Source organism: Mixophyes fleayi, chromosome 9 (assembly GCF_038048845.1).
Source record: "Mixophyes fleayi isolate aMixFle1 chromosome 9, aMixFle1.hap1, whole genome shotgun sequence".
Lineage (NCBI taxonomy): Eukaryota > Metazoa > Chordata > Amphibia > Anura > Limnodynastidae > Mixophyes > Mixophyes fleayi.
The window spans coordinates 19,754,818-19,823,780 of NC_134410.1; the positions used below are offsets into that span (position 1 = coordinate 19,754,818).

Consider the following 68,963-nt stretch of genomic DNA (forward strand, 5'->3'; position numbering starts at 1 on the left):
GTCCTCAGGGCTCCCCAACAGTGCAGGTTTTCCATATCTCCTTGCTGGAGCACAGGTGTATTCATTACTGACTGAAACATTGTAACAGATCCACAGGTGGTCCTAATTATTAGTCACATGTGATCCAGAAAACCTGCACTGTTGGGGAGCCCTGAGGACAGGGTTTGGGAAACCCTGCTCTGATCAATTACTTTCCTCCAGCTCTCCTTCATCCACGATCTTATTACCATCGTGACGATTACAGATCAGATGTAAACGAAGCCAAGGAAATATGTTCGGCCTCAAAATAGCTCAGATTTTCTAGTGGAGGTTACTTGAAATCATCTAGTCCCAGGGTACAGAGGCTACGTGTGATTTGTGGGGTAGCCCCGTAGAGCAGTGGGAAAGCACCTTTCTATATCCACAGCCTGTGCACTTGTCCCTTCCTGCTTACACACCTAGTTAACGAGCGATGTGAAGAGTCTTCTGTGCCTGCAGCTCTCCCCGCCCTCTCCCCACATCCATCCGGGAAATCGCCTTATAGCAGGAAATGCCTGGGTTTTCCCTCTGGCATTCCACCCCCCCTTCCCCCAAATTATAGCTATTAGCAGAAGCGTACAGGCAGCTGCGATGTGGAAACATTACAACACTGCTCTATATACTTAAGCGATTGTTTCCAGTTAATTTGTGTGCGCAGAAAAATAGTTTGAAGGTTACAGAGATCCTTAAGGAGAGCGGATTTATGGGACGATTCTGGGTGACTGGTTCTCACCTGGACAGAATAGCGGCAGAAATCTGGAGGTTATTGGTTATTATGGGGTCTTGTTCTGTAGATCTCTGGAAATGGAGGAGTTAAATGCATGAAAAGACAAAACAAGACTGGAGTCTAAAGAGACGGCATACAGCCCTGTAGAAGGCACCCCAGATAAATCTCCCTGATGCAACTATTCTGTTTCCAGAATGCAATGTATGACATGGTGGGGTACGATTATACCAGGGTTGTCTGACTCGTTTTGGAGTGAAAGTGTTTTTTAACCGATCTGTTTTGTGTGCTTTTTTAGATCTAAATTTAGCAACGGTCTGGTCACATTTTCTTTCCCCTAAACCGCCCACTCAGACAAGAGTTCAAATTCTGACATCATAGGCGTGCAAGAACATAGCTGCGACATTTACATGGCATGCACAGAGACATGTAGTGTTACCATGAAAGGATAAAAAAAAAAAGTCTATGCATTAAAAAAAAAAAAAAAGTGGAACTTCAATTCCTTATGTTAAAGAGAAACTGTGCCCAGCATTGCCGTTTAGTCATGGCATAGCAACTTACGCACTGTGAATGTATAAAAAGAATGGTGATCCAATGTGGCCCCATTTACATGCACAACAGCTAAACTTGGGTAGCAAACTGAGCTGCCTATTGACTCATGTCCCGGCCTGAGCTTCTGTACACATCTCCTCTGCCTGCATAGGAGCTGTGTCATATGACAAAGCATTCCCAGGAGACAGCATCAGGCTATATGCAACTTGGCACCAAATAAGCTGTCTTATAAACCATCTCCCACGCAAATGGGGCCGCAGAGGAACCAAACTCTTTGTATACAGACACAGTCCACAAGGCTCTATGCAATGTATACATAAAACGACAATGCAAGGCTTGACAAGGTTCTCTGCTGGTGCGGGTGTTCAGCATCGCTGGCAGTAGCTTCCTTGTGGTTTTGCATTGGAGAAGCCCGTTTAAGAAGAATCGCATTAGCACCGCTGCAATACCGATTTTAAAAATATTTTAAAGTTAACAGTTATCACTCCCTGCCAATATCACCAAGGCAGCAGAGTATCAGTTAAAAAACTAAAAACAAATATTGTGTGAAAACATTAGTTCCCCTAAGGGTACTTTACACTATGTCAGATTACACCAAACATGAAAAATAAAGTGTATCAGAACTATTTATAAATATCTCACCAGGGTCCTGGCAACACTGATTCTCTTCCCATATTTCTTGCACCTTCCTATAAAAGTGAGGTTCTCTACTACTCTCCATACCTGCAAATGTTTTATTTGTTTTTGCAAAAGCATTATGTAAACCTCCCTAATCTATACACTAAGCGGCCACTTGACTAGGTACACCTATTCGTTAATGTAAATATCTAACCAGCCAATCATGTAGTAGCAACTCCATGCATAAAAGCATGCAGGCGTGGTCAAGAGGTTCAGTTGTTGTTCAGACCAAACACCGGAATGGGGAGAACACGTGATCTAAGTGACCGTGGAACGATTGTTGGCATCTTAATTGGATGGCTTGAGTCTTTTAGAGACTAATGATTGGCTGGGTTTTTCATGCACGTATATAGCATTTACATAGAATGGTGCACATAACAAAAACCATCCAGAAAGCAGCCGTTCTGTGGATGAAAATGCCTCGTTAATGAGATAGAACAAAAGGGACATATTTCTGCAAAACAGCGGCGTGCAGGGGATCCACTGCAACCTGTAATCAGCCGCCTGTGGGAGTGTATGGAGAAGTATGTAAACATGGATCAGCTTATCAAAGCCGAGGCATCCGTGTCCGTCATCCAAAACAGAATGACGGAAACATTTTCGTCTTCTTAGGTCACAATGGGGGGTGATCACAAATACAGCGACACTCAGAAGATACAGACTTGCACAAATACATAGCATGTTTTTCTTTTTCTCTCTTATTTTTAAGGAACACAATATTTAGCAACAATAATCTACTGTTTACACTTCCTTCCTCTTCTCTGGCTGTGGTTTAATGTATTAGGAACTAGTTGTTCTAGAACTGAATCACTGCAGCTGGAACAGAGAAGTGTGAGCGACAGACTGATGACCGTGGAAAATCCCCAGGACGACGACCAGGAGGAGCAAATTGGAGATTCTTAAGGGCTAATCTTGTTCTGCTCACACTTTGTGCTATGACCCTCACCAATAGGCTTCTTTACAGAGTTCAGTCCCAGGAATATTGGTACATGCGCATTGATACATTTGTCCACTGAGTAGCAGGGTCCTGTTGCTGTCTATGGTTTAATAATCTTGCTCGTTTTGTTTATGTAAATTAACTACTACCAATAAAATATACTGTATACACAAGTTTGCAGAAAAAAAACCTCTTAGAATAATGAGCCTGTTAACATAAACACAAGATGTAATATTAGTTATGCTACCGCTTAAAGTACTGTATATTTATCCGTAGAGCCATTAGAAAAGCATGCTGGGACCTGTATTCTCAGGGGGAACTTAGCCGTGCTTTTCAGTTTAAATGTACTGTACATTGTGGCGACAGAACACAGATCGTGTGTCATTAACGTTCCATGTAACAGCTTTGTAGTGTGGCCCTCGTCTAATCATGTTCATGTACAACTCTCTTCTCCTGGTAAGGGTCAATGTCCCTAATACTGTTGCCTCTAAACTCTGCCACAGTCAGCGTTTCCTCTTTTTCAAGTAAATAGAGCAGCAATGACATTAACCAAGCTAAACACCTCCAAGGGCATAAACCTTTAATCCTTTCCTATTGCACGATTCTTTACTTTCCACTTCAGGCAACGGATGGCAGACACTCAAGCTCGTACAACAAAGTAGTATATTTCTAGAAGGCAATTATATACATTTCTATAGAACAAGCCCATTCCAGGCTTGTCAATGGCAGCGTTTTTAATATTAAGCCAATCTACTGAAATCAACGGCAAGTCATGTCGCACTAGATTATCATTTCCAAGCTCGGGAATTGGCATGTCAGGGGAAAGAATTACGCGACATGCCCACACGGTGATATTTTTGGAACGGCAACGCTGGTTGCAGACAGATGTAAAGAAGAGGGTTGGTAGAGGACAAATGCCTTATTCTTCAATACAAAAAAAAAAAAAATACAAAATAATAACATAACAGAACCGTTAACATTTGCATCATGGAACAGGGGATTTTTGGTGAATGTTGAATAACTTTCTTTTTGTTACTCCTAGTTCTCCTTTTATTTCACAGCCAAGTTACACAAGTCTTCCGTCGTCAGAGACATGATAAACATTAAAGACAAATTAAACTTTGGAACAGAATGGATTTTTTTTTTCTTTTGTAAATGAGACCTGTCGTCATAGAATATGTAATATGACGTACAACGAAAAGACCTTCATTACCTAGCAACACTCCTCTTCCAAATGTTATTATTACCAGTTTTGTGCTGCTCCAGCTCACAAGTAGATATGTTAGCAACAAAAAGGTAAAACTATGTTTATTTTTAAATATGTAGCAAAAAATGAAGAGACAGTTTCATGGTGGAGATTTGATGGAATTTTACATTTTTTCTTTTTAAAATAACAGTGCATGGACATGCCCTAAGAGGGATCAAACCGCAGGATATATATTCACACACACAGTTTTTGTGGAAAATGGTTTAGCACACGAAGGAGAGCTACAACGTAGAAGTACATTGCGTGTGCAAATACACCCAGGGCATGAATTTTATTTATCCAAGGCAAGCAGCAACACAAGGGGGTATATTTACTAAACTGCGGGTTTGAAAAAGTGGAGATGTTGCCTATAGCAACCAGTCTACCTATTTTTGTACTACATTCTACAAAATAACAGCTAGAATCTGATTGGTTGCTATAGGCAACATCTCCACCTTTTTCAAACACGCAGTTTAGTAAATATACCCCAAGGAGTGAAGGAGACCCAATTTCTTTGTAACTGTCCTAAACAAGAAACCAGATGTACTAGTGTTTCACTGATACACGTTGAGACTGAGGCTGTTTCTAGAAGAGATGGATATTCATACGAACAATACGGATTATACTCAAAGTAAATAAAAGGCATCACTCAGGTATATACACAAATAAGCAAGGGGTCCTGAACGCAGGAGGAAAACGACAATTGTGTCACCAGTCACACTTCAGTGATGAACTTCTGCCAATGTTAAAATCCCAGTCTTTTGCCTGTAATGGTCTAAGAAGAAGTGAAAAGAATTGGGGGTCACAAGACACCCTGTGCAGTTGGCGTTTTACCCATGATCTTTTTGGAACACTCCAGCAGGGCGTTGTGTATGTCCTTTGCACAAGAGATCTGGGACTTGATCATGCTCAGGTACTGGGTGTAAGGCAGGCTCTCTGTCTGCACGGCATCTGGTTTGGTAGCTGTAGGTACAAGGGTGGGAGAGTGCTTGGCACTGTCGTAGCTCTGGGAGAGACACTCGTAGGCCAGGCGCTAGGGGAGGGGGATAAGTGATAGGTCAGCAAACAGCAAGTACCCTTCCCCTCTGCCAAACCCCTACGATCCCAAGCTAAACGCCGCCTACTCATTGCAAACCTCCAACTTCCTGAAGCTACAGCCCACTCACATTACTCCCCCGCAGCCTCCACACTAATTCCCTAACTGAAGGCAAAGAATCCCAAGTATGTTCCACATATCCGCCTCAGCCTGGTACATTATATTAACTTCAGCTGTACAAAGCTTTACTGGGAGCAAGGACGCATGGGGATTTATTTTTTATTTTATTTTTTTAAGTGTAGTAGCATCACAGGCTCCTAATATACACTCTTACATTCCTAGCATTCCCTGCTAGCACGGCTCCCAATGTGGCTGAATAATATACAGCCGTCGCAAAGAAACTGGATTCAGGAGAGTGTGAAAGCCTTGCGGAATAAAAATAAAATAAAGAGCTTGCAACTAGCAATGTGGATGTGTGTTTGTCTAAACGTCTAGTCTTTCCCTTCAATTGCGTGATCGTTCTTAAATACCATGCACTGACGCAACTCTGTGGGATCTATTACACTAACCTGTAAAATAGCCCTCTACCCAAATTGTCCGTCAACGCACTATTGCAACACCCCTCTTAATTGTTTATAATGTTTGGCACAATGAAATATCTGACAGACGTTACTCACCAAACAAAGTTCCAGTTGGTCACATAGGGCATAGAATTCCTCCAAGCTCTTATCAAACCTTTGAACTGGGAGATCAGCAATCTTCCTGTAGGAGGGAGAGAAGAGAAAGGAAGTGAGCGTTGTGTGTGGAGCACTCTCCCTGCAAGAGGGGGAACGCACAAGAAACAAGTTCTGACCCACGCAGCGCTCCTCCCGTATGAGGAAGGGAACGGGCAAGCCGTGGCCCACGCATCGCTCCTCCCGTATGAGGAAGGGAAGGGGCAAGCCGTGGCCCACGCAGCGCTCCTCCCGTATGAGGAAGGGAAGGGGCAAGCCGTGGCCCACGCAGCGCTCCTCCCGTATGAGGAAGGGAACGGGCAAGCCGTGGCCCACGCAGCGCTCCTCCCGTATGAGGAAGGGAACGGGCAAGCCGTGGCCCACGCAGCGCTCCTCCCGTATGAGGAAGGGAACAGACAAGATGCAAACAGTGATCCATGCAATAATATTTCAGTATTGGGAAGGGAATGGACAAGGTGTGAGATGTGTCCTATGCAGCAATCTTCCTGGAAGGAGGAAGGCAATGGACAAGCTGTGGCCCACACAGCTCTCTTCCCGTATGTAGGAGAGAAAGGACAAGCACACTCTGCAAAAAATATCTATTTGTGGGTTAGAGCTGCGGTGGAGCAGGGTGACACAGTCATTGCCTCACCATTCTGTGAAGTGCCACCCTGCACTGTATTTGTAGATTTGCATTTTCATTGTAGTGTGCGATGTGGTAGGACTAGGAACACTTAGGCGAACTTTTCACAGAACAGTTTTGCAAATGTTGCTGATCTATATACCCACAGAGCACCTCTGTATGAGGGGCAAGAGTACACAGAATGGAACGTATCAACATATACAAACTTACCGTCCAGAACCAATTTGTGGACTTCCCAAAATTGGAGTTATTCAAAACCCTTAATTTCTCAACATCTGCTGGCATAAAGGGAACTATACAACATATCTTACAGTAACACTGCTCAATTTCCGTTCACTACACAGAAGTGACAAGGAAGTAAAAGGGCAACACACAGCCTTCGTGTTAGTATTACAGATCAGCTGTGCCCAGGCATGGGACCCTATATCCTTCCCAGATTCCCTCCCTCTTGTCTGCGATATAATCATAGAGGGTTCAGGCAAGTCACACTTGTAGTCGCAGTATTAGCCAACACAAAGCAAACTCCTCAGACAGGCGCCTACCGTTATATTCATGACAACTAATACTGGAGTTACAAATGATTTAGCTACTACAGTAACTAACCCACACGGAGTCAAAGGTCTTTAAGATTATAACACAGATAACGGAAAACATGGAATTTTCTGCCAAGCCGGGTAGTAATACAGACGCTTATATAAAGGCCCCAGTTACTTGGAAAGATACTAAAAACATTTTCTGATGAAACCAAATGTCATATTGCACAAGCACCCAAGATACAAAGGTTACACTAGTTTGTGAAGACTGGTTATTAAGTCAGACCTACCAGATATCTATTCATCCAGGAAACACACACTAGTCAGCAACCGGTAATCAGACTATATAATGAGATATAGTGACATGACAGAATATGTGATGTGGCTCATCCAACAGCAAACTCTGGGTAACGTCAATCAAATGACAGGTCCCAAAAAAGCCTTGAAAATCAAAATAGGTGGGAAGAAGTGTGGGGGAAGCTTGGGCATGTTGTGGGTCTTAGGCAAAAGGAATTACTTAAGACTTCCTAGTAAAAGGACCATCAAGCTGTAAGGAGATGTTCAATTTAAAAAATAATAATAAAAAAAAAAAATATATGTTTTTATTTTCTCCGATATTGACCGAAAATGAGAGTTCACTTAACTAGAGTGGATGGGTAGAGCCTTTTTGGAAACAGATTTTTTTTTTTTATTTTACAGACGGGAAATAAAAACAGCGAGTTTAGGCACAATGGGGCAGAGAGACCCCATACCACACTCATCGAGTTCAATTCCCAACCATGGCCTTATCGGAGTTTGTATGTTCGACCCGTGTTTGCGTGGGTTTCCTCCGGGCGCTCCAGTTTCCTCCCACACTCGAAAAACAAACTAGTAGGTTAATTGGCTTTTAACAAATTGACCCTAGTTAGAGTGTGTGAGTGTGTGTGTGTGTGTGTGTGTGTGTGTGTGTGTGTATATATATATATATGTTAGGGAATTTAGACTGCAATTTTTATTGGGGCAGGGACTGAAGCGAGTGAGTTCTCTGTACAGCGCTGCGGAATTAGTGGCGCTGTATACATAGACGATTATTATGATTTATCAGGCAGTTCTATGCAAAACACAAATCACTACCTACATAATTAAGCCCCAGCAATCGATTACTGATATTTATTTTATGCCGATACAACCCTTTTAAATACAAGAGATTTAGTATAAAAGAGCCTTTATTAACATATGCAAGAGCACCCATAGCCTCACAGGGCTACTGGCATCTGCGATGTAGCCAAGTTGAAGCCATTGTATAGATAACCATTCCTGAGAAGAGGCGGACTGCATTGTTCTTCAGAGGCATTCCTGAGAGGAAGTCTGTTGTGCTTTTGAAACATATCTCCTACTACGATCAATGTTTATATGGAAACATCTCAGAACGGAAAAGATTTCACATAAAGCTGTGATTGTGAGAAAGATAGGCTTCCTTTGAACAGCAGACTTCTGGGAAATCAGCGATACCACTGAAGGATGGCGTCCGCTTTGCATTTAGCAAATATATATATATATATATATATATATATTATATATATATATATATATATATATATATACACACAATCATCATCAGTTATTTATATAGCGCCACTAATTCTGCAGCGCTGTACAGAGAACTCACTCACAATATAAGGAAAGGTCGAAGAACATTAAAAAGATTTTTGAATATGATCAGTATTTCATGATCAGTCGACCTTTTTGGGATTAAATTATATGGAAATAAAGTAATGTCAGCTTTAAAACTCAGAGCCGATGGGCATATTGTAAGGAACGTAGGACAGAGATCATCACGGCTTCTTCAGAAACAGTGACAAGTTGTGTGGGAAATAGACACATTATCAAAAAGTTTAACATAAGAATGAGCTGCTGAGTAAGCTCTAAACCCCTAACCAAACTATACAATTGTGTGTCATACTCACAGGCACAGACAGGTCCTGTGTTAAATAAATAATTTCTCAGCATTTATGCTGTTAAGTGCAAATTAAATATGCCAGTCTGCTTCTGGCTACAGTAAGTCGTCCGACTGCTCTGTACAAAACAAGGTGCGCTCCCACTTCCTTGTTATTGCCTTCATTAGTCTGTGACGCCATCTTGTGGACAGACCACAACATGCGCATCGAGAGGAAACTGTACGAGTTGTAATCAAACAAAAGTGAATAACCATTGCCTGTTCATAATGATGGCAACCATTGTGTGTGGGCTGCTTCAATGTACAATTTATGTAAAATAGTGCATCGTTATTATAATAGCTCATCCTTTTTGTGAGGTAAGAATGGTGTTTTTGATTGCAGTATTCCTGTTTTTTTTTATTAATTACCAATTAAGAAACTAAGACAAAAAAAATATAAGATATATATATCCCCATCTACAAAAAATGGAATATTTCTGAATACTGTTGACAAATGTCCCAGCAGCACTGAGGACCAACCGCATACCAAAAAACAAGGCTGTTTTAGGATCTACTGAGCTGCCATCTCTGTCCAGCTGTGGGTCCCACAGAGCTCAACTGTCATTGCTGCTTCATCATCTGTTCAGCTGCCCACTGAGCTCAGTTGTGATTGCTGTCACATCTCTGTTTAACCGCTGGACCCTCTGCACCCAACGGTCTGTATCCTGGACTTTGTCATGTCAGAGCTCCAGAAACTGCCTATTCCATTAACCCCAGCCAGGGGGCGGTAAAGTATCCTTCACCATTTCCATTGCCCTGCACCATTTGTTCTTTTCCACTGTCTTAATACCCTAGCTTATACACAATCATTCACATCTCTCCATCATGCACCTAACTCAACTTACACTCTCTATTTACTATCACCACACTTCTCTTCAAACTCCTCTTCTTCTCAATCATCCTATTATGATTTCACTACTTCTCACTAGTCTGCACACATGAACTGTTGTCTCCTGCACCCACCACACCCACCAGCTACATAAACACAAATCCTCCTCGCATATCTTTTCTCTCAGTCTGCTCCTTCTCATGGCTGCTGGTGATATTTCTCCTAACCCTGGACCCTGTACAATCCCCAATCTCTGCTCAAGTTCCTCCCCAAACCTTCCCTTCCACTCCGTACTTGTAATCCCACCAACAATATCCACATATCTCCACTACGCTCTCTTCCCTTCTCCTGTGCACTATGGAATGTCAGATCTGTTTGTAACAAACTTACATCCATCCATGATCTATTGATTTCTAAATCCCTCAACTTCCTGGGCATTACAGATACTTGGCTCACCTCCTCTGACACTACATCCCCTGCAGCTCTCTCCTATGGGGACTTTCCCTCAGCCATATCCCCAGACCTGGAAACAGCCAAGGTGGTGGAGTAGGCAGTGTGCTTTCTCTGAGCTGCAGACATAGACTCTGAACCCTCGCTCTCATTCTCTTCCTTTAAAATGCACACTATCAGTCTATTTTATCCTCTCCTCCAGTTCCCAATTCCATGACAACTTTGCAGCCTGACACACTTATTTCCTATCCTTTGACCTGCCTACACTCATACTAGGTGATTTTAACATTCCCATTGATAATCCCACTCTCTCTTCTGCCACTAAACTTCTATCACTTACATCCTCCTTTGGTTTCTCCCAATGGACCTCATCTCCCACCCACTGTGATGGGCACTCCCTTGACCTTGTCTTCTCCATCTCTAGTGTCACCAACTTAGCCTTCCCACTCTCTGACCACAACCTCCTTTCCTTCTGCCTCACCTTACCTCATATGCCCTTCCCCCAAATCCACACATACACATCACCCAAGTACCCTTAACCCAATCCATTTCTCATTTTCACTAAAACAGCTTTTGTCTCCTATGTCTGCATTCTTCTGCCCTAATCAGGCTGCCTCTTTCTACAACAAAACACTCACTTCAGCCCTAGACAATACAGCTCCAGCTACCACATGCAGTCTCTGACGATCCAAACACCATCCACGACACACAAAACAGACCCACAATCTGCAAAAGTGCACCCGTCACTGGAGGAAATCTCGTTTCTATCCCAATTTCCTCCACTATAAATTCATCCTTTCATCTTACAGCACTGCCCTTTCAATTGTCAAACAAACGTTCTTCTAATCTCTAATATCCACCCAGTCTTCTAACCCACGTCGCCTTTTTGCCACCTTCAACTCACTTCTCTGCCCAACTGCACCTCCTCCCCCTTCCTCCTTCACAGGCTATGATTCTGCCACCTACTTCAAATACAATTGACACCATTCAACAAGAAATTTCCACACTCCACCCACACTCCCCAATCCACCCTTAATTCATTCTCTCCAGTAACTGAAGACGAAGTCTCTGCACTCATCTCACCCTACAATCTGTCCACTCGACCCTATTCCCTCCCAACTTCTCTACTCCATCTCCTCCACTGCATGCCCAACTCTAGCTCACCTCTTCAACGAGTCTCTCTCCACTAACACATTTCCATCCTCCATTAAATGTGCGCTTATCTCACCAATTCTAATGAAACCATCTGTCGAACCAGCCTCTCTCTCCAACTACCGCCCTATTTCTCTCCTCCTTTTTGTCTCCAAACTACTTGAGCAATTAGTGTACAAACGCCTATCTTACTTTCTCTCCTCTCATTCCATTTTGGACTCTCTGCAATCAGGGTTCCATCCCCCAACATTCCAAGAAAACTGTTCTTACAAAAGTGATGATGTTACTGCAAAGTCTAAGGTTCATTTCTCCATACTCATTCTCCTGGACCTCTCTGCTGCTTTTGACACTGTTGATCACCCTCTTCTTTTACACCCCCTTATCTCCATTGGCCTTTGTAACACAGTTCTTTCCTGGCTCGCTTCTTACCTACTGAACTGCTCTTTTAGCGTTTCTACCTCTGGCACATCCTCCCCTCGACTGCCAGGGCTCTGTTCTTGGCCCTTTACTTTTTTCATTATACACCTCTTCTCTTAGGGCACTTATTAGCTCATTCGGCCTCCAGTACCACCTCTACATCGATGACACAAAAATCTATATCTCTTCCCCTGACATCACCCTTTCTGCACTATCTTGTGCAACCAACTGTCTTCCTGCTTTCTCCACATGTATGTCCCAGCACTACCTAAAGCTCCAAAACAGACATCTTCCCTCCTGCCAGAGTCACCACCTGCCCTCAAATCTCCCTCAATGTCAATAACTCCATAATTTCCTCAGTCTCCCAAGCCCTCTGCCTTTATTCCTCACATCCAGACTGTCTCCCAGTCCTGTTGACTCCACCTTAAAAAAAGATCACCATAATATGCCATCTTCTTAACCAACATGCTACCAAAACTCTTCTCAATTCTCTCATCTTGACCACTGCAACCTCCTGCTATCTGGCATTCCTGACACCCATACAGCCACACTTCAATACATCCTAAATGCTGCTGCAAAACTGATCTTCTGCACCACTTTACAAATCCCTACACTGGCTCCTTGTGTCCTCCAGAATCCAATTAACATTACTCACCCTTACCTACAAAGCCCTCAACACCACCACTCCTTCATACATTTCAAATCGCATATCAAAATACTCTCCCTCTCGCCCTCTTAGATCTACTTCTGACCTGTGCCTTGCCTCATCTCTGGTAACCACCTCTCACTCGTGTCTACAAGACTTCTCCCCACTTATGGAATTCCCTACCACACCCAATCAGGCCTTCCCACAGCCTTCAAATCTTTAGTTGCTCTCTGAGAACCCATCTCTCTTATTAAAGCTTACCTTATCCCTGGTATTAGTATTCACACTAATAGACCCTCACAACTGTCCCAATCTCCAGTATGAGCCACATTCGCTCCTCTTAACTCAGCTGTGTGTGTGTGTGTATATATATATATATATATATCTCTATCATTTATATTTTTATGATCGACCAAACCTATTTTGCACTTGTTTATTAACTGTGTTCAGGAACATGATTTTGATTTGAAGTATAGGATCTGTAGGACACCTTGTTTCGTAGTAAATATGGACAGCACGGTGGGTTAGTGGTTAGCACTTCTGCCTTACAGCACTGGGGTCACGAGTTCAATTCCCGACCATGCCCTTATCTGTGAGAAGTTTGTATGTTCTCCCCGTGTTAGCGTGGGTTTTCCCCCACACTCCAAAAACATACTGGTAGGTTAATTAGCTACTAATAAATTGACCCTAGTATGTGTCTGTTAGGGAATTTAGACTGTAAGCCCAATGGGGCAGGGACTGATGTGAGCGAGTTCTCTGTACAGCGCTGCGGAATTAGTGGCGCTATATAAATAAATGGTGATGATTAATGACTTGTTCGATCCATTAAATCTGTGTATTAGGTTTGTTGATTTGTGAACATATCCTTATGTAATTTGGCTAGTACATAAAGGCTTTGAAACCAGATGTTAAACACATGTCAGCGACAACATTGCCTGCAGCGTTCATGAGCACCGACGCCCAGAACTTAATACACTATGGTGCAAGGAGGATTTTAGAACACGTTTTGAACGCTCTATTAAAAGAGAGGACAAAAGTACAATATTTTGGGTGTACCGGCATCAAGGAGACACTTCCAGCTAACAGTATACATTATGTACTAGAGCTGTGTGTTGCATAGTTTATTCGCACATTAGAGCAGTTTGTCACCACTTCTTGAAATGTTGCAACCCTTATTTTTGCATAATGGCTCCATAAAATAATGACATTGTTACTTAGCTGGATAGTATATTTGGAGTACAGAACGCCTTTTTGCTGTAAGACAATGTAGAGCATCCCGAAACCTACCAGCCAGTGCCGGCAACTAATCTACTCTGTTGCTCTATAATATATACTGATCAACGGAGCTGCACTGTAATATCAAGTTTAATTGGCTGTGTAAAACAATACACAGCCACAACCTCTCATATCTGGCACAGTCTTCAGGCTCCTTTGTCCTCCATACAGTGACAGCAGCACGGTGGCCTAGTGGTTAGCACTTCTGCCTCACAGCACTGAGGTCATGAGTTCGATTCCCGACCATGGCCTTACCTGTGTGGAGTTTGTATGTTCTCTCCGTGTTTGCATGGGTTTCTTCCGGGTGCTCCGGTTTCCTCCCACACTCCAAAAACATATTAGTAGGTTAATTGACTGCTCTCAAAAAAAAAAAAAATGACCCTAGTCTCTGTCTCTGTTAGGGAATTTAGACTGTAAGCTCCTATGGGGCAGGGACTGATGCGAGTTCTCTGTACAGCGCTGCGGAATTAGTGGTGCTATATAAATAAATGATGATGATGATGATGATGATTACTATTTGGTCCATCACCCTGGTTCAGAGACCCAGCACAAACAGCTAGGTATTTAAATGATGCTGCCTACAGAAATCTAGGTTTTTCCCTACTGACAAAGGGACACAAAGATCAACCAGACTGTGTTTGAATAAGTTAAAACAACCTTTGGGTCCATATAATATTATTGACAAGGGTCATTGGCCTTTAAAGAGTCATTACCAATCCCTCGACGCTTATTAGCACATAGCCAGACAAATTCCTATTTAAGGTTTTAGAGGTTTGAATTTACGTGAACAAAGGCACAGTTGAATTCAAGTCCACTTAAAGGGCTGGACAGCCCTATGAAGTAAGAGTACTGGGGTCAAAAAAGTGATATACCAGTGGAGACTGATGCAACAAGAGGAGAATTTCTTGGTCATAACAGGGCATCATTAAAGCAGAAGGACACAACTTGTGGTTTGAGAAGTGGGGTCCTAGTGCCGGACCTTAAATCACCTGATGAATATGAATTACTTCCTATTGAAAATATTTCTTTTTAGGCCCAGAAGAGGCACTTGGGAGACCCATAACATCTTCAAAAAAAGTCGAGAAAACCTAAAATGATTTAAAAGAATTCTGTCACAATAATGACCAACAAACTATACAGCCTACAGGTTCAGGTACAAGTCTATAACCAATGCTGACATATTTGCCCAAGTACAAGGAATAAAGTGATGAGGGAATTTTTGCTCCAGACAAACTATATAATTCAGAGAAGAATCTACAGAAGTGGTGTTCAAAGATCACTGCCTACTACCACACGGATAATAAGGGGGTTATTCAATTAGATGCAAGTGGCCTCCCATGTTATTTTCCAATGTGGAATGTACTGACAGTAATTAACTTACAATACCTGATGTAATGACAGTGTCATAAAATATGGCTTAATTTGCTCATACCTCCCAGGGTGCAAAAAAGACCAAAATACACCCTAATTTTATACAAACTCAATTCCACAGGTATTCTAATTTAATTAGCCTTGGTATATTCCATACTCTGAATGGCTGCATTCATAATCTACAAGACTTTTCCTAGAAAGCTACATTTATTTTTATTTTTTTAACACTATAGCTTCCAGATGGCTCCGTTTAGAGGGAGAAGTGTCTTCTTTTTTTTAAATTCTGTTTTATTGGTAACATCAAGTACATAAGAGTACAAAAAAATAGAGAATTCAAATGAAGTCCAGCAAAAATATATATGGGGTAGACAGCACTTCAAAGTGTGTTATACAAAGTCAGAAGTGAACATTCCGTCAGATTATGAAATCAACTGTGTGCCGGTTTTGTACTACAATGATGTTATGATTTTAAACATGGGGGGGTTATAGTGTAGAGAGGAAAAGAAGACAAGTACATGGTCATGGGGGGGGGGGTGGGAGAAGAGGGATTAGATGAGGGGGAGACGGGAATAGGTTCACGCCAGGAAAATGTAGAAATGATCTAGATTGAAAGTTCGGACACAGGTTTGGTACCGGTTAGAATCAGCGCAGAGGTCGGTTATGATAGGAAGACCACGGGCACCAGATTTTACAGAAAGATACGGAGGAGCCCCTCAAGATACTGGTAATATGTTACATCGGGTAGGTGTGCCAAACCCGACCGCAGACCATGTGAAGAGTCAGAGGCGTGGGGTTCTTCCAGGAGGCCGCGATCCGGCAGGTCGCCGCGCTAACAATATGTCTGAAAACTTTATGAGTGTGAGATGGGAGGTCCGGGACAGGCCGGGGCAAAAGCACATGTTTGGGATCAGAAGGCAGGGAGACACCAAGGACTGTTGAAGCAAAAGGAAAGGATGGCAGCCCACAACGGGAGTAGATTGGGACAGTCCCACCATATATGCATAAACGTTCCAAGAGGGCCATAGTTTATCCAGCAAGCATCACTTGCTTGTGGGTATATGGCCTGGAGGGGACGCAGTACCACCTATGGAGTAATTTATTAGCATTTTCTTTAATTCGGATATTAATAGAACAGCGTGCAGTCCATTCGTAGATATCTTACCACTCTTCAGAGAAGTGGCATGCGCATATATATATATATATATATATATATATATCTATCTAACAGTAAGGCTAACAGAGTAGATTCAAGAAGGTCAATACTACATGACACTTATATACACAACACATCCATTTTGTGGTATCATAACACACTCAAATACTCACTGTCCATTATCAATATTGGTGTTTTGGGCCAGGTTCAAGGCTGCAATTTTCATGAGGTTCTGGAAAAGAAGAAAAGAAAAAAGGGAGGAGGTGATATTTAGATATTATAAAATATATAACAGGTTCAATGGACTTTTCAGTGTATACAGACAAAAAAGAGAAATCACACCGTATCAACTACCATAGAACTACTCAGTAGAAAACAATATTGATAGGATCAATACTTTGTCCCAAATTTTTAAAAACGGTTCTCAACAAGAGAGAACAATTTCAGACTCAACCATAATGATTATATTGTACAGTACTTTTAGATTTGTCATGCACGCAGTGAACCAGTAATGCCCAGTTTTAATTGAAAATATAATCCCAAAACACAGATTATAGGTTATTTTAAAGCCTGTAAACAGTGGACAGGTACCCTACACCGCAAACTTTGATTCAATAACGTGAGCTCGAGGTTCGACATTTAAAGGCAGGACAGCCATGACAAGCACAGCAGATAGGGGGGTACACAAGGAGAGGAGGGGTGAGAGAGAGGAGGGGACACAGGGAGGGGTGAGAGAGAGGGGGGACACAGGGTGGAGAGGGGGGGGGACACAGGGAGGGATCCCCCTCTCTCACCCCTCCCCTCCCTGTGTCCCCCCCTCTCTCACCCCTCCCTATGTCCCCTCCTCTCTCTCACCCCTGCCTGTGTCTCCCCCCCCCCTCTTTCTCACCCCTCTCCTCCCTGTGTCCCCCCTCTCTCACCCCTCCTCTCATCTCCTATATCCTCCAGTACCTGGAGACTCTCCTTCAATTGGGGGATGAGCATTCTGTATCTCTGCACTGGGTCGAAGTCCTGCTGTTGCTGGGGGAGTCCGAGCTGTTGCTGTCCTCCCCCTGGGCCAAGCTGAGGTCCTGGGGCACCGCTGCCCACAGGAGGCTGAGGGCCCACGGACTGGTTCATGGGCGCCGCCATGATCTGTTTACAGTTCCGTACAGGTGGGAAAAATCACGTGACCAGTCACAAAGCTGAGCAGACACCACGCGCCAGTATGTCAGTTAAAGATGTCTGGGGAAGCTGACATGGGCGGAGTTTATAGCCGTAATCCCGCATCTAGGACAATTTAGCCACTTTTATTTTTATATGTAATATGCCCTAGGGCGATGGCGGTCTCCGGGGCTACTTTCACATTATCGATTTCTTATAACACACGTATTCCTCCTAACCTCCAGCAAAGGCTTGAAACTACAACTCCCGTCATGCTCCGGGGCACGCCGCTTGGCTCGACACATCGAGCCCTGATCGTGACTCCGGAGGTCACATGACCTGGTGATGTCATAATGCTATTGGAACGTCTGGAGTGGAAGTAGAGGCAGTTAGTAGCGACCCGACATCCGGGACTATCATATGGTCCCTGCATCCGGGACATGGCGCCCACTATCCAGACACAGGCTCAGCGGGAGGAGGGACATCGGTGAGTGCTGGGGCTATACCATGTGTCCATCATGCATGTGTCGTGTGTTCTACTAGTGCAGCCAAGTCCCATGTGCAGATGTATGTGCAGATGTGCCATGAATATCACTATGTCTCGCTCAGTGTCCCATCTCTGCTTGGGTATATACCTACATCAGTGCACGCACCCTAGTGTGTGTTTATATATATATATATATATATATATATATATATATATATATATATATATATACACACACACACACACACACTGCAGAAATACACTTAATAAAATTAGTGCTATATGTATATGGTAAATCTAACTCAGTCCATATATGCATAACTGTATAGAACAGATCACTCAATATTCCATCGGGTAGATTAACTAAAATTCATGAAATGGATACATTTTTGCACATAGCAACCAATCAGATTATAGATATCATTTGTTTAGTACATGTTAGAGAATATCTAGAATCTTGTTGCTATCAGTAACATCTCCACTTTTACTTTTTTTGTTTGTTTTTTAGAAGTATTAGTAAATCTACTCCTGATGTGCTCCCTTTAATTCCTGGCATTTATGTAGTACTGTATTTTCCAGTGTTATTTTGCACAGCAAAAGTACTTTCTAACTGCTGTTGCCCGAGTGACTTAATACACAGTTACTTTTAGGGGTTCTAGCATGTGGCATATAAGGTACCTCTGGGTGGAGAGATGGCATCAATTGGCGCAAGTGGACCAAATCTAAACCTGATATTCTAACACATATGTACAGGTCTCTGGTGACCACTTGTATACAGCTATTGATATGGGCAATTCCCCAGTAACAGACTATCATTTTGGAGAATAAATCTTTGGATGTTAATTTCAGTAACTTTTTGGGCATTTTTTTGCAAACCGAAAAGAAAAACATAAACCAAGATGTCACCTAAGGTTGGACTATGGTGACCAATAAGTTTTAACTATTTGTTGAAATTATTCAATATCATTGTTTTTGTGGTCAAGGTCGAACATGTATTAGACAATGATATTAAAGCAAAATAAATTCCTATATTTCTGTGAATTGAGTGGCACTTTCAAAAATAAGCTTAGTTTCACGGCATGTATTAGATTTGAAAATAGTGAAAATGTGTGGTTTTGGTCAAATATTTATTGCACCCTTTCAGGAAGTAGTGAAAAGTGGTCAAAGACTAACATGGGAATTGTTGTGAACTAACATTCTGAAAAAATCAGAAAAAAAATTAAACTGCATCTACCATTTTTTTCTAGTTTAAATTCTTTTATTGCAACCATATAGTTTTCACAGTGTTATAGCAAGAAAATAAAAAAAAACAATATTACATTTATGCATTATCAATATTAAGCATATGAAATGCTTAGTTAATACATAGTCAATACGAAAACTCAGGTAACTTGAGCACTTGGTTAACATAAATATTCATTAACAAACTGATTTCCTGGGCCCTTCAAATTCATGTTAGCGTGGACTTGATTTTGTCATGCATCATCAGCTTCAAGGTACCCCATCCCCCATGACATCAACTGCTCATACCATGTGAAGTGGCAGAGAAATGCCATTCAACAGGGATATCGTGGGAAATGATCGTATTTACAGACTACTGATAGTATATCAAGTATTTTTAAATACTATCACTATATTAGTATTTAAATAGCTTGATCTTTTGCCCAGCACAAAGAAAGTCTAATAATCATAATCTTTGGAAGCCCAAGGTTTGTTGAGCGTTTCCTCAGGTCCTCTATGATAAGGATGTTATATATACATATGTGGCCTACTTATCATGAGATAGGTTATCAGATACAACCACACACGATTCCTCTTCAGCATTAATTAAAATCTCATCCCTACTTTGCCTTTGCAGTTACCACTTGTCTCCGGTGCACGGTCCTTAACGTCACTCTTCAGGCACATCAGATACTCCGTTAACTTCCGTTGTGAGAAGTTGGGGTAGAATGATTTAAGAGTGTGTTACACAAATTCTATATTGTCATGGAAACTGCACAAACAGAGGTTTGATGGGATTTCTGACTGGGTCAATTATACCAATTACTGTGACATTGACACACAGTATTTAAAATAAAAATATATAGCTTCACAACCTATTACTTGGCTCTTTCCATTACACAAATCATGTTTGATGTTAAGTCCAGCTTACATGTACTCTGTGCCGTAACTTAAATAGGGGTCTACGGGAATTGGAAACCGATATTGTCTATGAACATTGAAATGCCAATGTTAGTCCGTGATCATCAATTTTAATAACTTTGCATTCTTAGTTTTTGCCTATCTTTACAAATTTATATAGGTCTGTAACAGTAGTAAGAAAATACAACGTTTCCAATCTTTGTCTGTCAGACAAGTTTTATAAATTTGTAAAAATGCTTTAGTTGGTCACGGACTAACTTAAAATATCATATTGAATTATAAAACAAAATGTATACACATCCATGTGCCCCTTATGCATTAAAACAACATGGCATGATTCTTCAATGTTGGAATCCAGTGTTTCCAGTCCGTTACAGTTAATTAGATATAAGATGTGTTGTACCACACTTACACAGCTCAAAATCAGGGTGGAGTTAAAATAGATATAATATTTTACATTTATCACATAGGCCAGATAGAAACTAGTTTTAAGAAACTAGACAAAATTCCCTTTCCATAAATGTATGATACTCATATGTTATCTTCATGACTGATGATAGAAATGTTGTCCCTTATATTGTGGGATTGCTTCATGTGTAAATCCTTTCTCATCTCTTATCAATATTACTGGGTTCTGTAATATTACTAATAATGGGCATTTTATATATGTGTACAGTAGATGCTTTCCTACATCTCCATATTGGGGTAAATTCCCCATCTGTTTCTAGATGTCCTATATAGTTTGAGAATAAATCTTTGCACGTTGGTAGGGCTGATCTCTCCCCTTTCTGTGTTTCAGGTCCAATTCCCATCGGACAGTTCCAGAACGGTGAGCCATTTGTGAGGACTAGGCGGTGATTGTGTAATTCCTTTCCTTTTTTTGTTCTGTTTTTTTTTTACTGTCCTGTTATATTTCTCTAGGTCTGGAGTTGTATGTCGAGTGAAATATTGCAATAGTCTCCCAGATATCCCGTTCGATCCCAAGTTCATTACCTATCCCTTCGACCAAAACAGGTTCGTGTGGGTGACCAAACTGTCCCAATTCAGGTAAAGGTTGCCCCATATTTCTTAACTAGGTCTTATGTCGTCTAACAGATTTGTGCAGTACAAAGCCACTTCTCTTGAAAAACAACACAAACATGACCTTCTAACTGAGCCGGACCTGGGGGTCACCATTGACTTGATCAACCCCGACACCTATCGTATCGACACAAATGGTGAGAGAGACCACATAACAGTTGATAACAGTGAGATAAACGAGCGTGTTCATTCTGCTGTACTTAATACCGTCCTTTAATTGTAGTTCTCCTGGACATAGCGGATGAGAAACTTCTTGAAGAGGAAATCCAAGCTCCCAGCAGCTCCAAGAGGTATTTCCTTCAGTCTCCCGTCTATAATCTCCATCCTATATCTATTTACGCCTGATATTCAGGGTATCGTTAGTGCCCTCTTGTGCATCCTCCCTGAAGAACCGGCCTATTGTACTTTATACTGATGGCCTCTTGACCTTCTGCTGTTCCTGCAGATCTCAGCAACATGCTAGAGTGGTTCCTTGGATGAGAAAGACTGAGTACATCTCCACAGAGTTCAACAGATATGGCGTCTCCAATGAGAAACCTGAAGTCAAGTAAGTTAGATGGTTTTATGTTGTCCTGTGTATCAGACTTCCTGTCTGTAAACCTGTTGATGGACTTCTAAAAAGGAAGCATGGAGGTGTTGCCCGTAGCAGCCAATCATATTCTATCTATCGTGTTCTAGACTGTACTAGGTAAATGATGGCTAGAATCTGATTGGTTACTATGGGCAACACCTCTACTTTTCCTTTTTAGAATGTTTTGATAAATCTACCCCTAAGTGTTCATTCTTGATCTATATTTGACACTTTAATTCTTACAGTATATTTTGCTCTTTGATAAACTGGTGTATGTTTATTTGGAACTCATTAGGCAGCATGACGGGGGTTTAATATATTTGTGTGTATGTATATATGTATGTATATATATAATATAATATTTTTTGACGCTTGCTACTTCATGCACCACAATCTTTGTAGACTACACCTCTTTTGTTCCAGTCTTCTCACTCACTATTGTGACATTTTTATGTGGATTAAATCCTCTTAATAGTCCCAAAATGTAAATTGTCCATGTATGGTGTATATTGAGGGAGGATCTCTTTTTAGAAAATTCTGTTTTATTGGATCTTTTTATTTTATAAGATGTTACTAAAGATGCATCTTGTCATCAGTTGTTTCTTGCATTTTAGAAATAGTAAGTTCCATTTTTTTTGTAATTTTTTTTTTTTTATTATTTTTTTAAAATTTAAAAAAGCAAAACTATAACATAGTATTACCCTATACTAAAAAGTGGGAGGATAGAAACCAGTTTCCAATCTAGTTGGATGTTGGTGAAAACATCAAAACCGTGAATGTACCTATTACGCAACTTGCAGTTGTATGTTTTTGGGAGTCTGGTAACGGTTGTTGGTTAAATGCTCCCAGAAGCCAATGACTATGTTGCCACGGTTATCTGCTGACTGTCATACGGTGCTACAGAAGGAGGGAAAGCACAACAAACCTAATTAATGCTATATCCGTGTTCAATGTTGGGCTATGCTTTTTTGGTCCTGTTTAAATATTGTATTGTTTGTGTGACCACAGGATCGGAGTGTCTGTCAAGCAGCAATTCACAGAGGAAGATATCTACAAGGACAGAGACAGCCAAATTGCTGCTATTGAGAAGACGTTTGAAGATGCTCAGAAACCAGTGAGTGAAATGCGTTAGGGGTCTCGCAATTCTGATTATATTCAATGCCTCTATTAACACCTAATTTCCTCTTTTTAGATTACTCAGCATTACAGCAAGCCACGCGTTACCCCAGTGGAAGTCATGCCAGCCTTCCCCGACTTTAAGGTATAGATTTTAGTTTTTCGGTTGTTCTCCTCATGCTTGTTCCTGAAAGTAGAATGCATAGTCGCTTACATGTCGTCTATGGATCTGTTGTCTCTTCACTGTGACTTATGTTTATTTTCCTCTCTTGCTCCCGTTTCCAGATGTGGATCAATCCTTGCGCTCAGGTCATCTTTGACTCAGATCCTGCTCCCAAGGAGGCCTCGGGTACTGCAGCTTTAGATATGATGTCGCAAGCTATGATCAGGTGAGGTCTCCTTCCAGACCTTTGTGTATCACGCGGGGTCCTGGGCCGAGAACAAAGTACTAGGCTAACTAGTTACAAGAGACTAAACAAACGGCTGTTTTGTGTTTTGCCAGGGGTATGATGGACGAGGAAGGAAACCAGTTTGTCGCATACTTTCTGCCTGGTGAAGACACCATGCGGAAACGTAAAAGGGATCAAGACGAGGGTCTGGATTACATGGCAGAGGACATGTGAGTGAAGAGCCAGTCTGATATCCTTGGCAATTTCTTTATATTAGTTGGACACCTCTACTGTCTACTCTTCTCCTTGTTAGGCGTAAAGTCTTTCTCTGCCTGTCCTCATGCAGCCCCTTACCTCCTCTGCCTCCCATGCACTGGTAAACGTCTACATTTATTTTACAGATATGACTACAAGATCGCCAGAGAGTACAACTGGAACGTTAAAAACAAGGCCAGCAAAGGTTACGAAGAGAATTACTTCTTCATCTTCCGAGAGGGCGACGGAGTTTACTACAATGAGCTGGAGACCAGGTTAAGCTCCATGTCATGTCTTTGTCCGTTTGATTGTTGTAAAGTTAAATACGAATATGTTTGTGAGCGTCTCGGTTTTGTTGGTTATATGTTGTGGTCCAGGAGTATAAAGAGACTGAGATTGTGGTTTAATCTGGATTCTTCTCTCGTCTGTGCAGAGTCCGTCTCAGTAAGAGGAGGGCGAAGGCCGGTGTGCAGTCTGGAACCAATGCTTTTCTGGTGGTGAAACACAGAGACATGAATGAGAAGGAGCTGGAGGCTCAGGTACGGACATGTAGGAAGAGGAACTGTGAGACGTAAACGGGGGGATTTAAATAGTAGATGCTGGAGACTAAGGTAGTGTTGGGGAGATCGCTGTGGAGATCTTTTTATAGACCAGTGAAGAGGTCCAAGACATGAATTGTGTTGAGATATGAAAAATTAATTTTTGTTTTAGTTAGTAAGTTCCATATAAGATGTTCAATGTATAGGACCAGGACATAATGTGTCAAGTGTTTGGCGTAGTCCAGTTTCTGACGGTCTCCTATACACTTGCAGGAAGCACGTAGGGCCCAACTTGAGAACCACGAGCCTGAGGAGGAAGAGGAGGAGATGGAGGTGGATCGTGACACTCAGGGATCAGGTACCTGATAATTCTGTAATCCTGGCACTGGCATTAAGGCTGCCTCCCTGCAACTTTTTCACTAAGCCTGCAGATCATCTACGCAGATTTCTTTCTCTTTCTTTTGCCTCTTTCTTTCTCTTTCTTTTGGCCTCTTTCTTTCTCTTTCTTTTGGCCTCTTTCTTTCTCTTTCTTTTGGCCTCTTTCTTTCTCTTTCTTTTGGCCTCTTTCTTTCTCTTTCTTTTGGCCTCTTTCTTTCTCTTTCTTTTGGCCTCTTTCTTTTTTCTTTTTTTCTTTCTCTTTCTTTTGGCCTCTTTCTTTCTCTTTCTTTTGGCCTCTTTCTTTTCTCTTTCTTTCTCTTTTCTTTCTTTTCTCTTTCTTTTCTCTTTCTTTTCTCTTTCTTTTTTCTTTCTTTTTTCTTTCTTTTTTCTTTCTTTTCTCTTTCTTTTTTCTTTCTTTTTTCTTTCTTTTTTCTTTCTTTTCTCTTTCTTTCTTCTTTCTTTCTTTTCTCTTTTTTTCTTTCTTTTTTCTTTCTTTTGGCCTCTTTCTTTTCTCTTTCTTTTGGCCTCTTTCTTTTCTCTTTCTTTTGGCCTCTTTCTTTTGGCCTCTTTCTTTTGGCCTCTTTCTTTTGGCCTCTTGCCTATTTCATGCCCTTGAATATGACACAGTTGAACCCTTCAAAATAGATACTGTTATAGCCACAAAGATGTTTTGTGTTTGTATCCAATGGCATAAAAATAAACCATGCCTAGATGATATATAAAATAACACTGAAGGAAACCAGAGATAAAAGAACAATGTATTTAGTAATTGCTGCCAGAAGAGCATATGGACCCATAGTCCTTTTTAAATTAAAAACCAACTGGTCCCCTTCATCCAAGTAGTACTGACGTCTATCTGACACTAAACACATACAGTGCAATCAAGGTAACCGTTTCCATCACATACTGCAGATTGCACTTGGCCTTCTGTGAAATGTCCCTGGTTCTGACTTTTAACATTAACCTTTGCTCAGATGCTGACGATGGGGAGAAGGGCAGCGAAAGTGAGAAGGAAGGGAGTGGCGGTGAGCCTTCCGGCAGTGAGAGTGAGCGGGAGGATGGGCAGGAGGAGAAAGATGAAGACGAGAAGGAAAGCAGCGAGGATGACAGGGCGGCCAGAGACAAGGAGGAGATCTTTGGCAGCGATGATGATGAGGACGACAGTGATGACGAGGGGCAGAACGAGAGTGGCGGTGAAGCAGAGGACAGCGGCAGTGAGGAGGAGGAGGAGGGAGAGAAAAGCCGGGGGCGCAGGAGCCGCAGCGCCAGCAGTAGTCCTTTCGGGAGCGAACGTTCCCAGCAGGAAAACGATGAGCAGAGTGGCAGTGAGCAAGGCTCTGGATCTAGCGATGGTAGTGACAGCGACTGAATTCCCTCACTCATCTCCTACAGCGTTTTGTACATACTTGTTGTATTATACTTTTGGATGAATAAAACTGTTTCCTTTAGTTCATTTTTTTTTTTCTTTACTGCTTTTACTGTAGAGAACTCTTCTCAAAGCTGGTAATAAAACTGTCTCTACCGCAGAGGTAACAACTAGGTTCTTCCCTCAACACTTAGCTTAGATTGTGCTAGAATACACAAGTGACACAAATATATAACCATCTCTTGTAAATATTTGTATAAATGATGAGTTCTGACATCTTTGCCTCACTGTTCATTAGGAAAACATCTGTATTATAGGGACTAACTCGCCCTGCTGTAAATTATAGCTTGCCCTAGAGATCTGTGTATATGATCTCCACATGTAGCCATGTGATTATTTATGGTCAGGGAATGCCTCTGTGACTTATATGAAATAATGCATCTTTACATTAGAGATATTATAACACTGGGTGTTACCCCCTTCCTCCTCGTTCTGATTTTATGGATTACCATTAATGACAGGAGGGTGGTGTGAAATGCTGAGAGGTGACAACTAGAGTAATCCATTGAGAATTTATTGTTAGTGTCATATATATATATATATATATATATGACACTGACACTGATAACCATGTGTGCACGGAGGATTGCCTGCACTGTTCCATATTGCTTCTCTCTCTTACCCCTCACTATTGCTATTATGATAAATCACTGTGATTGAGCTGATCATGTTGGAGAACCCATATGCTAGAGCGGCCCCTCAGAGGCTCCTAGTTCTCGTGTACTGAAATTGAAAACAAAGTTGCTGAACCCATGAAAGTCAAACCATATAGAGTAAATGGATATAGGATCATATTTACGTTCCTTTCTGAACCTACCACCCCCGATATCATTTGGGTCATGCCCCAAGCTTCCTGGTAACTTTTTTCTTTGCCCGCACTGGAACATAGAAGCCAACACGAATTACCCATCTCGAAGAGCTTTTTGTTTGGGAGCATCTAGTGCCGAAGCAAAGGCATTAGACTGTGGGTGTCCTCCGCTGTATTCCGTAAAAGGAGAAATCCCAGTAATATTCATTTTGTGACATCCAGAAAGCTATGAAAAAGCACAAGAGAAAAACCATATTAATGACCACAATGATCTCCTGCAGGCACTACTAGGAGCACTGCTAAAGCATTTTAATGCAGAGGGAAATGCTAGGTATATTATGGAGAAAGATTGAGGTTTGCAGTATATATTAATGTATAATAAAACCCTTGTCTGGAAGGGTCGGGTACGCTTTACCTATTACCAGTATTCCGACAGGGAGAAGCCCTACAAAGAAAATCCGAAATTATGAAATCCGATTGAACAAGTGTTCGGCACTGCAGGCTGATGTCATCGCGACGTCTGTGAATAGAAATTTAAAGCGGCAATGTCGGGTTAAGTGTTTAAACCTTAGTGGTCCCCACATTGCCGCTTTAAATATCTATTCACAGACGTCGCGATGACGCCAGCGTGCAGTTTTTCATAATTTCGGATTTTCTTTGTATGGCTTCTCCATGTCTCAATAGTGGTAATTGTAAAAGGGATTACCACTGGTCTGGAAAACCCAGAGTCCCAAGCATCTGGGTAATAGATCCCATACTTGTATTTGCACAAGTTTTAAGTTTAACTTTTCTGTCCAGTGGACCCCTCGGCTCTCACCCTGCGGTTCCTACAGGGAAGTGGTAACAATTGGCTTCTGACACCATCAGTGGACAAAGCTACAGAACCAATATGAAGCTACTGAGAGGAGGTTAGAGAGGAGCAACAGGAGTAATGTCTCATGGGTCAGATCTGATGTGTACCAAATCATCAGTTAAGAGACCGATCTCATCTGTTTGTTTGGCTTAAAGTTCATTGCAATAAGCAAGTATGTGAAAATAATTGACTGGCTGGCGCTACTGGTCTTGGTGCTCATTCTAAATAATGGGAACTGCTAGAATAATGAGAGAACCAGGCTCCTTGGTTACAATAAAAAATTGGTATATTCTGTGCTCAAATTTCCAAGTGCGATGTTGGTGTGCATATCAAAGATTTATTTTATATTGCCTTGTGTGTAGTGAATGATCGGGAGAGTTAATTGAAGCCAGTGAGTGATTATTGAATGAACAGTGGTACAATGTGTGACTGTGGTTCCTTGGTTGAAATATTAATAGATGATTTTATCTGTAACAACAAAGTGACTGCTTTCATGTCTCCTAAAATAAATGTGTCTTTCATATGCACACCACCACCTAATAAGCAAGTATAAACACACTGTTTCACTACCTCTTTATATCTACTATTGTGATTTAGGGAATAATGTTGCAAAGACCTGTACTGTAAGTAACACATTGATTGCTTTCTGTATGAGTAAGGTGTGTGGTTAATGATTACACGATCACTCTGAAATGATGGTGAGACTATTAGGCCCCTGAACAAAAGTAGGTCCACTGTTTTGTGATATAATCAATGGGGGAAATTTACTAAAGTGCGATTTAGAAACCATCAGTATTTCAAACCGCCTGATTTACGAAACTGCTCCAAAACAGCTGTTTTCAATCGCCGTTGTCCCGTTTTTTTGTTTTTTTTTACATGGTAAGATAATAGGTGGTATCTGGACATAAGGAACATAAAAAGAGGCACAATACCCTTATTATTTATGAGGGCAATCATTATTTATTGATTATGGGGGCAAAAATAATAATGATCTTATGGAGGCAAAAATTATTTTATAAATATCAATACAAACCATATCATAGTGAAAACGGGTCTATAGAAATCTTTGATAAATAGAACCTATAGTTCTTTCTACAGTTTAGAGCAGTAGTTGGCCTAAGGAATGATATTTTGTACAAGGGCCTCCCAACTGCCTCTTCATCCCACTAGAGGGCAGCATATTACCTTCCCACATCTATAGCATGAATTATTCACGCACGCCATACAGTAGGTTAACCTATTATTACTATTGGTCAAGCAGGTTAGACCTCGTCATCTAATCACAGACTAACCTGCTAACTGTGGCTCCAGAATTAATAGGAATAGGACACAAGTTATGAGATGACGAGAGCCTTGTATGTTCCCTTAGTCTCCTTTTGTCCATCACAGGCTTGGGGCTAGATTTACTAAGCTGCGGGTTTGAAAAAGTGGAGATGTTGCCTATAGCAACCAATCAGATTCTAGCTGTCATTTATTTAGTGCATTCTACAAAATGACAGCTAGAATCTGATTGGTTGCTATAGGCAACATCTCCACTTTTTCAAACCGCAGCTTAGTAAATCTACCCCTAGAGAGTCTGCCACAGACCCCGAGTGAATGGATGATGGTAACAGCTGGGCAAGACTGCTGTAAAGACACAATAGCCCTGCACACAGTCACTGCAAATCAGTAAAACACAAGAAAATATTATTTTATTTTGGTTACAATTATTAATGACTCAATGCTTTAAATCAAACCACAATAAGAATGCCATTGTCACTTTAAAACTGACAATGCAAAGCACTGATGTTGTAGCTTTTTCTTTGCAATGAAAAATGAAATAAAACGTAGAAGTAAAAAGTACAAAAATGAAATCATATAAAAAAAAAAAAAAAAAAGGGAAACATATTATTTTAGCAATAAAGTATTTTTTAAGGTATGATTTCCCTCCCCCCAGGTATGATCCTGAGATGGCACTTGTTCCACCGCTACTCATCTCCAGGTCAAATTCATTGTAGAACCAATCATGTTCATTTTGGAACATAATTGCTTCTGGTTTAAGGGAAGCTTCTATAGACAGATACGTGGCACCGCTATGGGGATACATTTTGCGCTAGGATCCGCAAATTTATTTGTAGCCCAGTTGGAAAGTACCACAATTTGGTGCAATAATCCCTTCAGTCACTATGTTTCAGAATGGAAGAGGTGACTGCTGAAAGGAAACACCTCACTGCAGAAAAACCTTTCTGGTTAGAAGCTAAAGCAACACAGGACGAAATCTAAGAGAAAGAGACCGCAAGAATACATCTGCAACGTGAGTACTCGTGCTACAAAAAGTACATTAACCATGGAAATTTGAAATACAATTGTGCACATTTACAGTTGAAACTTTATTCACTAAACACAACTGACTAGGGTGTGTAAAGAACGGAGGACTGTTTAGTCGAAAAACCAATTTAGGTTGCAGATGCTTGTGGAAAGACCTGCTGGTATTTTATATTTTATAACATTTTATAGGAAGTGCTTTGTCATTGCAGATATACATTCAAATGTGGGCAGCACAGTGGCCTAGTGGTTAGCACTTCTGCCTCACAGCACTGGGGTCATGAGTTTGATTCCCGACCATGGCCTTATCTGTGTAGAGTTTGTATGTTCTCCCTGTGTTTGCGTGGGTTTTCCCCGGGTGCTCCGGTTTCCTCCCACACTCCAAAAACATACTAGTAGGTTAATTGGCTGCTATCAAAATTGACCCTAGTCTCTCCATCTTTGTCTGTCTGTGTCTGTGTGTGTGTCTATATTAGGGAATTTAGACTGTAAGCTCCAATGGGGCAGGGACTGATGTGAGTGAGTTCTCTGTACAGCGCTGCGGAATTAGTGGCGCTAAAAAATAAATGGTGATGATGATGATATAATAAATGTAGAAGTTACTAGTGTTGTCAGAGATATATTTAAGGGAATACACATAGCTCCAGCGGCATTGTGAGGTTTCAGCTGTCCGCGATAAATAGACTTCCCCATACTCCTCCGAAAACACCCATTTTTGCCAGATAAATGGGTTTACTCCTAATAATTAATAGGCCCAATAGTCAGTATCTGCTTAAAGTCTAGACGGAGAGAAATTGACATTACAGATGTGATATTCGGCGTGGAGGGGAGGGGACTGCTGAGATGATAGAGGTTTATAGCAAAGCACTGGTGAGGAGAGATGGAAATCGGCAATGACTGTTCTATAATGATTCTTGTGTGGTGAGGAAGTGAGTGGAGGAAGGAGGGAGGAGCAGTTTGCTCATTATAGTAAAAGGAATCAATCTCAATTAAAATAGTTCCTTGTGGTTTAGCCACAGGGCAGGTTGGTGAAACAATCTTGTAACTAAGTCTTAGTTTTGCGTAAGATATTTGTTTTATAGCAGAAGGTATTGAGTGACATGTTTATTACTAGTTTGTAACAAGCAGTTTTATCCCACGGTACAGAAGAATGAAGCAGGTAACTTCATCTATGGAACTGTTGATGGAAACATGCAGATTGCTCCTTATTGGCTCCGGCTGGACAGATAAGATTCTAGAACCACAGATTTACTACCAGGCAGAAAGCTGGAGAAGGATCAATCTAATTTGTAGACAGCTATTAAATCACATTAGATCTCATCAGTGCAAGATATTAATCAATGGCTCCAAATTGGTAGGACCGTCAGGATACCCCAACAAGAGGAGAGGTCTAATAAAGTTCCTCTATATATAATGTAGCTCTTACCAAGGACAGAACATGGCATGGCTGGACCCCATAGCTAAATTTGGGGGAGGGCCAGGCGATTTAGATCAACCCCTCTTCTGAGCAGGCACGGCATCCAACGTATGCACAACGAAGGCCCCTAAGGCCCTATATCTGCCTCATACTATTGTAGTGGCAGTAGTTCTCTGTGGTTACTGCTCCAGGAGATCACGTCATGGTCGGTTGTTATTGGTTCCAGCCTCTGTCCTTTGACCCAGACTGAATTGAGGGTCCCGGCTCATCAGACTGCCTTCAGTCAGATAACCAGACATATATTTATTCATATATTGGATATTGAATTTGTCTGTGTCTGTGTATGTGCTCATTCATACAAGCAGGACATGGAGACCAGGAGCTGTGCTATACAGGCTGTAAAACACTTTATGCTAAACTGAAGAACAAACATAAAGCAACATGTTTTACAGCAGGCTGCACAACAGCACCGTAAAACAACCCAGTGGTGAAACATGGTATTGCAGACCTGAAATACAATGTGGATCTGGCAGAGCCAGCTCACAATATCTAACAGAAATAATGAGAACTAATGCTAGTTCTTGTGTTAAATACCTGTATGTCATGTGTGGCTTCTCGTAGCTTCACCTGGACAAAGACTCACTATCAAAAGATATTTCTGTTTTACGCCGCTGATGGCTTTATTTAAACCTGTGTGTGGGCAGCACAGTAGCCTAGTGGTTCTGCCTCACAGCACTGGGGTCATGAGTTCGATTCCCGACCATGGTCTTATCTGTGTGGAGTTTGTATGTTCTCCCTGTGTTTGCGTGGGTTTCCTCCGGGTGCTCCGGTTTCCTCCCACACTCCAAAAACATACTGGTAGGTTGACTGTTATGAAAACTGACCTTAGTCTCTCTCTGTCTGTCTATGTTAGGGAATTTGGACTGTAAGCTCCAAGGGGGCAGGGACTGATGTGAGTTCTCTGTACATCGCTGCGGAATTAGTGGCGCTATATAAATAACTGATGATGATGAAAACAATCCATGCTGTACAGCTAATCGTTTTATGATTGCTATAAAGATGACTGTATACAACACATGGAGGATGTCAGCAGAACAAAGGAACTCCACAGAGACATAATAAGGGTGTGTTCATAGAGGAACTTATTGCTTGTACCCTGTGTTTACAGGACCTTGCACGGGGAAGCTGTCTGCCCCTCCATCCTGTACTCTCAGAGCATCAATAATAATGACAACACCAAGCATGGTGAGAAAATGGAAACAGTCTTTTATTTATTTGTATCATAACCTTAAAAGAGGGGCCCCAAGGGCCACGCAAACCATGATCGCTAACCAAAGCAACGGTCATAACCCATCCAACTGGCCACATGAGCTTCTGTCCATAACTGGGGAGTAATAACCCATTATTTCTTATTTGGCATGATAACTCTTCAGGACCGCCACCCCGCCCAGCCAGCCCCTGCTTATCAGTGATTGTATGTGCCTCTAATCATTGTAGCAAGTCTTTTTCAGCAGACATTAGAAGGCATGCTTCCAAATGTTCTTCACTAAGATACTTCTCATCCTGTTATTGATAAATTGAGCGTTGAAAAAAACTTTCTCACACGTCACTTGAGATGTTGTAATTGTCAGCAGGTATTTGTATGCTAGGCAGATGCTCGTGTCTGCCCCAGTGATCAAGCTGTAACGCTCCAGAGTAAGATAAACACACACTGAACACAGACTTCTCATTGTGCACCAGCTCACAAATTACATTGTAACGTGGGAATCCTCAACATTCTATTCTCTTTGACGAGGCAACAAGGTGCAGCTCTCCCCAAACTGTACAGGAGACTAAAAACCTGGGTGCCTGTACAGCTGGCAGCAACCGGCTGCTCGGTCTGTGGGTCAAACGGCCAAACCTCATCCAGTTTTTCCATCTGTGTGTGTGGCTAAGTCTGACGCTAATCCTGATGCTCAGTGAGGCGATAACACAGTTACATGCACGTATTTGTATAACTCTTGTCATGGTATGGAAACATTTACATATATACATTTGTGAATTTACTTATCCAATATGTGTATTTTCTGAGGGGGGAGTGAGTTGGGCTGGGGAAGGGGGGGGGGATGCTGTATAGTTCATAATTATTCCTAATGAATATATAAACTCATGGTGTATACAAATATAATTTAGTGGTGTTAATATGTTCACTCTGTGGCATAATATGATTTGGGGGCACTACTGTATTGCATAATGTGGTTTGGGGGCTTAATATGATTTGGGGGCACTACTGTATGGCATAATATGATTTGGGGGCACTACTGTGGCATAATATCAACTGGGGGCAATATTGTGGCATAATATGATTTGTGGGCTCTATGGTGGCTTAATATCAATTAGAGGCACATACTCAGGCATGAGGGAAGGGGGAGAGTGTTCATATAATGTGGGAGGTAGGCTATTAAATTAATGGTGGAGTTTAGGTGGGGGCTATTTATTTCACTGGTGCTATTTTATTTGCGGGGTGATGTGGGTCACTTTAATTTAATATTGGGGTCTAGCAATTTAAGAAGGGATGATTGGACCTTTAATTTAATGTTGGGGTCGTTTGGGGGCTATTAATTGAAAGTGGGGCTCTTTGGGAAAAAAAATAATGTCTATTTATTAAATGTGAATATGAATTATTTAATGGCAGTGATGGTTGCAGGAAATAGGTATATTTCTTAAACGTAAATGCTATTTAATTTATTGCTAGTGTTGTTTGGAGGGCGGGAAATAGGCTTACTTATTAATTGTGAATACTAGTACTTTAATGTTGAGGCTGGAGGGAGGCCTAATTATAAAACATGCATTGTATTGATTAAACACCAGAGCTGGTTCCAGTGTTCTAAAATTATTATTTTTTCCCAAATAGGGTCTCCAACATTCCAGGATCCAGACAAGCAGAAACTAAAGACACCAACAGCCATAGGTGGTGATAGTGATAAGAACAGGTAGGAGAGAGCAGGACAGTCTGCCAACTGTCCTGAATCTGGTGGGGAAGTCCCGAATTTTGGTGACTGTCTCGTTTAGTGAGATTTGGTCCAACCACAAGGACAGTTGGGAGGTATGTCCAGCTTCACACTGTACTGCTTGTGAAGGCAGAGCTGTGTGCAACTAACAGTATTGCACACAGTATTGCCTTTGTATTTGTCTAACATTTGTCTAAAATGATAGCCATGTTACATAATAGGGGCTCCCTGTCTTAAATACCCCGGGCCCCCCAAGCGTTAATCCAGCTCTGGTTAGCAGGAGGGAGCTGATAGCTGCTCCAAGTCTCTGGATAGGACACAGACTACAGAGCAAGCCGAGGAGCTCTAAGTCTCACAAGATGTGGTAATCTCGTGAGACTAAGAGCTTCCCTGTTCACTCTACAGGAAGTTCCCACCCTGATGGATGTCAGCAGCACCAGAAGCATAGATAAGTACAGTGGGCTGGGGGTGTCATAATGTGTCTGGGGGGATGGAGTGATGTTGCTGGGAGGGCGTGATAAATGTAACATTTTATTATAATGTATGTATCAATGCCCCATGTTGGCCACACCCACTTGTCGGCACCGCTGCGCGGCGGCACGCGGTTTCTTTCCTGCTGGAACTGAGGTGGGCCTGTGTACTTTAAATGCCAGGGCTGATTTTTTGTCCCAGTCCGGCCCTGGGCCAAAATGACGACGTCCGTTACGAATCGTATCATAAAAACATACTGGTAGGTTAATTGGCTGCTATCAAAATTGACTCTAGTGTCTATCTCTCTGTGTGTGTATGTTAGGGGATTTAGACTGTAAGCTCCAATTGAGCAGGGACTGACGTGAGTTTTCTGTACAGCGCTGCGGAATTAGTGGCGCTATATAAATATCTGATGATGATGATGATGATGATGAAGGTCCCTGTCTTGCCCTCTTTGCTATTTAATGGGCAGGATGCGGGAGAGGTACCTGTAATTCAGAATCTCCCGGAAATTCAGGGAGAGTGGGCAAGTATGAGTAAAAGCTCATCTATGGAAGTAGGCACACCTCACCCAAATCCAGGAATCTTCCAGCATGCCAGGACAGAAGGCAACTATGGATGACAACAGCTCTGACATGTAGAGACATTGATTCTATGAACCAAACAGCAAGATTGCAGTGAAGTTGTACTCATGTGAAATCGATAGCAATAATACACAGTGTGACAATAAGTGTACAGTATAAATAGTTCTGATCCTCGTGTGTCTTTCAGATGATCACAGTACATGCCGAGTAAAGGTACATGGGACACGTTGCAGGTGCAGTGTGGAATAACACAGGCTCAGCTCACGCCCTTTGTATATTTTTATCACTAGCGACAGAGTTTAGTCATAATAATAATAATTATCAACACTTAATGGGCTGAGCGTGCAGCTCAGTCAGTTCATTACTGGACAGGATTGTGAACAGCTCAGGAGTATTCTCTGCCTGTGCTCAGCGGCTGGTGAGTTAAACTGTTCTTGGGTTTCTGCAAAATGTAGTCAGGTTATTAGACACACAGTATAGATATTACCTCGGGGGAGCTGAGATAAGAATCAAACACTAGACTGAGTTGTTCTGGTGTTAGTTTAGAGATATATTATTTTGGTATAAATAGTTGGAACTGATGCTTGCTACATGTAAGACAGTGCATGCAATTAATTTGCATGCAACCAGTTGGGTACTATCTAGGACAACTGGTACCCTATGGGACCGGCTACACTTGTATCCAGTAGAGATGCAGCATGCTGAATTTCTCATGGACACAATTCTTATTAGGTATTATCTAACACAAATCAGCAACACATTATCACAAGTGTAGCAATAAAGTACAGACGCCAACCGTCCCTGACTTCCAGAGATGGTCCCAGATTTTAAGAATATGTTCCTGTTTTTCACCATAGATCAAAATATGGCTTTTTTTTTCATATTGGACACACTTCAATCTAATTGTTTATATTGTCTAAATTGAATACATTCATTCTGTTAAGACTGGTATTTAAAATATCTTTCAAAACATTTGACTAGGTGTTTGTAGCGCACCAACCTGCCCAGCAGCAAGGTGTCCCTTAAAATTATTTTGACATTTTGGATCATACAGTTCCTGTAATAAGTTATTTTCAGGAAATGCATTCTGTTAAGAATTTCAGTGAAAATCCAGCTATCTGCCCTTTCTTGGTGCAATGTGATCATCAGAGTATATTAATATATATCTGTCAAAGGGAACAGCTCTCAAGCAGTTTGTAAAGCAGTAGCCTTAGGGGGGAGATTCAATTCAGCGCATTGTGTGTCTGGAAACAGTCCATGGAGACACATCAGGCTCCTGTTATTTTCCCTCATTCCCCATAGCGGTGAACAGAAAAATGAGAGGAGATTCCTTACCGCAATAGACAGCAATGTGCGAGGCGATATCCGGCAGCACATTATACCGAATTGAATCCCCCTTAAAGGTATTGAAATAAAAACTATAGGAGGCACTATCAAAAGAAGCATAGTACTTTGCTCTTTACTATTTTCTAGATATGTTGAGCAGCGGTTGTTCTATGGCTGTAGCAGCATGCTGGGATTTGTAGTTCCACAACAGCTAGAGAGCTGCCCAAGCCTGCACCAGATGTTTGGAGAAATGTAGAGATGGGCTGAACTACATAGACCCTACAGCTGACTGTTGTAATTGTATCTCAGGTAGTTGTACTTGGTGTTAGAAATGGGATCAGTGTAAAAGGGAATTGTGGTGTAGTTCAGGTCACATTTATTTATGCTGTGGGAGGATGACCATCATCCTTGCTTAGTCCTAGAGCATGTATGGAAATTGAATTGCGAGAAGTGAAATATTTGTAACCCTGGGGGCAGGATGTTGTTATGAAGATGTGAACTAGGAGAGGGTTTGGTTTTTCTATCTAGTGAAGCGTTTCATGTCTCTGCTTGAGTAGAGGCTAGCTTCAACCAGAAGGTCCTTTCTTCGGCTGTAGTTAACCAGTGTATCATTTTTTTTTATATCTTTCTGTGGAGACTGCTTTGGTATATCCCCTAGACTTCCGTGTCCCCCAATGGATTTTAAGAGAAAATTAGTATTTTTTGTAATTTCCGTTATTTAAAATCCTCCGTTATTTTATACGGAGGGGGGGGGGGGGGATTAATGTGAAAAATAAATGCATTTGCACCTCTTGTATTGCAACATGGATTCTCCGACATGGCTTTATTTAGCTTTGCCCCTAACGCTAATGAGGCCCATGATGTGTAAAGTTGTTGTGATGTATTTCAAGCACATTTTAATCATTTATTCTTTTGCAGTGATTCAATGTTTTAAGTGAGAGGGGTATGGGATAACGGTTTATTGAAAATAGCCAATAACCAACTGGAATGCTGGTTACACATGCAGCAACGCCCCACTGTGCGTAGCCCCTAAACCTATATGATGCCCGTTCATCTTCTAGCTGATTTTTGTTCCTTTTAGCTACTGACCAGAGCTGGATTAACGGGGAGGGTCTGTCAGGGGGCTTGTGCCCTGGGCCCTCCTCTGACAGGGGGCCTCCTTGACTAGTTACTCTCAAAGGGGATCAGCGGGGGGACAACGTGGTACTTGGTGGCTGGCCCCTCCTCTAGGACCATCACGGAACTCCCTCCCTTCCCCTAAGCGTTGCCACCTCCTCTCCCTGTCACTGACAGGTGTCACATGGGACGTGCGCCACATGACAGATGTCGTCCCACGTGTTCAGAGCTGTAAGAGACGCAGATAGATGTGTCTCCAACATAGCTTGGATGAAATAAGGTGAGTGTAGGGGTCGGGGGTCTTAATATAATGTGTGAGGGAAGGGAGGGGGGTATCTTACTATAATGTGCAATGTTGGACTGACTGAGGTATGAAAGGACCACCAGGGGAATTCAATTGTAAGAGCCCATGACATAGCCGCTGAAGGGGAGTAGTCAAACGCCAAAGGGGGTGTGGCCAGTTCCAAGAGAGGCAGGGCAGCCACTAGCCCAGACTACAGTCGGACACTGCAGGACTCACAGCGAGTGGGGCACACCACAGATTTCCATGGTATCCCATTGCTTTAGTCCTACACTGCCTGTCACCACCACACCAATGCATAGCGCCCATTCCATATTAGCATCTGGCATCCTTATACCTTCAATTAATGTCTGACCCAACAGAAAACTCTGGTGCAAATATAGGCTCACAATAAAATTCCTGGCATCCCTTTACTCTCCATACTAAAACCCTGCACCCACAAAAAAACTCAATGCACCTCTACACCCCCAGTTCCCAACAACAACTCATGTACACAGAACACAGATATTAATAACTTACTCCTAACAGCAATTCCTTGTAGCCACTGTACCCCCATATTAATTCTTGACCCCAGGGCTTCTGGGACCTCAGGCCGAGCAGATGGAGAAGCGGTGGTCTGGGCGGCAGAGTCAGTGGTACGTAACACAGTTTCTGAGGTAACTTACTGTGTGATAGATTGCTAGCCACCACACCTGGCTGAAACGGCAGAGGATTTATCCCACCATGAGACTCCACGGGACTGAGGAGACAGAGCTGTCACTCAAGTGGAAGAGGGGAAGAGCAGAATACCGCCTCACCAACCTCAACTACCAGAATGGGTGAATCTGTCTGGCCAAATAACTTGATTGAGATAGAGTTCAAGGAGTTGAGTGACAGCTACGGGCAGCCGCACCGTCCCATACATACTATAATCTGCCACTGCGAGACCCACAGAGAATGAGGCTTTCCCTGGTTTCCTGGTGGGCCAGTCCAACACTGATAATGGCGTTTGGAGAGGAGGGCTAATTATTAAATGTGAATATGAAATATTTAATACAGGGGATGGTTGTGGGAAATGGTTATATTTATTAAACGTAAATGCTATTAATACATTGCTGGGACTGTTTGAAGGGAGGGAAATACTGTAGGTTTATTTATTAAATGGGAATACTATTAATGTTGGGGTTGGTTGGAGGGAAATAGATCTATTTATTAAATGTATATGCTATTAATTTAATGTCAGGGCTGGTTGGAGGAAAATAGAACTATTTATCAAATATGAATATTATTATTAGAATGTTGGGGCTGGAGGGATGCCTAGTTATTAAATATGGGTGATATTGATTTAACACCGGGGCTGGTTGGAGATTTCTAAATTCCATATACCCAATTATTTTCCAAATAGGGCCCCCAACATTCCAGGATCCAGCCAAACAGCAACTGATCTAAAGACACCAGCAGCCACAGGTGGTGAAAGCTGTAAGAACAGGTAGGAGAGAGCAGGAGAGTCTGCCAACTATCCTCAATCTGGTGAGGCAGTCCAGAATTTTCAGCCTAAAGTGCCCTGGGTCCCACAGAGCCTTAATCCAGCTCTGTGATTAGAAACACCCTAAAGCAGCGTTTGCCGAGCCGCCTGCGGCTCTTTATAATTTAAGATGTGGCCGGCAGCACATTGGCACAGCAGTGACCCTAGTCAGCAGCTTCGGAGCAGCTGACTTTAAAGTCATGTGACCACCTCTGCACCATGCAGGGAGATCACAGTCTAGTAGCTCATCCAATCAGAGGAGGAGTGAGTGTAGTGTGCTCTCCTTCCTTCCTCTGCACAGTTTCCAGTGGTAAAGGTAAGTAGGGAGGAGTGAGAGGTCTGTAAGGGGTATCTGGTGAGGTTTGACGGGCATGTAAAGGGGCATTTGGTGAGGTCAGATGGCTATGTAAAGGGGCATCTGGTGAGGTCTGATGGCCATGTAAAGGTGCATCTGGTTAGATCTGATGAACATGTAAAGGGGCATCTGGTGAGGTCTGATGAACATGTAAAGGGGCATCTGGTGAGGTCAGATGGCCATGTAAAGGGGCATCTGGTGAGGTCAGATGGCCATGTAAAGGGGCATCTGGTGAGGTCTGATGAACATGTAAAGGGGCATCTGGTGAGGTCAGATGGCCATGTAAAGGGGCATTTGGTGAGGTCAGATGAACATGTAAAGGGGCATTTGGTGAGATCAGATGGCCATGTAAAGGGGCATCTGGTGAGGTCTGATGAACATGTAAAGGGGCATCTGGTGAGGTCTGATGAACATGTAAAGGGGCATCTGGTGAGGTCAGATGGCTATGTAAAGGGGCATCTGGTGAGGTCTGATGAACATGTAAAGGGGCATCTGGTGAGGTCAGATGGCCATGTAAAGGGGCATCTGGTGAGGTCAGATGGCCATGTAAAGGGGCATCTGGTGAGGTCTGATGAACATGTAAAGGGGCATCTGGTGAGGTCTGATGAACATGTAAAGGGGCATCTGGTGAGGTCTGATGGCCATGTAAAAGGGTATCTGGTGAGGTTTAACGGGCATGTAAAGGGGCATCTGGTGAGGTCAGATGGCCATGTAAAGGGGCATCTGGTGAGGTCTGATGAACATGTAAAGGGACATCTGGTGAGGTCTGATGAACATGTAAAGGGGCATCTGGTGAGGTCTGATGGACATGTGGGGAGGTTTGAGGGGCATGTAAAGAGGTCTGAGGCGCATGTTGACCATTTATAATTTTATTTTTTTATCCCCACTTCAACAGTTCCCTCCACAGCGACAGTGAATGTAGTAGCAGTGTGACTATTAATAGTCCTTTGAACTCTTCTCCACTAGACACACCAGCAAGGTAAGAACCATGCTTATTTGATGACTATTGTGAATATTTATTATGGTTATCTTTTATTTATAAGGCGTCACAAAAGGACCGCAGCGCTGTATATGACAAACAGACAGCAATGACACATTACATAATACATAGTAAATGAAAAGACCAAATATGCAGAGTAAACACAAAATACACATATAACATGGTAATGCAGATGAAGTTATTTACAGACAGTGAGTGCGAGTAATGGTAAAGTCCAATCTGAAGAAGGCCTGGGCTCAAAAAACAGATCTAGGGAAGCAGGCCTAGAGGTACAGAGGGTGATGGAATAGGAGAACATGAGGACAGAGTGCCCTGCTCGTGACAGCTTACATCCTAAAGCAGGCCTGGCCAACCTGTGGCTCTCCAGCTGTTGTGAAACTACAAGCCCCAGCATGCTTTGCCAGTAGGAAGCCAGTCTATAGCTGGAAATGCACGCTGTTTCACAACACCTGGAGAGCCACAGGTTGGCCAGTCCTGTCTTAAAGGGAAGGAGAAGACACAGGGTGATGGGGGAGTGGAAGCTATAGCAGAGGTAAGAGAGTTAGGAGGAGGGCTGATAGGCTTGAATTAAGGGCACACTTGAAGCTTTGGAGAGTAGAGGCTAACCTGATAGGGTGTGGGAGATCCTTCCACAGCTGGGGAGCAATCCTGGCAAAGTCCTGGGGGCGAGAGTGAAAAGAGGTGATCAGTAAAGTGGTTACGGCAGTTATTGGCAGAGTGAAGGAGAGTAGAGAGGTTGGAGGTTACAGGCATCCAATGTAGCAACTGGAGAAGAGGGACAGCCGTCATTTAAACTATGTTCGATATTTTTAGGGCCCATAGGCAGTGTCAGACACATCTCCTCCACGGTGCAGAGTATCCCTTTATAGATTTCTATGGGCACCCACCCTAATGAAATATGCTGCGCATGCCTAGGACAGTTATCTGGTCTCTGCACTCTCAGGCTGAATTCATGACCAGCTGAAAAGCTGCCTAAATATCAAATACCTTCCATCCTCACCAGATTAATGCAGGACGTTTTCAAGCAATGGGCAAAAATTTAATTTAGCATCACTGGGCTTTACCATAAGCCTTAAAATATTTGTATACCCGAGGCAGCATTAACAGCCAATAACCAATAATGTACCACTATCATTGGCATCTGTTCTCTCACTCCAGGGAGTATATTTACTAAACCGTGGGTTTGAAAAAGTGGAGATGTTGCCTATGGCAACCAATCAGATTGTAGCTTTCATTTTGTAGAATGTACTAAATAATTAACTAGAATCTGATTGGTTGCTATAGGCAACATCTCCACTTTTTCAAACCCGCAGTTTAGTAAATCTAGCCCCAGGTCTCCTTCCTGGAGATCTTACCTGTGTTTATGTCCTGGGTTTGGGAGGGATGATTATTGTGAAGCCAAATGGAGTTTTAATGTTGGATCGGCATTGCTACAGGTCTCCGTGAAGGATGAAGAGGTGGCTGCCCAGACTGTAGACTGAAAGACCCTTCTCACTATGACCCCTCTAGCAGCTGTCCAGCACGGAGAGAAGGATGGAGAAGAGGATAGATTCTACACATGCATTGTGTTTCATTTCAAGTGTCCGATCATACCAGACCTTTGGACGGTTACTGGGTTGTCCTGTTACTGGGGAGCTTTGGACAAGTACCAGGCAGATATGTTGCTATTAGGTCACCCTGATGGCACCTTCCTCCTGCGAAATTCATCCCAGGAAGGCTGTGCATTTGCCGTCACCTTCCGCAGACGTGGGCGCACACGCCATGCCCGCGTCCAGTATAGGGACCAAAACTTCAGCTTCCACTGGGGCAGTTTCCATTCTCCTTCAATTTCCAACCTCCTGGAACATTACAACGACCCTAGAGCATGCACATTTTTTGAGCCACTTCTCTTCGCCCCTGTAAAGCGCACAAACCCCCTGAGCCTCCAAGAGCTTTGCCGGGCATCAGTCAATGCCCTCATTCCATACGAGAGCATTGGTGAACTCCCCCTGCCCAGAACCATGAAGGAATATCTATTGGAGTACCATTATAAGGAGACCCTTCCAGGGACTGAAGATGACCTTTGGTGATTTTAAGTTTATTCTGTGCCAATCTATGCTTTAAACATGTCCACTTATTTTTTTTACGTATTAGTAGTTTCCATAATTGATAAGATATTTCATAAACTTTGTAAATAATTTTTCTGATATATGGTTGTAACAAAAACATAAATTAAACTCAGCTATGCACAATTATTTGTAAACTGGTTTATAGAGTGAAGCAACATTGTTGCAACAAAGTGAAAAAAAAAGAGGAAAGGGTAGAGGCACCGAGAGCCTGGACTGCTGGCTTTGCAAACTCAATTGATACATGTTGGCTAAAATCCCAGCTCACAAGTAGAAATGTTATGGCAGGACTGGACAAATCACATGAGCCAGGTAGTCATTGTACCTAAAACAAACGACTGCTGGTGCCTAAATTTTTGGAGTAATTTCTACAGCGGTCAATAGATGCCCATCTTATCTGCTCCTTGTAAGACGCTGCTGTGTCCTAGATTCTGACTGACTGCATTCTACATTACTGGGTAAAGCACAATATTAACAGGTAGTGTTTTTATTTTTGCATAAATGCTAAAAATCATTTTATTGTATGCAAATAGGATTTAGCATTTTAGCTTTTTGTCTTTATATTTGAAGGATTACCATTCCACTTCAAAGCTGCATACCTAACAACAATTTTTTTGTTTAAGGCCCTTTACATTGTTGCAGAGGGCGAGGCAGCTATATTGAAATCACTCAAATCAGTCCCTACCCCCAACGGAGCTTAAGTTTAAATGTTCTGCTATACAGTAGGAAGTCAATTAACCTACAGTGCATCCGGAAAGTATTCACAGCGCTTAACTTTTTCCCCCCTCAAAATTCTACACACATTATTCCATAATGACAACGTGAAAAAAGTTATTTTGAGATTTTTGCATATTTTTTAAAACTAAAAAAATCACATGTACAGAAGTATTCACAGCCTTTGCCATGAAGCTCAAAATTGAGCTCAGGTGCTTCCTGTTTCCACTGATCATCCTTGAGATGTTCCTACAGCTTAATTGGAGTCCACCTGTGGTAAATTCAGTTGATTGGACATGATTTGCAAAGGCAGACACCTGTCTATATAAAGGTCCCACACTTGACAGTGCATGTCAGAGCACAAACCAAGTATGACGTCAAAGGAATTGTCTGTAGACCTCCGAGACAGGATTGTCTCGGGGCACAAATCTGGGGAAGGGTACAGAAAAATATCTGCTTCTTTGAAGGTCCCAGTGAGCACAGTGGCCTCCATCATCCGTAAATGGAAGAAGTTCGGAACCACCAGGACTCTTCCTAGAGCTGGCCGGCCGTCTAAACTGAGCGATCGGGGGAGAAGGGCCCTAGTGAGGGAAGTGACCAAGAACCCAATGGTCACTCTGTCAGAGCTACAGCATTCCTCTGTGAAGAGAGGAGAATCTTCCAGAAGGACAACCATCTCTGCAGCAATCCACCAATCAGGCCTGTACGGTAGAGTAGCCAGACGGAAGCACATGGCATGCCGCCTGAAGTTTGCCAAAATGCACCTGAAGGACTCTCGGACCATGAGAAACAAAATTCTCTGGTCTGATGAGACAAAGAATGAGCTCTTTGGCGTGAATGCCCGGCGTCATGTTTGCAGGAAACCAGGCACCGCTTATCACCAGGCCAATACCATCCCTACAGTGAAGCAAGGTGGTGGCAGCATCATGCTGTGGGGATGTTTTTCAGCAGCAAGAACTGGGAGACTAGTCAGGATAGAGGGAAAGATGAATGCAGCAATGTACAGAGACATCCAGGATGAAAACCTGCTCTAGAGTGCTCTTGACCTCAGACTGGGGCGACGGTTCATCTTTCAGCAGGACAACGACCCTAAGCACACAGCCAAGATATCAAAGGAGTGGCTTCAGGACAACTCTGTGAATGTCCTTGAGTGGCCCAGCCAGAGCCCAGACTTGAATCCGATTGAACATCTCTGGAGAGATCTGAAAATGGCTGTGCACCAACGCTTCCCAGCCAACCTGATGGAGCTTGAGAGGCGCTGCACAGAGGAATGGGCAAAACTGCCCAAATATAGGTGTGCCAAGCTTGTGGCATATTCAAAAAGACTTAAGGCTGTAATTGCTGCCAAAGGTGCATCAACAAAGTATTGAGCAAAGGCTGTGAGTACTTATGTACATGCGATTTCTTAGTTTTTTATTTTTAATAAATTTGCAAAAATCTCAAATAAAACTTTTTTCACATTGTCATTATGGGGTATTGTGTGTAGAATTTTGAGGGGAATAAAGGAATTTATGAATTCATTCCATTTTGGAATAAGGCTGTAACATAACAAAATGTGGAAAAAGTGAATCGCTGTGAATACTTTCTGGAAAAACTGTACCCATATGCTTTTGTGGGAGGAATAGAGAACATACAAACTCTACACAGATAGAGTCATAGGACCATGGTAGGAATCAAACCTAGCATTAGGAAGCAGCAATGCTAACCTCTGTGCCACAAGTGGTACAGTGTATTGCCTTGTGCTGTACCATTTATGGATAATCTGGTCCTTTCCCCTCTCCCAAGCCCAGGGGGGCTTCTCTTGCAGCCCCAGTCATACGCACACCCTCTCTTCCACCATTTACAAGTGGCAAACCTAAAGGTTAGTGCAGCTCTAAATACAAGTTACTTTGCCCTCCATGCTGTGTAGTGCAGGTTATTTTTACCTTCATATCCCACAATGGCCACCTGCAGTAAACCGTAATAGGAATTGTTTTTGAGTGACAAAAACATGACAAATACCAATAAAAATGTACAGACTGCTGTGCAATGCTGCTCCCCCGGTTAGATCATTTACTGCAGCAACGTGACGGACAAGGACAGACAACAGATGGGTGGAGGAAGAGTTGTTACATTGTGCTACACATAAGGTCTGTGTCTGTATCACATAACATGGGCGGGCTCTGCAGGAACCTGATCTCTGTTCTTGGGGTGTGACACGCACTGGGGAGCGGCCTGCACACGTGTGTCTCTGGATGTCCTACCAGTGATGTCACGGGCTTGGCTTGCTCACGTTGTGCAGTAATTATGTAACAAATTATTCTGAGTAACTCCGGTACAAGTGCTTAGAGAGTTACTTACACCTTGTTCTTCTTTTCCTTAGTACACTCAGAGCCTCAGTAGTTACTGTAGGTATTTATTGCATGTCCTAAATCAGCCACATTAAAACAGCCGATTATTATTTATTCAATAAAATTTATATCTATAGCAACCAATCAGAGACCAGCAATATGCAAGTTCAGGGTCACGCAGAAATTATTCTTTAGGGATTAACTCCTTTCTAGCAGACTCATTCCTAGGGATGGTGATTGTGCCCCTCCTCCCAGAGGGTTTATTACTAATTTTACTGGCTGGGATAACCCCCCTTTCCCCCCCAAGAGTCATTTTCACTCACAATGCTGGTACTCTCATTATTTGAGTTAGGACCATACAAATTTGGCCATTTCATATGACCAAGATTTTTTTTTTTCTATTTTCTTTAATAAATGCCCAATTGCTTTTCCTGTCCAACTTCTTTCTGTGTCTTTGTCACCAGTTAACCTGTTTATAGGATATGACAGCTGTGTTGTGCTCTCTGAATTGGATACAATTGTAGCATACTACATTCTTTTTAACAATTTGTTTATGGTCTTGCAATCTTAAGTAAACATATACATCTATTTCTGGTGTATGTATTCAATTAAATGTTTTATATGCACAAGTTTCATATGCAAATAGAAGTTATTCTTTGAATAACATTACACACAGCTATTGTGCCAATAAAAAAAACAAACAATTAAATACCATAGTTTTCAATGGAACGCTGCCCCTAGTAATGAACAATATTCCATTGGTTGATTATTTTGGGCAGCAACAGCAAATCTAAAACAGCTTCCAAATATATCTGTGTGATCACTACTGTAAGGACAATTTAGACCACCATAGCACGACAGGCAGGAAACTGCAGCGTTCTAAAGTAATGAAATGCTCCCTTCACTGTGACATTGTGTTATACCAGAGTGATTCAATGATCAGTGCATGCTCAGCACACTCTTGTGTAACCGGGAATGATATTTGACAATCACTGTGTGTTTCATTACTCCCAAACTCCTGGTCAGCGTTCTAAAACACCCAACTCACACACCTCTGAAGTCAGTACATCTGGATTGTGTTTACATTGAAATGTATTATCCTTTACCACATAAAGGACCAGGGAGGATATGAGTAATGGTGCCATTTGCACACACAATCCAAGTAGCAAGGTAACGGAGAAAAGACACCCCCCCCCATTCAATGATTAGCCTTCTGTATGTAAAGGACAACTACAGCAAGTCAGGGGGCAGTTTGCTGCCCACACAGCTCAATATCATTGGGAAGTCTTTCTATGTGGAACTATTATTTAAATGATAATGGCACTTATTAGCCTTACTTTAGGCAATAGAGCAATGCCTGTCATCCACTGGAGTGATGAGCTTTTGTTTGGTTGCTCTGGGTAGCAGACAATGCTGTGGAACTTTAGGTCTGTCTGCCCTATGCCAAACTCCATTCTGTATTACGTTCTCTGCAGCTCTTAGCTCGGTGTAGGTGTTACACAAGCTGATGTAACCAGGGGGAAAAAAAAAAAAAAAGACAATGTTCAATGCTGCTATTGGATGCATGCACTCAGTGGATGCTGGGAGTTGTAGTTTATTGTCACTATCACTGAACATAGTGATTCGATGTTAGTGCCATAAAACTGGCATTGGGGTTACAAGAATACAAACAAAACAGAAAAAAAAAAGGCATTTCTTGGGCAAATATTAGATATATGACAGATATTAAAACAAGGAACTGTCCTTTGAGGACTGCGAGATGTAATAACACTTTGTGGCAATATGTATTTGTCTTCCTTCCCTTAAGGCCCTGAATGGATGTACATCAGTACAGCACCATGTAAAAGGTGTTTACTAAATGGTCGGAGACTTAAACTCCACTTTACACTTACACACTGGAGAACACTATGTAGGCTGAAAAACTATACACAAGAATGCAAACTATTCCTCGATGATATTGTTTAAAAGTACCTCAGTGATGACCCTGGTGTCTAGTGCAGTTAGTCCGTATCCTTTATACAAACAACAGGCACTCTAGAAACACTGGAGCAGTGCTGGCTAACCTGTGACACTCCAGGTGTTGTGAAACTACAAGTCCCAGCATACCCTCCCAGCAGTAAGCTGCTATATATTGGAAAAGCATGCTGGGACCTGTAGTTTCACAACACCTGGAGTGTCACAGGTTAGCCAGCCCTGAATTAGGCAGTCAAGAAAAAGACAATGGTTGTTTCCAAACTGATGGGACACAAAAACCAACACGGCAAATCTGGAAGCCAAATATCACAAGCACGACATCCCGTTATTTTTCCATTTTCTTTTAATAATTTTTAACTCATGGTTACCAGCCATAGTCATAACAAAAAGTTATTCATAATAAAATGTATCTAAAATAACAATTTTGTTTTCTATCAGAAAAGGAGCAGTGTTTCTATGTTAGAAATAAATAGTTAGCGCTATTCTGAAAATACTTTGGAGAAGGCGGCCGCGGGGCAGTCTCGGCAGGCATTGCCCAGCTCTTTACCTCCACGCTCCGCGTGTGGCACAGAGGCAGCTCCAAGTCCACCGCTGACAGAGGAGGGAGGGCGACGTTGATGGGATCGGACAGTCACTTACAAGGATTATATATAAATATATACGTATGGGTTGTGAGCCCAAGCAGGTACAAGGAAGTTGTGTAATTCAAAAGGGAAGCAGCCGCCACAGTCGTCTTCTCAAGTTAGTATGAACAGAGTGCTATATGGAGCGCACTGCGGTACCACTGTTCTGCCATCTGTACATCTCTAATCCCTATATCTGGGCCCTCTAATCTTACCCTCTTCTCAGATGCCTCCGCTGCGACGTCCCTCCCTCCTCCGTTCGTCGGTAGACAAATGGCTGCGCAGAGCAGTGTCCTGTCTGACAGGTGCCAGTCCTTGTAGTGGGAACAGTTCGTTACTGTTCCTTAGCTTAGTGTGTTTGCCTTACAGGGTTTCCTTCTCTGGAGCTCCTGGCTCCACAAATTGATCAGCAAACCTTGGCCATCCAGCTTTCGCATGCCCTGGCAGAGCACGCTCCTTCCTGCTCACCACCACCAGAGCTCTGTGCCACGGTGACCCTCCCAAGTGCAAGGTGGGTGAAAGTGTGTGCACCAGGAAAGGACTCTTCACTAAGCTCCCCCCCACCCCCCATGTTACCATGTCTTGGTAATCATGTATAGACAGAAAAAAAAAGCTCCTTCCTCAACAAGAACGCTTAGCGGTGCATTGTGTATTTGGATATTAAACCAAAGTTAAAAAAGTTATGATAGCTGAAATGAGTATTAGAACGCAGTGGGTGGATGATGTAGTGACGGCCTCGCGGGGTAACGGAGGGAAAAGCTTTGTTTCTTCCCTGGCCGAGGTCATGGGAAGGGGGTAGAATTTGCAGTCCCTCGTCGGTAAGGGGTTAATGAGCACGCGGTCAGATGGTCGATGTCTTATCTGTCCCCTCTGTCAGAAGAAGAAAAAAAAGTTTCAGGTATATGGGTAACAGGCTGTGTGGTTTTACTCTTTGTATAACAGAAATGAGTTCAACGCCATCGTACAGCATATAGAAGTACCCACCCTGGTCCTTCGTATAAATAAAATCTTACCCTCCAACGCATGCTCCGTCATGCTCAGGCACAAAGACTCCAGCCGTGGATTAATCTCAAGATCTGCCCCAGGCACCTGGCAATCTGTAGAGAAAGGCACAGGATCTTAAAACAGGAGAACACTGGACATATAGGGCAGCACGGTGGCTCAGTGGTTAGCACTTCTGTCTCACAGAGCTGGGGTCCTGAGTTTGATTCCTGACCAGGGCCTTATCTGAGTGGAGTTTGTACGTTCTACCCGTGTTTACGTGGGTTTCCTTCCACACTCCAAAAACAAGCTGGCAGGTTAGTTGGCTGCCGACAAAAATTAACCCTAGTGTGTGTGCCGGGAAATTTAGACTCTACACTCCAATGGGGCAGGGACTGATGTGAATAGAAAAATATTCTCTATACAGCACTGCAGACACCACTTCACAGATATGGCCTTGGTGCCCAGTCTTTACGCACGCAGAGATAATGAACTGCCCAGCAGTCGGACATATAATGTTATCTCCAGTAACTTACCAGGAGGAAACTTGAGGATGCTCTGCGGAGAAGTGTGCACGGGCAGGGAGTGCGTGCGCTGCACGGAGCTGTGACTCTGGCATGGCATACTGTTACTTCCCCCGGGATTGGCAAACCACAGATTCTGTATTAAAATAAATGCGTTGTGCTTTGTAGTCAATGTTTCAATTTCAAAAACCCACCAAGTACTGGTGTCAAGATACGCCCCAAACCACTCACCTGCCGCCCCTGGCTCCCAGTGCTCGGGCTGGTAAGTGCATGTCGGGGAGAAACACCCCCAATAGACCCAGGACTCATTACACCAATCCGGGAAGGAGGTACAGCCCTGGGGGGCATCTGAAACGGGCGTTGGCCTCTTCGTGCCAAGGATGCCCCCACAGATCCAGCTATGGGGAGAGAGTTTGAAGCAAATGCCCAACTGTAAAAGATGAAGAGATCAGTAATCAGTATATAATACACATTATTATTGCATAAGTTATCTAACTGAATAAACTAATGTCCTTAATGCGCTCATGGGCTGTTGCAGAGCTGCCTGTGGGGTGTTGTGTTCACTAAAGGTTGTTATGTTGTGAAATGACCTTCAGAATAGTTTACTATAAGAGGTCAGACTGTGTGTACTCACATTACCGGCCTACGCCAGACAAATAACGTTCATCAAGCAGCTACCAAGGTCCGTCTCGTACTGACCTACATACACCCTCATCAGCAGGGTAATACACCACGGGAATCTCTGCACCTGTGAGTATGTTCCCTTGTATCGAACGCCTGACTGAATATCAGGCCAAATGCCATTGTGATAACTGTGGATGTATTTGTTATTCCGTCTTACATGCTCTGAGTTATTGGGTCATTAAGATAACAAAAACAAGGATTTTACAGCTCATTCACATAGTGAACATCAAGGAGAACAGCGTCAATATTTGTCCAACATTTGACAAATAAAGTGACGTGTATTTAATGACATTTTCTATTTGCCTCTATTTTGATGACACAATAAGGGGTTAAAATCCCCCCTGCGACCACAAGCACTACACTAATTACAGAACCCTCCGCCACTCTCATAGACAGATTGCAGAGGTTTTTTATTCTCTTTAACTAAAACAAAACTGAGGTTTGCACACAACAGGGTTTTCCTGGGGAGGAATAGGATTTGTGAAACATAAAGATTGAGGGGGTTAAGTCTCCATATATCACAAACAAGGTAGGACAATAAAAGTAAGCACCCACCATACAGGTGGGATGCCGAACTGCCTCAACAAGCTCCATAGACTAAACCAGGCCTGGCCAACCTGCGGCTCTCCAGGTGTGTGAAACTACAAGTCCCAGCATGCCCTGCCAGCTATCGGCTGGTTATCTACTGGCAAAGCATGCTTGGGATTGTAGTTTCACAACACACGGAGATCTACTGGTTGGCCAGGCCTGGACGAAACAATCAAGAGAAAAGAAATAAAATAAGCTGTAGACAACAGCTGGCACGTCCAAGTTACAACAGAAGGTCCTAAAGATTTTGCCCTTTGGAAGGAACCATATTCCAAACACTGAACACCCAATGGTCCTAATCACTCAGGTTGTTCTATGTAGAGATGCTAGTTTGCATTAATAGTTTTAACATCAGATGGGTCAGCTCTGAGCATGTGAAAATGAAAAGAAACATAGCAGTAATCCATGACAAAATCCAGTTCTACAAAACAACCCGAGCAATGCTATCCTCACGTGAGGTCTTGTGTGGGCGTCTGTAAACTTATACTGTCCAAGTTACCAGAGCGAGACTAGAATGCGCAACATCTTTCATTCCAAGTCTGCTGCCACCTAGTGGGGAGACTTCAGCTTACAGGCCTTGCAGTTTCCAAACTATTATTACTGTGAAGTTTAATAAAAAAAAAAACCCAAAAAAAACAAAAACGTACAAATGTATTTTAAATATGCGTTAAACCTATGTAGATACTATTTTTTTAATTCCCATTCCACAAGTAATAAAATGATTTGAAAATCATCATTACTAGGTTTAACTCTGCTACAGACTCAAATTAAGCATATATTTAAAAGGACCACTTAGTGCAGAAGTCAAGTTGCCTTTTGTCATATGATTCAGCAGAACAGATTATATATCGGACAATAGATTCTGATCCGGAAGAGATACGATTTCCCCCACACACAGCAGACTTCTGGTCAATCCTATTACAGGACACAGCAGCCTGAAATAATTAGTAGAGGAAACTATCTTGAACTCTCACAGCATATGTAAAAAATAAAAATAAAAATCATGTAAAATATCTCATATAATGTCACGGTATGGGATGTTTATATATACTACCATGTATAGCTCTTTTATAGAAGGTTACATAATATTACATATTTTAAGTTAATAGTCTCTTCCTTGGTTTACAACTATCTACTTGTGTGCTGGAGACGTCACAGACAAGTAGGAATAGACAGTATATATGATTTTAAGTAGACAGCTCTTTTGAAGTCAGAATAAATACGATCAAAGTGAGCCGCACAATAGATATTAAATTACAAGTGTGATTATTTAAAAAGTACAGGCAATCACCGTAGGGACCCACAGGAGGCAGCAGTTTCTTTAGAACGTGAAAACCAAGTCTGTATTCCACCGCCATTCATTCTCCTACCAGCAGCACTAGAGCTCACTTCAGTTACAAGTGTCCCCTAACCACAGACAGCACCCTTTTGTTGTGTCTTACCCCTACCTGACACACAAACCACCAAGCACACGGCTCCGCCACATGTAGTAAACCTGTACCCCCAACACAGCTGCTGCCTGCACTCACCACATACAGACACCTGTATCCACTGTTGGTACCCTGAGCCCACACGCCATACTAACATACCCCTCCTACCATCTACACAGCTCACCTGCAACCCTTCTGTTACCTACATTCTACCATCCCATGATGAGCTTTGTTTTATTAATGACTTTGTATGTTAGTAGTAATATTTTAAGACTTGATTAAATAAGTCTACAGGTACAGGAAAGAAGTGTAGGGACTGGCAGAGTGGAGAAGCAGTAGAAGAGTGTTTGGCTAGGAAAATTAGTCTGCGTTCCAAATAGAATGTAGGGGGCGAAGAGACAAAGACCAATCAGAAGGGACTTGTAACTGTCAATGAGTGAGATTACGAGTGCATGAAGTAAAGTTTTTGCAGTGTCTGGTGTGAGGGATTGAGTGGTAGGGTATATTTTTGTGTTTTCAACACAAATAGAGATGTTAGGTAGGTAACATCTGTTGGGTGGTGGAGACATTAGCTCGTTTTAAAGATGGAAGGTTAAGGTAACGAGAGAACATCCAGGATTAAAGAAAGACATTCAGTAACGTGGGCCAAACATATATGGTAAAAGATCTGAAGATAGATACATTGCAATCACCAAGAGAACAGTTTTGGACTGGGGTATGAAGAGCCCACCTGGGAAAGCAGGGGCCCACGAAATAGCACGCCGCCTAGTGGGCTTGGACAGCTTGACTAATGCTAAAACTAGTCTCACCGCCCCTTGTGCAGATGTACTGTTAACGCTCCGCTGTCCAGCTGTGAAAGCAAAGCAGAAGAGCCGATCAGGAGGAGTTATGACATAGGTTAGAGGGTGGAGCCAACCAGGGATTTACCCAGAATCCCGTTAAACCAAAGCTGACAACTGTATAGATATAAAGCAGAGGTCCTAGGATGGAGGAGCTGGTTTCCACAGAAACAAAACACTGAAAGAGCGGAGAGATAGGTAGCTTAAGAACCAGTATAGAACCATGTCACAAAATCCTAGAAAATGCAAAGTTTATACGAAAAGCCAGTCATCTAGGTCAAGAGGATTTAGAAGCAAGTAGTACCATATAGATTTAACAGTGATCAAATCATTGACCAATGATCAAATCAGTGCAGTGTTGGGAATGTAATCGTGACTGAAGAGGGTCAGAGAGTGTAAGAAAAGAGAGTTTGAGAGGAGTGTAGGGAAGCCTTGGGAAGGTGAGACATGGAGTTATTTTCATAATACTACTAACTACCGCATGTTAGAATAATAATGTAAAGATAACAGTGGAGAGATGGAGATTACAGATATAGGCTGGGACAAGAACAGGAGACCGGGAACAACTGATTTGTGAGGGGATAGGGTCAAGTGATAGGAGGAAGAGAGGATGGCAGACACAAACTTCAGTTGTGAGATGAAATGAAGAGAAGGCGACAGAGTGCACAAGGAAGGAACTGAGCAGGGTCTTCCTCTGGGATTAGAGATACCACTTCATATCAGATGTTATCAAGAAGGAGCAGTGTTCGGCAGCGATGGTGGTCAGAGGGATGATGCCTCTATCCTACACAAAGAGCCCCTCTACTCCAACTGTACTGCCTGTACCCTACAACTCCCACATACAGCCCACCTGCACCCCTTCTGTTGCCTGTACCCCTGCATTTCCAGTAACGCCTTGCGGGGAAATGTTCGGAGCAGTTTCAAGACCTGCTGCTTCCAGGAGAGTATTCTCTTCTTCTGAGTCTCTGTGAACGCCTGCGGAGAGACAGGACAATCATGGTTACAGAGCTGGTACATGTGTCATTAGAAATTAACAAAACTTTACATTTTCCGGTCAGTGTGCACAAGCTCTTCATCAAGTACTAGGTCTATCAACATGTAAAATATGAGCTCACGAGCTCCATAAAACACCTTCCATCCACTACACGTACCTCATGTGTCAGGCACTTCTCCAGGAGCTGAAGATAACAAGTTATATTTTCCTCATCTGGTCGGGAGACCAGTAGCTGTGTACAAACTGTTCCAAGACAAAGGTGACAGATCAGAGACAGACTGGGCAGGATACTATATACACTGGGAAGATGCACTGCACTCACCTTTGCCCAGCACTCTTGTTAGTTGTCCCGGGATGTCCCCGTCCGCTATGGGTGGCACCGAGGTCTCCAAGTCACAACTAGGGGTACTTTGCTGCTGGAACCCATCGGCCGTCAGACCTGTAGGCGGCTCATTCTCATCTGAGTTTTTGCCGGCCGAGTCCTGAATGGGCCTACGTTGGGGTGGCTGATCGCCGCTTACTGTCTCTGTCTGAATGGGCCGGTAGTATTTGATGGGCGTGATAATGAGCTGCTGAAGTTCCTGCAGAGCATTGCGCACATTTCCCCCCTCCAGAATATCCTGTAAAAAGAAAGCGAGGGCTTAGAATTCATACAATGTGTCTGTTGTAAAAAAAAACAAAAAAATTCTAATTTGAAGCATTAAGGAAATCTAATGCATTGCAAAACCTAACACAGCACTGTTGTATAACGTATGTATGTACTTATGCATGTATTGATCATCTCATATCATCAGCTGTGAAAATTCTCCTAACACACATATAGTATGGATATAGGCAGTGGTCAAAGTGGAAATGTGCAGTATGACATACCACCGTATACACCTCCACTTCCACCACTGGATGTGGATTAAACGCTAGAACAATACTGTACTTCCTCTTACCTTCTCCAGTGAGCGGAGGACACTCTGTCTTTCACGCAACTTCTGGATGCTCAAAGCAATTTTATGTCGAGCCCCCTTAGTGACGTTCTGGTGTAGAAAAACAACAGGGTTAGTGGGTAAAGTAGTGACCAGGACTCTTTTACCTGCAAGAAGTGGCCGGTTAGCTCCTGATGTAAAGTATGTTTGTCCATCACTGCCTGTGTAGTGAGATGTATCTCATATCAGACCATCTATGGACTATGCAGCTTCCTGAAGAAGCACCATTTCTATCACATGCATCATACCCACTGCAATTGTCCTGGATTATAACTATATCCTGCACGCTTACAGGTATTATATACTGACACTAACGGAAACTACAGGGTACAAATCCTCACATACAGCTACACAACACAACATGGCACAGACAGAAGGGAGAGACGACCACTCACTTGGGACTCCAGGTGTTGCTCTGTCAGCGTCATCATTTCCTCATAGCTCATCTGAGCAAACAGTGACGCGTATTTGTGTAGACGTAAGCTCTTCAGCCAGGTGGGCACATCTGCAGAGGGTGAAGAGTTAAAACCGTGGCAACAATCAAAATTTGATAAATATACTGACGGCAAGATCAGTAAGGGTAATAAAGACATTACCCTATACGGCGTTCGCCCACTGGGCCACATATTCATTAAGCCGGAGCGGCCATATATAAAATGGAGTCAAAACTAAGGGATCTCGAGGGCATTACTTAGCAGGAACTGAACAGCCAGTGTCAGACCCTGTTCCAGAACCGCTCCCAGCACACTTAGTTTTTTCTTTATATTAACAACCTGATTGGGCTTCTGGGCACCCAACCAATAAACACACGCAGTGCTCAATAAGAATGCTGTATAACCCAACCTAGACCATACGGTTGGTACAAAAACCTGGTAACATCAACCACCTCCAGCAGTCAACAACAAAAAAAAGCTTCAAAATGGTCCCACAGCCCATAAAACTGTCCCCCACTCCCAGCCCCATCTCCACTTACCACCCCATTCCCAAAAGAGCAGACAGGGGACTATGTGCAGTATATCACCAAGGGAAACAACCTCCTAGAACTACAGTGTACACTTTTTTTTGGGCCCATATAAACATACCAGACTTTATATCTGGAATCCTTGTACTTGGGAGGATTTGGGGTAGAGCTTCGGGGCTGCACTAACTGCCTAAAAAAAGCTAAGATTAAAAGGAAAGCTCTGTTTAACCCATTTCTTACTATTTTCCTGACAGAAAGCCAATACAAGCGACATATTACAGATATATGCTTGGATAGACTAAGACACAGAAACGTTATCACCAGATAAACCACACATCTCCAAAACATGACAATTGCCGAATTGAAGGGGTGAAAACTTTAGTCATTACGGGGTTAAACAAAATATGTATGAAAACTAAATCCTACTGATAAAATGAAGCCACTGAAGGCCCTAGTACAATGTGACCGACAGCCTCCGCTATGAATATACAAGTGATGCAGAGATATATATTTGGCTTATCCCCGTGTGACTCGTACCTTTCATTCCACTCCCATCCTCATGAAATGTGTTGCGGCCGGTGCCCAGGTCCTCCGTCTGCTCGCTGCCCGACGATGCCACGCTGCTCTGTGGGGAGAGGGGGGCGTGGTCCGGGGTGAGGAAGACGGGACGCCCAGCAACCTCGTCTGCCCCCATCCAGTCACTGGATGTCTGCTGGGAGGTGGGGATCAGGGACATGGAGCGTTTCAGGGGGCTGGGGTGCATTTGGCAGGAGAGCACTGCGGGGAGAGAGCAGGAGGTGTCAGGACTAGCGCAGGATGTCTGCTGCCATCATTGTGTAATTTGTGGTTATAGGGATAATAAACACCTCTGGAGCAGCTGAGATTCGTACACCCTGTAACATGTATTTATCCCAGTGGAACATTACTGCCAGTGGAGGGCTCCCGTTTATTTGGAGACTGAGAAGCTTAACTTGAACTTACTACATGCAATTAAACAAGTATATAAATTAATATCACCTAACCAAACGACTTCTGTATTTAAAAAGGAATTATCGGCAAATAATAAGAAAACCGTGATACATACATTTTCAAACTTGTACAATCTAAGGCAGGTCCTCAAGATCTACCAGCAGTTCATGTTGTCAAGATTTCTATAATCATGCACAAGTGAGAACATCTATTTTTCTGGGCCAGTAATTATCCCACCGGTTTCTACAGACAGTAATCCTGAGGACTGGGTTTGAGCACTTCTGATCTAAAGGCTGCTTTAAAATCTCGCAACACACTATGTAAAACTAAAATGACTATTCTCTCCACATAATTACCGTGCCGCTATCTTTGAACTGGAAGACAAGGGCAGCCCATAACAAAATGATTTATTTTTTCCTATTGGGTGACAAATACTGTACAATTACAGAAACCCTTTGCATACTGATATATACTTTGTGACACCCACAGATACCTACATACTGCATGGTACGTATAGTATGGTTCCTCAGTAACCCTACCTGTACTGCTGCCCACACTCTGGATAGCAGAGGGCACCGAACTTGAGGAATGGAAGGGCATTAGTCCATTTTCTCTGAGCGGCTTATCTTGCCAACTATGCCCAGATTCCCCCATGCCGGATTCCCCCGGGACTTGCCACTCGTCAGAACCCTGCCGCATGTGCGTGGAAGGCGCGTCTGTTCGGCCATGTCGGCTGTAGACCGTGGAAAGCCGCTCCTCCAGATGATTGAGCCACAACGCCAGCGAGTTGCGATCGTCCAGCGTGGTGGCTGGGTGGATGAGTGCGTAGGACAGGAGCTGGCGGCTCTCCTCTATGTACAAGTTGCTCTCTGTGGTGTAAGCCAGCACTTTCTGTAACAGTTTCATGTATTCGCATTTTGCTTCCGTGTTCCGAGGCTGCAGCAGGGGCAGGTGAGACAACAGCAGAGAGATCACCTTCTCCTTTGACTCTTGGTGCCATTGACTTATGAGAGCTGTGAATAGGTAAAGGACAAGAAGTAAAATAGCTTACATATAACAGGATGCAAAAATGAATTCACCTCCGTTTCAAAATGTGTAATTAAGAAAAAGCATTAGAGGTTTTTTTTGTATTTTCCATCACAGAGTACTGTGAATTAATCAGTGTAAGAATTCCTGAATACATCCAATGTGATTCCATAAAATAAAAACAATGTGAAAAATGGCAAAAGGGGTGAAAACTTTTTTTATAGCCACTGTAGTAAAATAAATAAATGTCAGGACTCTCCACAATTGCTGTCCCTCTCTAACTACTGTACATTCAAAAGCCATTGACACTGAGCACCTCCCGGCTGCTATATTCTTCCTTCACGGAGGCTCAGTGAGCTGTGAGCTTATGTCTCGCCTTCTACACACTGCTTAAAGAACAGACAGAGCTGTGTATAGAGGGACAGAATGACAGAGTGTAGTGCAAACTGCAGCGGCTACACTGGAGAGAGGTATTAGCAGCAGGCAAGGAGTCTCCTTCAGAGTACTGAACAGTACCTGCAACTGAAACCCGTTCTCTCTTCAAAGTGACAGACCATGCACACGGCCATTCCCATGCCAGAGTTCCTGATATCCCCGACATGAATAGTTTGTTGGTAGGTGAATCTGAGGTTATAGTGCACCGGTATAGAGGACTGCATCAGAGCTCTGAAGAGAGAAGATTTCTAATCCACAAAATATAGGCAGGGCTGCTATAATCAAACCACACTATCGGGGTTATCAAGTGATAGAGTCCACAAGAGTGGAAACGTCCTTGAAAAAGAAAATGAAACAGTGACTAATAATCTTCAGGGATTTTTCATGTGTGTCAAACACAGGAACATTAGTAATTACTACATGACATTAATAAGGGATGTTACAGCATAATGGGAGACAGTAGGAGACAGTCATTTCAAGGATTAGCTCCTCTAGTAACTCCTACAAATAATTTGTGGCTTGTTTTTTGGGTGCTGCAAACACCAATCACCGATGACCAAGTCTAATTAATCTCCAAGAAGAAATGCTTGTTTGCAGAATTAAAGTAATAATATGACGGATGTTACAAGTACAAAACATTGGAGGTAGAGGGTACTGTCCACTACACTATATACATAGGAAGCAAACTCTGAATAAACATGGAAGATCCATAGGAACTGATACATTCTATAAACTAAATGGAATGCTACAGATCTTTGCTCGAAGGAAACATAAAAAAATAAAATAAAAAAAAATAAAAATAATGATGATTCACCCAGAGCACCAAGAACGTGCAAGAAAGTTAAAATCAGCTCCCACTAGAGACCGGAGGTATCAAATGAATCTGAAATGACGGTACTCCTAGTGTGAGCTCAGAACTCACAAGGGAATTAACAAACAAACAAAAAATTTTTTTACATAAAAAGTAAAATATAAATCAATATATATATTATAAATATAAATATATATATATACACACACATTATATATATATATATATATATATATATATATATATATATATATATATACACATACATACATATATATATATATATACACATACACACACACACACGCAACTCCACCTGAAGTTTTTCAAGTCTATGGAGAAATAAACACACTAGAATGTACCAGTAAAATGTTGAACTGTCAAACTGTATAATGTGCAAATTATTTTTTTTCTAAAAGGCTTAGTCTTGTAACCTATAAACGTTGATTTCTGTATACAAACGACCCAAATCAACTGTGTCACAGCTCCTCTCACCTCTCGGTGAGGTATGTGGGCAATTCTCTTAGTAGCCTTTAACAAAACTCATGTCACTGACTTCCAAGGCAGCCTCAGACTGACTAACCGCTAACTCCTTGCATCCACCAGCAATGCATAAAGTTCTCGTCAGAAGAGGTCATTTGCTATTTATAAAACGTAAGCCTCTCAACTTTCACCAAGTCTGCACTGGGCAACGGCTCTGCCAAGCTTTATTGTTCACTTCTTGTTTGTGCACTCTTGTCTACCAAAATAGAGTTTGATTCGTGTTCGGATGTAACCCGAGTGCAACTTGCATGAAAAACAAAATAAAACATGCAGATAACTTGTGCGCACTTACGCCCGTATTCAAGAACAAGCGGATCTCAAGATACATCTCCATTTTAATCTGGGCATAAGTACGCCCTGGCTAACCGTTACTTGCCGTACGCAGACGGGCATAACAAACTGCAAGATACACACGTGCATGTGCGCAACAAAGTCCCATAAAAAACAAACAAAATAAACAACAATTCTTAATAAGATAATGATAAAAATATGCCTTAAATATTTTTTTTATATATCTAATATATATACAAGCCTAGCGGCGTGTGCTAGTGTGTGTGTGGAAAAAAATATTTTCTCAGAAAGGGCTCATCCAATTGACCTGAAATTTGGTATACTGACATTATTTGACAAAAAAATTATAATAGTGAAGTCAGTTAACTTCCATCATCCCCCCTTCCCCCCATGGGAGGGGTAGTAAAGGCTAAATTTACGAGTTAAAGGCTCAAACTCTTGACCGTGTGGGTATTTATTAACCAGAGCCTGTGTTTGGTCATGGACAATTGTATGTCGCATTTTCACGAGTACGGAGCAGTGATGTGAAAGTGCAGGTTATGAATACTGCCCTTCAAGGAAGACTGATTGAGCACAGCGATAAGGTGTTTAGCAGAAACGTTGCGTATCGAGAGGTTTTAGAACAGTAAGACGATGGAGATTAAGGATGTGGCGATGAAGATGAAGGATGAGGTGATGGAGAAGAATGATGAGGTGGTGACATGTGGACAAAACTACGTTAAAAAAGGGCGCTTACGTCGGGAAGTAACGCTCTTCCCCTGAAGAGGCCTGGCCTTGCCCCAAATGCATGACAAGAACCTTTTTAACACCTTAAGTAGCTTGATTTGACTAGAATGCATGAGTATCATGCACGGGTTAACTTGTATAAAATATATATATATATTTAAAATGAAATCCATAAATCCGGATGTTCTTAATGTATACTGTGGAAGAGAAACTATAAACTTCCATTTTATGCAAACACATGTTCTGGCATGCATCCATGTAGTCATCACAGTACCAGTCAGCACCTGCACCCGCCCTGTAGCTGATGCAAGTGATGCGGCTAAAAAATCTCAGCGTACTTAAGAAATACCCTGAATTTGAATCAGCCGTATCTGCGTTAGAACGCCCTTACTGTACACTGCCCAAGTCCGTTCGCCCCTTCCCACCACCGTTCCTTCTGGTTGTAAGCAGTCGTGACATTTGTGTTGGTACACGAATTGCATGCAATTGTGTTCAATGGGGCAAGTTCCGTTCTGGCGCATGCGCAGAGCTATTTCACACAAGATACAACACTCAAATGAATTTGCGCATGAAGATGAATCAGGCCCATCATTTTTAGACAGACGAGTCATCGTTATGGTAAAACTAAAAATATGTCTGCAAACGTTGGTTAGATGCGAAGTAATACAATGTACAGAGACTCCTGCATACAGGAACGGTATAGAAGCCGATGTACCTTCTCTCAGAGGTTTCCCATAATCTGTGTGAAGGAGATCACTGGTGGTTCTTATGTCCCTAAAATAACACTAACATTCACCTGCCCCTATGGAAACCATCTGTACACAGTGAAGGGAAACAGCATTTATATACAGACTTAACACTGTAGTCTTCTCAGTTTGAATTAAAAAAAAATAATGTATAAATATAAAAAGTTAAAATCCTTTTATTATTTAAAATTCAAGCAGAGAAAGTCAGATTGGATCCCAGGTTCCCCTATGGACCATGGGCTCATTGCAGCAGTTGGCTGAGGCCTTGAATAGATAATTAACGGTTAATAGATAATTAACGGTTACAAAGCAGGGAATGGCTTTAAAAAAAATGCTTCCAGTGTTGAGTTTCTACAGTCAGAAACATCATTAAGAAACGGAAGTTAAGTGGAACTGTTAAAAATCAAGGCCAGATCTGAAAGTCTGAGAGGACGGCTTGTAACGAACTTAGATCACTGCAACCGACCCACAGAAAGGTTCAGTGGACACGGGAGTATTGATCCATAGGTCCACAGTACAGTGTTGCTTATACATCTGATCACAATAACTTGGTATAAATGTCATCAGTGTATACAGGTTGCTGCGAGCAATGATCCTCTACTTTAATGTTTGCTGTGTGTGGGCACTTTCTTTTATTCCCTTGAAAAATAAACATGTACCTTCTACCTAGAGCAATGGTGGAGAGACGCCGATATTACCATGCAGGAGCATTAGAGATTATCTACGGCATGGGCAGTGCCCTATATCTCCCTGAACCCTCACCGAGCCCGTCAGTCCCAACTCCTTTGAGACAAAGGATATGCTCCAAGTTTGGAGTAACTTCCCCCCCCCAATATTTAATGTCTTTTACTACACTCTTCCTGCCTGATTAACTCCACATGGAAAACGAAGGAGAACGAGCCAATTAAAGAGCAGCATGAGGAGCTCAATGTTACGCAACACGTGACGTAGGGATGGCACCTACTACCTGCCGCTCAGGTCGTGTGTGACAGCACGTCTGTTAGGTCAATGCTATCATCAGCAATGCTATGACAACAGCAAAGGGTGCTTCCTATAGCTCCAACTATTACTGTTACTGCCATGCATGTGACTGTCATAGGGAAGTACTTTTATTAATGGGCTGGGCAGCTTACAGCTTTATACTTATGGGCACATTGGACAGCAATACAGGGTAACTTTGTTCTGACAAAGTGTAACCCTAATGTGCCCGTGTGGTAGTAAACACGGCTAGTAATAGCCCCTGGGCAAGGACTGGTGTGACTGATTAAATATTGTACGTAAAGCACTGTGTAATTTGTAGGCATTATATAAAAAGCGGTTAATAATAATCTTAATGGGCATCTCACAGGGCAATGTTTGTACAAGTGGTCATTTTACTGGGCATAATCACTGGCATATGAGATAGTGCTGTGACTGGCATAACTTGATCACTGGTATACCCCAAGCTTAAGGGCATCCTGACTATCATATTACAACTTGCTGGGCATTATTACAGTCATACCTTGATGTATTATACTACAAAGACCCGTGCATGGGTTTACTAAAAGATTTAAAGCTTTTTATTTGAACTTGATTTGTAACAAAAGGAAAATGATTCCAACTATTGGTATTTACTTAATTAAGCAAATTGTTTCTTTTTATTATTTGATTTATTTTAGTCACACAGCCTCTTTTTGCTAAAACTATGGATTTGTATAACCATACCCCAATAATTTCCCTTTTATACTACATATAGGGACACGACCCATGTCTTCACACCAGAGATGGGCACCTGGAACTTTTAGTGTTGGCGGCTATGCATTTGTCACTACTGGAGGTGCCAACAGAATGCAGTGCCATGCAGAAAGTTCTCTCTAACCCTTGTCCTGTTCTCCTTCATAGTCACCACAGTGTCTCTACAATCAGACATATCAACAAGCACAAAGCAGCAGTCAGGTGAATCAGGCAAAACACGGAAAGAATAATGTACAAGTCAGGAGCCTGGGAAGATGTACATCCATTGAGATTAATGACTGTTCAAAACGTTAGATGCCAAGGGCAATTATTTATGCATGTTGGCTGCCTGGCTCCTGAGATATGTCCAGCCCGAAGGCAACAGAACATTTTCTTTATTTCTGTAATACTTATAATACAAGTAATTCTGATTACATATGGTGTTGGGATGTTATTGCATAGGGGGGGGGGGGTGTCACTCACCAGCACTATTGGCCTCTGTCTCGAGGATGTGTATCTCGGAGCAGTCTGACAGCGAGTGCTCCAAGCACAGCTGCAGGAACCGCGCCTGGGTCCTTGTAATCCGCTTCAGCAGCGATAGGAGAGCCACAGTCTGTTCACACTCGTTCCAGCCCTTGAACCACTCGGATAACGTGCTCACCTGGTCTCGGAATTTCATGGTGCAGGTGAGTAAAGTCGACAACTACAGGGAGAGGGGCACTCCTATGACATGGCGTAACGTCCAGTGTACAGGGGCGGCCCAGTCACAAGAGGGCGCATGGGGGGGTACACTTCCTGCTGTACAGTATAAAGCCTGCAAATACCTAAGACTAAATAAAAAGAAATTAGACAACAAAATTGTAATACATGTTACATATACATAACAAAAAATTAAACATTTGCTCTCTAGAAAATTATACTCAAGAAAAATTAGCCTGTATATAGGCACCTGAACAGTAATGACAGCTTAGTTTTGAAACTCACTGGGATAACTTTGTATTTAAAGTGCTTTCAATTCAACAATATACATTTTACTACCTCATTTCTCTTGCTGGTTTCTAGTCCTTTAATCCCCTTAATAGGGATACAACAATTGGTAAAATTACAGGTCTAAGACATATGGTCACACCTCTTCAATGCAGTGTGCTGTACTATTGTACAGTGTGCTCAGCTGTAATACACCTGCTACCTACAGACAGAAGGGACCCATGTAGTTGGCTGCATTATCAGCTCAGTAACAGCGCCGAGTTGTGAAATGTGAAGCCAACGACAAGAATAACTACCTTGCTTTAGTAATGTTGAGCTGTAAAGCTTTTCTTGTTTCAAGTTTAGACAACTAAAATGTAATGAGGTATGCAGTGATGAATAGTCTCACCCCTAAATAACTGCTGTGAGGACAGGAGTTTCACAACACTGGAAACAAAATGTGACTTTTTGGTATGCTATAAAAAGACACCTAGGTTAGACAAAAATATATATAAATATGTGGCAGAATATTGCATGCATTGGTCCGTATAAACTGGACAACTAAGTGGTTAGTATGGCTCATTTCCAGCACTAATCTCTCACTCAGCCATAACATATGATAATTAAACCGTGGAATAGCATTAAATACTGCTTTGGTGGTCACCATTTTCAGCGAGACGCTACTTTGGGACCCCAAAGTGATTATGTACAACAGAAGGGATCCAACGATCAGAGGGCCACTATACCAGAGTATGACTCTTGGGAACCCTAATACACAAGGTGAGCACCTCTGAAACATTATCATTTATGTAGGCTACAAACAGACACACACAACCACATGCATGAAAACTGAATATAATGCTTATATTGTACACTGTGTGTATCCATAAATAACTATAATGAGGATAAGGAAACGGTCATTAAGAATGACATGAACATACAATGAGCATAAAAATATCTGGAATGTTAGCATATGAAAACTGACCCAGATAAACTTCAGGAATGACATAATCAGACCTACAGTCATGTGGTATAATATATTAGAAATTATAGAGACATAAGGTGGTGCTGTATATAAACATACAGATGTGGGGAGTGTTCTATAAATAGAGATATACAGACATTTAATATCAATCCCTCTGACCACCATCAACGTCCAAGATCTTGCTCGATACTTCAAGGGACAAGACTACCAAAATCTGACATGAAATGTCTCTCCACCAAGCAACACGCTGTTCTCAACACATGAAGTTGAAGCATCTTCTCTCCTATCCTACCATTCTACTATCTGCCCACTTAATTCAATAGACTCACAAACTAGCCATTCACTGTCTCTGGTGTTCGTCCAAAACCTCATTGAAATCCGCAATCTGACTCCATTGGTATCCTTTCCATCGTAATTCAATCATGTAGTTATAACTAGTCTTCTGAGAAGATCCAACTCTGTCCCTAGCTCTCTCTGATTACTGTACCATAAACTCTTATGTCCCCTCCAAGCTTCTTCAGACGCTTGCCTACATTGACCTAACACACCCCTTTTGAAACACCCATGAGTCAGGCTTCCTGCTCTCAACACTCAACAGAGGCTGCCCTTGACTAAGGTGGAAGATGTTTTGGCACCCTGCCAAATATAAAGGACACTTCTCACTTTTAGTTTTCCTGGACCTCTCCTCCTGCTACATTTGATACTGTTGGACATTCTTCTCATACAAACACATCCCTAGGACTTCAGGCCACCATCCTATCCTGGTTCTCATCCTACTTATAAAATCGCTTGTTCAGTGTTTGTTTCTCTGGACCCACCTCCTCTCCACAGACTATCAGTTGGAGTACCACAAAGCTCAGTCCTAGGTCCTCTGATCTTTTCTATCTATACCACTTTTCTTGGAAAACTAATAAAGTCCTTTGGATTTCGGCGTCATCTCTATGAAGGTTATAACCAAATTTATGTATCCTCTCCTGATCTCTCACCATCTGTGGTGGTCCACTTTAGTGAATGTCTTTCTGTCATTTCATCTTGGATGTCCTATAGCCACCTGAAACTCAAACTTTCAAAACCAAGCTAACAATACTCTCACCAGCCAACAGAAGCTACCTACCTCACATGTCTATTTCTGCAGACAACATAAGCATAAAACCTTTTCCTCAAGCTCTAGATGTCATCCTTGACTAAGAACTGTCCTTTGTTCAACATCCAATCTGTATCCATATGCTGTTACAAATATATGAGAGAATCACCTCCAGAAAATGCATGTGCAGACATGGAGGCGATCGCTGGGTGAAGGCAGGCGTGTGGGGGAGGAGGATCGCTGGGTGAAGGCAGGCGCTGTGTGTGGGGGGATCGCTGGGTGAAGGCAGGCGTGTGTGTGTGTGTGTGGGGGGGGATCGCTGGGTGAAGGCAGGCGTGTGTGTGTGTGTGTGTGGGGATCGCTGGGTGAAGGCAGGAGTGTGTGTGGGTGGGGGGATCGCTGGGTGAAGGCAGGCATGTATGTGTGGGGGGGGATCGCTGGGTGAAGGCAGGCATGTATGTGTGGGGGGGGATCGCTGGGTGAAGGCAGGCGTGTATGTGTGGAGGGGGATCGCTGGGTGAAGGCAGGCGTGTGTGTGTGGGGGGGGATCGCTGGGTGAAGGCAGGCGTGTGTGTGTGGGGGGGATCGCTGGGTGAAGGCAGGCGTGTGTGTGTGTGGGGGGGATCGCTGGGTGAAGGCAGGCGTGTGTGTGTGTGGGGGGGATCGCTGGGTGAAGGCAGGCGTGTGTGTGTGTGCGTGGGGGGGATCGCTGGGTGAAGGCAGGCGTGTGTGTGTGGGGGGGATCGCTGGGTGAAGGCAGGCGTGTGTGTGTGTGGGGATCGCTGGGTGTAGGCAGGCGTGTGTGTGGGATCGCTGGGTGAAAGCAGGCGTGTGGGGGAGGGGATCGCTGGGTGAAAGCAGGCGTGTGGGGGAGGGGATCGCTGGGTGTAGGCAGGAGTGTGTGGGGGGGGAAATCGCTGGCTGAAGGCAGGAGGGTGGGGGGGGATCGCTGGGTGAAGGCAGGAATGTGTGTGTGGGGGGGGGGGGGGGATCACTGGGTGAAGGCAGGCGTGGGATCGCTGGGTGAAGGCAGGCGTGGGATCGCTAGGTGAAGGCAGGCGAGAGGGGAGATTGCTGGGTGAAGGTAGGCGAGGGGGGAGATTACTGGGTGAAGGCAGGTGTGGGAGAGGGGGGGGATCGCTGGGTGAAGGCAGATGTGTGGAGGTAACACTGGTGAAGGCAGATGTGTGGAGGTATCACTGGTGAAGGCAGATGTGTGGAGGTATCACTGGTGAAGGCAGATGTGTGGAGGTATCACTGGTGAAGGCAGATGTGTGGAGGTATCACTGGTGAAGGCAGATGTGTGGAGGTATCACTGGTGAAGGCAGATGTGTGGAGATATCACTGGTGAAGGCAGATGTGTGGAGGTAACACTGGTGAAGGCAGATGTGTGGAGGTATCACTGGTGAAGGCAGATGTGTGGAGGTATCACTGGTTGATGGCAGATGTGTGGAGGTACCACTGGTGAAGGCAGATGTGTGGAGGTATCACTGGTGATGGCAGACATGTATGCGCCACAGTATGATGAATAGAGGACACCGGGGTATATAAGACACTATATGAGGCGTCACACAGACACAGTATAATTGGGAGGAGACCACTGACTACAGACAGGACACACAGGAACACTTCCCCCTCTACCATAGAGCCACATTACCACTAACACCCTCCTCCCCCATCCCCGGTGAGCAGAGCCCCTGCCCCGTTGCTATGGAGATGAGTGGCCAGGAGCCACCACCCCCCATCTTTGGGTGCGCCCCCACAGTGGCGGCGGCTATCCTCCCGTTGTCCCCACGTATCCCCGACCCCTCCTCCTCACACCACAGCCCAGCCTCACTCACCGACCGGACAGGCCGCTGCACTCCCCCCGGGGAGCCACACAGGCAACCACCCGCCGCCAGCACGTCGTACGTTACGTTCTGCGTGACCACTGACGTCACTGGGCACGTCGGTCTGCACAAGTTCCGCCTACGTCCGTGGATTGGCTGACTGACCCGGGTGATTGACAGCTGCAGTGGTAAGCCCTCCCCCGTGTCACAGA

General features: G+C 42.9%; 3 protein-coding genes and 1 long non-coding RNA gene across 8 annotated transcripts; 2 read left to right on the forward strand and 2 right to left on the reverse strand.

The window, feature by feature from the left end:
• Positions 1 to 4,201: 4,201 nt before the first annotated feature.
• Positions 4,202 to 17,795, reverse strand: MED29 (mediator complex subunit 29). Its single transcript, XM_075186788.1, has 4 exons — positions 17,300 to 17,795; positions 16,522 to 16,580; positions 5,869 to 5,953; positions 4,202 to 5,188 (listed from the first exon to the last, which is right to left on the reverse strand). The coding sequence occupies exons 1-4, from the start codon at positions 17,477 to 17,479 to the stop codon at positions 4,958 to 4,960; spliced, it is 555 nt and encodes a 184-aa protein (XP_075042889.1). The 5' UTR covers positions 17,480 to 17,795; the 3' UTR covers positions 4,202 to 4,957.
• A 32-nt stretch (positions 17,796 to 17,827) lies between these two features.
• On the forward strand, positions 17,828 to 25,896 carry PAF1 (PAF1 component of Paf1/RNA polymerase II complex). Its single transcript, XM_075186787.1, has 14 exons — positions 17,828 to 17,978; positions 20,920 to 20,949; positions 21,042 to 21,134; positions 21,216 to 21,337; positions 21,424 to 21,490; positions 21,646 to 21,747; positions 22,780 to 22,885; positions 22,964 to 23,032; positions 23,173 to 23,276; positions 23,390 to 23,506; positions 23,678 to 23,806; positions 23,965 to 24,070; positions 24,344 to 24,428; positions 25,423 to 25,896. Exons 1-14 carry the CDS (start codon positions 17,932 to 17,934, stop codon positions 25,815 to 25,817), a joined length of 1,572 nt encoding a protein of 523 aa, XP_075042888.1. The 5' UTR covers positions 17,828 to 17,931; the 3' UTR covers positions 25,818 to 25,896.
• A 9,610-nt stretch (positions 25,897 to 35,506) lies between these two features.
• LOC142102143 (uncharacterized) lies at positions 35,507 to 43,134 on the forward strand. Its single transcript, XR_012679218.1, has 3 exons — positions 35,507 to 35,719; positions 40,811 to 40,882; positions 42,340 to 43,134. It is a non-coding gene; the product is annotated as an uncharacterized LOC142102143 (long non-coding RNA).
• Positions 43,135 to 48,351: 5,217 nt separating this feature from the next.
• On the reverse strand, positions 48,352 to 68,868 carry SAMD4B (sterile alpha motif domain containing 4B). 5 transcript variants are annotated; one of them, XM_075186792.1, is made up of 13 exons: positions 68,764 to 68,868; positions 64,371 to 64,717; positions 58,136 to 58,609; positions 57,165 to 57,404; positions 56,062 to 56,171; positions 55,631 to 55,717; positions 55,012 to 55,309; positions 54,847 to 54,932; positions 54,570 to 54,670; positions 50,386 to 50,584; positions 50,167 to 50,290; positions 49,663 to 49,746; positions 48,352 to 49,519 (listed from the first exon to the last, which is right to left on the reverse strand). In XM_075186792.1, exons 2-13 carry the CDS (start codon positions 64,564 to 64,566, stop codon positions 49,491 to 49,493), a joined length of 2,028 nt encoding a protein of 675 aa, XP_075042893.1. In that variant the 5' UTR covers positions 64,567 to 64,717; positions 68,764 to 68,868; the 3' UTR covers positions 48,352 to 49,490. The 5 variants fall into 5 exon arrangements, with proteins under 5 accessions (XP_075042893.1, XP_075042891.1, XP_075042892.1 ...); XM_075186790.1 differs by having other exon boundaries at positions 54,546 to 54,670; XM_075186791.1 differs by lacking the exon at positions 68,764 to 68,868 and adding an exon at positions 65,263 to 65,845 and having other exon boundaries at positions 54,546 to 54,670.
• Positions 68,869 to 68,963: the final 95 nt, after the last annotated feature.

Bases quoted from the DNA above. Each gene is read 5' to 3' on its own strand.
- MED29 (XM_075186788.1), bottom strand. From the start codon at position 17,479: ATGGCGGCGCCCATGAACCAGTCCGTGGGCCCTCAGCCTCCTGTGGGC. The intron at 5,954-16,521 runs GTGAGTATTTGA...TCCCTCCTACAG, and splicing joins ACCAATATTGATAATGGACA to GAAGATTGCTGATCTCCCAG. The intron at 5,189-5,868 runs GTGAGTAACGTC...CCCCTCCCCTAG, and splicing joins ACCAACTGGAACTTTGTTTG to CGCCTGGCCTACGAGTGTCT.
- SAMD4B (XM_075186790.1), bottom strand. From the start codon at position 64,566: ATGAAATTCCGAGACCAGGTGAGCACGTTATCCGAGTGGTTCAAGGGC. The intron at 54,933-55,011 runs GTGAGTGCAGTG...GTCTTGGAACAG, and splicing joins AACAAGAGTGCTGGGCAAAG to TTTGTACACAGCTACTGGTC. The intron at 49,520-49,662 runs GTAAGATTTTAT...TTCTTCTGACAG, and splicing joins GACGGAGCATGCGTTGGAGG to AGGGGACAGATAAGACATCG.
- PAF1 (XM_075186787.1), top strand. From the start codon at position 17,932: ATGGCGCCCACTATCCAGACACAGGCTCAGCGGGAGGAGGGACATCG. The intron at 23,033-23,172 runs GTATAGATTTTA...TCCCGTTTCCAG, and splicing joins CAGCCTTCCCCGACTTTAAG to ATGTGGATCAATCCTTGCGC. The intron at 23,277-23,389 runs GTGAGGTCTCCT...GTGTTTTGCCAG, and splicing joins ATGTCGCAAGCTATGATCAG to GGGTATGATGGACGAGGAAG.